Genomic DNA, 72,089 nt, shown 5'->3' with positions numbered 1-72,089 from the left:
TTCATGGTACACTGCCTATTACTTTATTTATTGAATTATTCGCAGTTATAGTAAAAACGAGAGTTGCGGAACATGGCAGTGATGCCAAAAGACGCATTTTTCATCATTGTATACCGAAAAAAACACGTTTAAACACAACAAACGATCAAGAATGCCATACTTTATAAACGACTCTCGTAGTTAACCCTTCCCTCCTCTCCTTGCATTCCGAATACTCCGCCAATTATCACCTATAAACTCTGTTGTTACAATACACAATACATCTCCCAAACCTCAATTTTTAAAAGAAAAATTAACGGTTGGGAAAGTGGGAATACACCGTATTCTACTCTTACCGAGTGTAAAAAATAAAACGGGTTATCGAGTTAACCAAACGAATAAATCCACAATATGTGCTAATGCTGACTGTCTTAAGTGCTCAGTACTGTTTAAATCTCCCTCGATTTTTTGCGTAACATATACTTGGGCTTCAACATATTTTGTTGTATAAAAATCGTTTAAAATATTGACACTTGAACATGTAAATACTTTATGACGATCTCTTTTTACCTCTCAATAATTAGGTCTACAGTATCACATTTTGCTTCTATTGGTTTGTTTTAAGGACTACTTATAACTAATGTGCATTTCATTTAAAAGCATACGAAATAAAAGAGAAAAGTTTGACGTCATCTTAAATCAAAAGAAGCTAAATATACGCGTTGAGTATATTGCATAAAAAATTTGATAAAACATTTATATCAACAGACGGAACTTATTCCATATAAGCAAAGCGGAGCAAATCACAATGACACACATACTCATAAATTAAATCGCGCATATGTACGGGGTGGGGGTGCGATTATTTCTGGCGCAAGCGGACTGGTTTCACTTTCTACACCAGCTATATTTTATGAATTCTGGAATATTTTTTATATCATTTAAAAGGCACTGCATGTCCAAAATCATTTTTTATGTCCGCGATTTCACTCATCTACAGTGGTCCATAGTAAAGGTTATTATGTTTTCTATTTAGGTGACATAGGAAAGGTCTTCACATTGTTTTTGAATACGAGTTGATCTGTTTCAAGCACGAGGTTTTGCATGTGTCATGACTGCCAATGGCCAATCAAAAGAAATTGCTTATGCATACATTGCGTCTAGTTGTTCTTGCGAAAGAACCCCCTTTCTAACCTTTGCATATCATTAATACACCAAACTATTCAACAATGACAAAATGGTTTGTATACAGTTTTCTGTGAGAGCCTCTTTCCCGTTCTTAGCCGTCTGTATCGAAGAAAGAACGTAGAGGTATTGTCGTAGCTTTAGTGTCATTTTTAGGCATCACAGTGCAAACATTTAACCTTGGTCATAAATATGAAGATATTTTTTAAATGAAGTTGACTTACCGATTCAAAACATTGGTGAACACTTTCCCGTTTTTTCTTGGCTATAGAACACTTGTTATTAAACCAAGTTTTCGTAATATGTATCTTAATGATCCGATTTCTTTTTAAATCCATCACTTTATAAAAAAAAGCAACATGTATTCCAACTTGATTTTTCACCCATAGAAATAGTATCACGAAGAATGTCTTCATACGCTCGAGCCTTTTTGTCTTTTAACAAGAAAGCGTTTTTTCGATTGTCATAATTATCTTCACGTTCGTGCTCTGGAAAACGTCATGTTCATCGATATTGCTATGTGGCAGCCCTCTTCTGATTGTAGACCCCTGAATTGCTCCACATTTGGTAATAGCTCTTTTGACAAAATATAGAAATCAACAACACTACATCCATTATTATAAACAAATGTAAAGTAAAGGCCACATATCGTCTGTTCACGATTGAAAATCCATATATTTGGCGTACTGCTGATACTCATCACCCCATTTTATAAAAAGTTTTATTGATCAATTAAACGAGACTTACCTGTAAGGTGAAGTTTGATTGAGATTCTCCGAAGCACAAAGTCATGGTGATGGGCTTAAGTGACATATGCGTCAGCAGCCCTACTTGTCAATCTTTAAACCATCCATGAGTTTACACCAGTCATACATTGTAATTAGAGCCGTAATAAAGTAACTTAGATATATGGGAGGGAACATTTTTGGTGTGGCATTTGTTTATTATAAAACTTATTACTTGAACATTCTGGAGACCAACCAGCGGCATTCATTATAGTCTGTATTGATGTGCCTGTCCCAAAAGCAGCGCTAGTTGCAGCTGACCTAACACTATGACCTTTAAATTGCCTAGTGTCAATACCGGCACTCGTAAGTACTGATATAGCCATCTTGAGATAGTTGCAGTTGAAACTGCTTTATGTGGTTTTTGGACACAAATAAACAAACCACTAACTTCCCCTCTTTTGAAGCTGCTTTATTCTAAATAAACATCTAAGGGTTTAACCAACCATCAATTAACATCATATGTATATCGTCTAAATGTAATTGGCTTAACATGAAATCCCGGCCTTGCCTGCTTAATTAGCTGATTTATCACAAATGGCACATGGGACATGTTCTTAGCATCTAACAGCTGTAATGATTGGGCTTTTTGACAAGAAAGAAGGGCCATGAGCATAACCATTTTCAGGGTAAGCAGCTTAAAAGACAGTTTATCTGTTGGAGACTCCTGTTTGAGATACCTAATTACCACAGACACATCCCACGTGTTTACATAACGAGCCAGGGCCGCATGTTAAAAAACCCTCTCATGAATCTAGAAATAACCGGGAAATCACTGTTTTGTAAACAAATAAAGGAGAAAATAGCACTCCTCGCAGTATTAAACACCTTTTTAATGAATCCCTCTGAGAAAACGTTGTCAAGGAAATTGATAACATCACATGACAACTGGACTAGAAACTTTATTTTTACTGCAATAAATATTCCACTTATTGATATGCGTTGTATATTGCTTTTTCTTTGACTTCCTCCATGAATTCATAATTACATCAATGACATTGTCTGATAGACCCTGATCTTTGTATTCTTCCCTGACACATGACTAATAACAAACTTAGTTTCAGGCGTAGTCGATGCAGTTTGTCTTTTGCATATGGTAATGTTAGAAAACCTTTCTGTGCTGGAACTCGCCGGGGTTACTAGACACACATTTACATAAGTACCGGATACCACAGCTGCGTTGTCCAATCTGGCACAACCACTTTTTTGAACTACCCTGTCTATCAGACTGAAAGGTGGAAAAGCATAAAGTCTATATTTTGACCAGTCCCAATTAAATGCATCGACACATGCAGACCCTGGATCTGCTCTCCAGGAAATGTAATTGTCTTCCTGGTGATTCAGCCTAGAAGCAAAAAGGTCTATTTCAGGGGGGAAAACTAATGTGAAGTCCTGTTAAACACAGAAATAGTGTGCTTTCATTCTCTATTGTCGTGAATACTCCACTTTCTATATCTGCAAGGTAATTATCTTTGCCTGGTACATGCTCAGCAGTTAGCCAAATATTATGCTGATAAGCATATTTCCAAACTACACGTGCATTATTATTGCATTGTTTTGAGCGGGTACCCCCCATGTGATTTATAAATGCAACTGCCGTAGATTTGTCTACTCTAACTCTGGTGTGCTTTTATCTAAGGTACGATGTATAAGCCTTCAACCCAAGTAACACAGAGTTTAGTCCTAAATAATTGATATTTTCTTTAAAGGAAGCTTCTTCTATAGCCCACTGGCCACCTGTACTGTTATTTTCCCATACTGCGCTCCCATCCATTTGAGGCATCGGTTGTTAATGAGATCACTGGTATGTCCCTGTACAGAGGCGCCCTGCTTTTCTTGACAGCTCTTAACTTCCAATCTAGATCGTTCAGTGATTCAACACTTAATTTCATATGGGAATCAATATTGCCTTTATTATATTTCAAAGCACTTGTTTTATCCTGTTCTAAAACGTTTGTATAAAGTATCCCATAAGGTATTGCTATACTACACGAAATAATTTTTCCCATTACTATTTCTCGTTGTTTATAACGAAACTTATATCTGCAAGCAACTCTTGTGTGACAGAAACTTTTTCTAGACACTCCGCGTACGTAGTGCCTTATCAATACGAGCCATCCAAATACACCACAGACGGAAAACCTTTCATACGAAGACATGGAAATACAGGCTTGAAAGTTTGGTAAATTTCCTTGGTGCGCAGGCTAAACCGTTTGCCAGACATGTATATTGATAAAGCTGACCTCTCCATATAAATCTCAAATATTTCCTAAATTCCTCAGATACGTTCACCGTATAGTATGCATCTTTTAAGTCTATCAATGCCATGAAACAACCAGGTGTAATAAGCCGTACAGCCGCATGTAAACTTTCCATTTTAAAATGTATGTACTCGACCGACTCATTAAGAGATTTTAAGTTTAATATCAGACTGTATGAACCAGTAGATTTTGGCCTTAAAACACTGTCGAGATAAATTCTCCATCACAATGCTGTGCAGTCTCAGTTACGCCTTTAAGTAAAAGGCTCTTTATTTCTCCATCCAGCACCATTTTCACTTTTGAATTTAATTTAGTTTCACGTACATGAGTCTGAATTGGCATATCAATAAATGGTAAAACCATGAACAGTCTAAAATACTCTTGTCAGTGGTCAGTTGTTCGCAACCGAAATACTTTAGTCTGCCTGCTAAATTAATGCAGTTAATGTTAGAGTAACTCACCTCGGCTACAATGCAGGTTGAGGTTAATGTTTTGCATGTTGTTTGGGAGTCGCACAGGAATGATCCCTGTGCGGTCCTCCTCGAGGATATCCCTCCCCCCTCTGTGTTTGAGGATAACGCGGTGGATACGGCCGTTGTCCTAAAAAAGAGCCTGATTTCCGGAAGATACGGTCTTTCGTGTGAGGTGTTTATCTGAAATTTCCTGCACGTACTTTGAATCCAATTTTGTTTGATTCTGTTATTGATTTCAACTGATCAGTTATGTTTTTCCCGAATAACATCTGTGGATTCGTATTGGAACATATGGCCTGATTTTCCTCGTTCAAGTCGCGCTTGATTGATTCACGCCTAAAGGCATTGGCATTTGCATTTCCCAAGGCAGTCAGTGCTACGGCATCCACTAGTTTTGTGACAAGTTCATCGGAATTCAAACTCTCATGGCAATCCCGTCCTGCAACCGAACTATCAATCAGCTGCATGATTGGCACCATAGCCCTGAGTTTGAACCGCTGAATCTGTTGAAGCCTGACGTTTTTGCTTCAATTATTCTCCATATTTCAGGATTTACTTTAGAAGGATTCAACTTCGTGACGTTTTCTGGCACGGGGTACTTATCTGCCAAATCCTTCCGTTTATTATCTTCCATTGTCTTGTCAATTATTTTGTCTATCAAACTGGCCAGAGGTCCCGAAATTGGTGAGCCTTTAGCTTAACTCAATGACAAAGCCGCGGCAATGTCCTCAAATATACCAACAGCCGTAACTGGCTGGCTGCAGCCGGCCTGGTCAGCGACATCAGGCGTTGGCATTGAGGAAGACTCGTCTTTACTCCCATGGCATAGCTTCTCCATTTGTTTGCGAAGTCGATCAACGTCTGATTTTATTTGCGCAAAATTTGCGTGTCTGATAAAAAAAGTAAAATTATTATAACTAAAACTATTTTAATTCACTTTTTTTTATAAATACAATGTATCACTTATCTTTATAACCAATATGAGCTATCACTCTACAGTAATGATGTTGATAATTTGTTATGTGTACTCAGCAAGGGCTAGGACGCAATTGACCTGTAGGGCTGCTGACGCATATCTCACTTGGGCCACCACGTGACTTTGTGCTGAAGGAGGATCGATAGAAATATTTGAATTTTTCAAATCATAGCTATTATCATATTATTATATTCTCATAGATAATTGTTTAGAAATAATTGTTTGCGTATTTGTTTGACAACTCCGTTTTCAAAAGTTTCACATATACGGTTTACAATTGTTGTGTTTATCAAGGATTGTTTAAACTGAGCTTGTTTCTGTAGCTTTTTGCATAAATATTGTTATGTAACCCTTTGAACGGTCAGTTAAACTTGTGCCTGCCACACCAAAATCGCGAGATGGGACCTTTTTATGCCCCCCTTCGAAGAAGTGGGGTATAATGCTTTGCAGATGTCGGTCGGTCGGTCGGTCGGTAGGTCGGTCGGTCGGCCGTCGGTAGACCAAAGCTTGTTCGAGTGATAACTCAACAATTCCTGGACGTATGATCATCAAACTTGACATGAAGGTTGGGCCTGACGAGTAGATGACCACTATTTATTTAAGGGCTCATCGGATCGAAGGTCAAGGTCACAATGACCTTTAATGGTAAAAAGTTGTCCGAGTGATAACTCGACAATGCCTGCACCCATGGCCCTCATACTTGACTTGGAGATTGGGCCTGACCAGTAGATGACCCCTATTGTTTTGGGCGTCATCGGGCAAAAGGTCAAGGTCACAGTGATCTTGAATGGTAAGAGGTTTACCGTGTGATAACTTGACAAGCCTGCACCTATGGCCCTCAAACTTGACGTGGAGATTGGGCCTGACCAGTAGATGACCACTTTTGTTTTGTGGGGGTCATCGGGCCAAAGATCAAGGTCACAGTGACCTTGAATGGTAAAAGGTTGTCCGAGTGATAACTCGACAATGCCTGCACCCATGGCAATCGAAATTGACTTGGAGGTTGGGCCTGACCAGTAGAAAGCCCCTATTGATTTAAGGGGTCAAAGGTCAAGGTCACGGTGATTTTGAAAGCAAACTCGACAATTCCTGAACCTATGGTCATCAAACTTGACATAAAGGTTGGGCCTGACCAGTAGATGACCCCTCTTGACTTTAGGAGTCATCTGGCCAAGGTCAAGGTCACAGTAACATTTAACGCAACAACAATGCCTAGAGTTATGATCATTAAACTTGGACATGGAAGTTGGGCCTGACCAGGAGATGACCCTTTTTGATTTAGGAGTCATTGGGTCAAAGGTCAAGTTCATAGTGACCATGAATGCGAAAATGTTTCAAGTGATAATTCGACAACGCCTGCAAACATGGCCCTCAAACTTGACTTGGAGTTGTTTCTGAACTGTGGATAACCCCTTATGATTTTAGTGGTCATCGGGTGAAAGGTCAAGGTTACAGTGACCTTGAACGAAAAAAGCTTGTCTGTGTGATAACTTGTCAATGCCTGCACCAATGGTCCTCAAACTTGACATTTAGATTTTTGGTGACCAGCTGATGGCTCCTATGGATTTTGAGGTCATAGATGCAAAGGTCATGGTCATAACACACTCTATAATCAAACGTTGAATGGTAATAATCTGAAAACTGCCTCAACGGCATCCAGTGTCAGTGACAAATCAGCTTCATTTCGCTCCATGCATATTTCATTCATTTGTCCATATAATCCTGACAATATGGCGCTGGGGGGGGGGCATAATTTGACAAACATCTCTTGTTACTCCTAGGTTATACGTCACATTTCAGCGTGAAATGCTTTAATTTAGCAGCAGAACATTGAAGCATGACGACGGTCGTCAAAACAAGTGTTTGTGCTTTCACGTTTGTTATGTGGTAGGTCTTGCTTCATACAAGTTAATTTACTAAGACAGATTCTGACTATTTCAACATAATTTTGTCAATGTATTTACAGAAAGTTGATTTAAGCGGGTTTCGGGACGACGCCCTCTCTGTTCAGTACAACTTTCTGATTGACGAAGAACAGATGACAGAGAAGGATGGAGCCGGCATACACTAGCTTGGTGCGGTGATATCGCTTGTAGATAACGCTCTTTCACCATTTGGGCACAGGGAGCGAGTCATTACTCTTCATGCGGCCACTGGTGGCTGTAATTCACTTATTCTTGTCGTTGATGCATTTAGATTTTAGTGACAGTCTACGTAAAAGATGCAAATATTTTAAGTTGTGTTCATTAGTTGTTCTACTTGAACTAATTATAGAAACCATTATTGAAATGGGTGCTCGGGTACGAAATACGTTTACTATTGTGCTTTGCCTTGATATTGTTTGCAGACAATTTGTTATAAATATTTCGTTTACAATCTTTATCTGATATCGTAAATCCTCGTTTTGTAATGGACAATCAAGGGTCTAGATTCGTGTTCAGTTTCATGGAAAGATGATAAGGACTGAAATAGATGTTTACATATATTGACATTGTTTTCGAACGAAAATTGCCGATTTAAATCATTTGAAAGTGATGTGCATGGATAACATTTGGTAACTGTTCTTTAAATAAATACAGGTTATCACACGTTTGTAAGATATTGTCGATATGTTTTATTAAATTAGATGATGTAAGTTTATGTGCTCATTGATTGACAATTTAAGCTTTCGTCGATTCTGTTTTTAAACATATTTAAAATATACACTCTCAAATGTATGCAACTTTGAAGAAAGTGTTTTGATTTAGCATACCATTAAGATTGAACTTCTAAGGCACGCTTTTTAATTAGGCACATACGGATCCGCGTTGCAATTGGCGTATGAGTTTGCGGTGCACGTTTAGCCCAAAATCTAATTCCTCCAAATTTCGCATATGAGACTTACAATTATAGCTCAATAATGCATGTAATGTTCACACCACACTTTGTAAAATGTTATCTGTATAAGGTAGGAATCAATTAATGGCACTTTAATAAAAATCAAAACCTCATGCATTGGATTGCGTATAACATTTAAGATAATGGTCCTTACGGTGTTTCCAAAGTTGTGCGCGTGCGTGCGTGCGTGCGTGCGTGTGTGTGTCTGTGTATTTTGTTACATTAAAGAAAACGTTATGAAGATTGCTGCCTCATAATGGATTCTTTTAAGTTTAAGTCAGTCCGTTTTTTACAAATAGTAAACATGTAGTAGTTTATGCCCATATAAACAAACTACTTGAACGCTGAAGGCATCCGATAAATGTCTGGGTTGTAAAGGGAACGACTGCAAAATGATTTGCTTTGTGTTTGTTATAAGAAACCCCATCAGCTATAAGCTTGTTCAGTCTGCATAATTGTGCGTTCTATTCATTCGAGTGAATTGATTATCTATAAACCTGTGCTTTTATAGAAGAACACTATTATCAACTAAGCTATATCTAGTGTCGTTTCGTTCGATGTATTTTCGATATTGATATTAATATACATTTAAATTTTATGTATTTGTTTAAGGTAAAAACTGCTCATCATGGATTTTAAAGAGAGAATAAAGATGTTCGAAATGAAGGGAAGGTAATGTTAATGTTTTTTTCATTTTGCTATAGTATTTGTGACCTAAATAAACCGTACTTTATTATTATTTCAATCAATTATATTTTTGTATTTGTAGTGGCTTATGGTCGTGCTACTTTGTTGATCAATGTTGAAGCAAGCTAGCGATACACTACTAAATTAATTGAAATTCCCCTGCGGAATATAGCTTAGTTTTTAGTGACCGTGTTAATGCAGTTACCCCAAAATTTACAAATAACGATGTATTGATTTGTTACATATTTAAGTCTCTCGTGTAGTGTTTCGTTGCTTTTATTCGTGTGCTTATAAGCAGAAAATTGGTAAAGGTATACGCTGATTGCCTTGCAGGAAGTGTCTATAGTGATATTTTCAAAATTGCTTAAGAAGTCGGAGGTGTAATGACTTCGGCTAAATCAAATTATATAATCTTCAAGTCAGATATGCTGTACTCGGTAACAATGTTTATGAGCTAATGATGTATCCGGGTGCCGTTAAAAACGTAAACCTTGGAAAAAAAATTAAAACAAATTGTGAGTCATTTTAATCATGAAACTCACAGTGCTTTTCTTACATCTCAATGACATCAATCTCGATTGCACTTAACAGCACGAAACTCATCGAGCTTTTTTATACTCTTATCTAAAGTAGTATTTGAGGTTCAATTTGCATAGAGTGGATCTCCAAATACTTTAATATATAAATGTGCATATGTTCAGACATGCTTTTGTTTAACATAGCTCTGAGATAGCATTTTCGCCAAAAGCGGGGATTTTATGCATTGTGCATTGCAAAGGGATATTTGATCAGAAGGAGCAATTTGCTTAAACAATGTTTTTTTTATATTTACTCACAGACATATCTTGCCACTATACATACATAATAAAAAACAAAAACAATGTTTTGGGAATGTTAATGTTAACTTCAATTTTGAATAACCACTGAAAAATAGGATTTCAATTTACTTCCTGGTACCGGAACTCTCATTTAATGACAATCAATTAAACCATAACCGCGGTTTTGAAAGGAGAAACCTGCGTCCTTTCATACGGTGGGTTGCATTTAACGACTGAGTCGATCGGTAGGCGGTTATCAGTTTTCCACATAGGCCATAAATATCGATGTTAGGGTTTATAAGAGATGTTTTGAAAGTAGTACAATTCGTTGCATTAGACCAAGAAAACATATTTATTGTTTCGCAGGCACGTGTTCCGAGAAATAAGTACAGGAAGCGCGAAATGTTATCTTATTTTACTTGTTGGTATCTTTCATTGTGCTTTAAATGAAATCAATTTGAGATTTATCAACACTTTCATAAGGTCAAGATACGATATTAAAGTTATGAAATATAAATGATTGCTGAAAAACAAAACACAAAAGGTTTACACGAAAGCTAGATAATTTTATATGACTGGTTTAAAATCTAAAGATACAAGAAAAAATATTGACATAAATAAGAAAATTCTCCACATTACAATGAAAGTTTTAATTCAACATTTAATGATTAACATACTTTTAAACAAAATCATCTTTTCTGATGGCAGTTTTTGCGTTATGAAAACACCTCAAACGCCATGTGCAAACATACTTTGTTTGTTTATTTGTGAATCGAAGTATCCAAGTATCTAATCGAGTATATTGTACAATATCAATTGTGGTCTGACCAGCTAGAAATGCGATTAAACATTGGATGCCAACATATCTATAATCTGAAGCAAAAAGGTCTTTATAATGTTTTTCTGATACTTTCAAATATTCCCTAGTTACAATTCAATCATGTGTTTTAGGATGGAAAATCGTGTCAAGATTATACTAAATGACATGGGTTGGGAAAAATGAATGCGGCGATGGATGAAAACCTAATCAGTATTATTTTTGCCTCGTATGAGGTTTTTCTATTTACATGTAGTTTTTTCGTAGGCTTTTAAATAATCCATTGTGCTTACCCCTAATTTCGTTTTCGAACAAAGTAATCGAATATCATGGACATGACATTCAGTTTCGAGTAAAGGAAGCTTGCATAATGATCTTCAATAAACTCCAGTCATACATGAAAAACCATACTGCACTTGATTAATGGAATTGTTATATTACTTGGCAAATTTAATATTTTATCTTACTTTTAAGCAAAGCTCCGATACCACATCAAGAGGCACGTGGTAATAAAACGGCCGGGTATGTTTGACATAATGAACTACGCATACAAACGCAATGTAAAACAATAAATTGATTAATGTTAATAAAATATCATGTCTCTGAGAATGAAATGAAGTGTAACAACAAAATATTCAAACTGTTTCAGTGACACATTCACGACTGTTCTAAATTTGGCAGATGCATGTTTGCAAATTGACCGACTAGTATATCCTGATTCAACTACAAAGTTGATTTCGTCCTTTTCTTATTTCAGTGCCAATGCTGTTAATGTAAAACTTGCAGACAAGTAGGTACTTCACCAAGAAACACAAATCGTGATTTTCAAGAAAAACTTTTGAATCAACTTTTCATTACATACTTACAAGTTCGATAATGAATATAATGAGATATATTTCAATGAAGTGATTAAGTTATCAAAATCGTCTTTGATTTAGACTCTTTTTTATTCTTTTGATTCAAAATGACTAATAGGGCAGTGTTATCCAAATGTAACAATGTATGGAGTTATGCAAGCTACTCCTTAAATGATAGAAACACGTACCTTATCAGAAAGTGCATAACTCAATGCCAACATCGAATTATGTCTTTCTAGGTACAAACTCTCATTGTTCGATAGACCATTACCACTAATCGTCAAACACGATACTGGTGAAGGAAACGCACTGTCTTACAACCATGATACCCTTGAGGAACTTAGCCAAATTGAGGAGCCATTATGTGTCATAGCTGTAGCTGGATGTCTGAGGACTGGCAAATCGTTCCTACTAAGTCGCCTGGTACAGAAGTGTGGCCGTAAGCCTAAAATATTCTTTGTTGTAGATGGTGTCTAAAACTATGGATTTATGTCCCGTATCCGTCAAGTTCGGAAACGTCGTGGTAGTTCTAATTACTGATTACTAAATTGTTGTTTTCGTTTATATTTTAAATATGGTTTAAATTGGCAAAAACAAGTATTATTGTCTGAATGTCTACATAAAGGTCGCATATTATACAACAAGGAAACCACTGAGGGTTCCGATGTCTATAAGTCTACGGAAAATTGGCTGGTTCCATTGAATATATCTAAATAAAAATTAGTTTTAGACACTGTTTGGAATGTTATAATTAGTGAAGCGACTGACATGCATTATCACAAGCAACGTTCTTATCTTTTATTCAGGAGGTATTGAACTTCATTTATGTTAATAATTAATATTGGAGAACACCAAGGTTTGTATTTATTATCGAGGGCATTGTTAACGATTATGTCTGCTGGTGGTTATCTGATAAATAAAACATTTTGAAAAGATCGATTTGATCACAGTATATTTTGTACATTAATTGGTTAAACGTACCTGAAGAAAGCCTCTTTTTTCTTTCACTACAACAAATGAATCTCGCATACGCCCAAGTCTTCAATTAAACCCGAGATGAATTGGTGAAAACGACTAAGCTAACACTGCGCTCATTGGTTATCCGGTTGTGATTATCATAAGTTACTGAACGAGAAGAAAATATGATTTTAGTATAATGTATCCCACTAGTACTATATTAAATAATAGTATTTGTTTGAATGATGTCTAAAGTAATCGGGTCATTTTTTATCTCGTTGATAATCATGGGACAGATGTAGTTATTCTAGTTTTAGGAGAGTCCTTTACTGTTGGGCACTCAATAAAGGCACAGACCAAAGGAATATGGATTATGTGCAGACCTCATCCGACTCAAGAAGGAAAGGTCATTGTTTTTCTCGATACGGAAGGAATCGATGATCCAGAAAAGGTTTGCCTGATTTTTTATGAAGCCTAAAACTTAAAAGTAAATACATATTTTTATTTATAGGTTCTCATGTGCATATACAACTACATATGGCGTTCTTTATTTGTCAGGTAATATTTGAGTGCTTAATCAGAAGGAATGGATTCAATTGAAGTTAAAAACTAACTCTTGTTTCCGGTAATTGCATATTGCCCACGTATTGTTATGATACTTTGGCTCAATTGGTTAGCAATCAAACGTTCCAATTTATTTACTACGCAGGTTGCATTCATTGCCATTCGTACAATTTGCGTAATTTGATTGCAGGTTGAAATTCAAGAAGACACTTGGATATTCCTTATTGCAACGTTGCTGTGCAATGTTCTTGTCTACAATACAAAAGGCGTCTTTGATGCATCACACATCAGCAAATTTCGGTAAGAAATTTCGAGTTCACATTGGGTTGCGTATTTTCATTAATATGTTTATTTGAAGTGGACGACCAATTTGTATGCCTGAATGGTACCATAAATTTTACTTGAAAATAGTCCAATATACAACACAATGTGTCTGATCAAGGCATAAAACTAGGACATCCGGTGTATATAAGTACGTTGGTGAGATTTAAATAAAGACTTGTTTCAGGTCAGTCTTGATGAGTAATATCATAAATAACTACATTGTTAAAATAATAGTACATTGTTGGCTGTTTATATGTGCTTTACAGGTTTCTTAAAGTGGTTCATAATAACGTGACGGTTGCAAAAGGTGCATGTGAGGACGACAGTTTTCTTGACTTCTTCTTTCCAAATTTCGTTCTCGTTTTACGAGATTTTAGACTGACTTCGGATACATCTTCTGAGGAATTCCTTGAAAACCGATTAGTGTACAAGACGGGGAAATCGGACAGTGTGCATGAGTACAACGAACCAAGGCGCCTACTTAGAAGATACTTTAAAAAAAGGACATGCTTTGAAATCCCCATCCCATGCACGAGGCCCGAACAATTGGAATCAATGCCGGATTCAAAAATTGAGTCCGATTTTCTGCAGCGGGTGAACGACTTGCACCAATACCTATGTGAATGTAGCCCAAAGAAACTCATATCAGGAAAGCCGTTAAACGGAAGAAGTATATAACAAATCAATTTCCTCTTTATACACATTATGTCCAGAATGTCTTTGAAAATATTTTTTACGAGATAAAAACAAAACATCAATGATAAAGTTCATGTCAAGGAAAGGAAAGTTAACATTTCTGCAATCTAGATGATATTCCTATTGTTTATGATTTGTTGACAAATAAGCCTCAAGGTTCTTGAACTAGTTTAAAAATATATTTTAAATCACCAAAGATGCACCAAACTATGATTTTATAAAATAATAAATACATTTTCAACCCATGTTTGTTTTATTATAGTGCTGAGAACGATGATAATAAGCTACATGAATTCCGTGCAGGAAAACACGGCACCGTGTTTGAACGATACTATTAAACTGATGGCAGAAGAAGAAAATCAGTTTGCTATAAGGAAAGCGTCAGAATGCTACCAAGAAGAAATGAAGAAGAGGATTAACAAACACATGCCAAATGAGAAAGGGCTTAAGAGATATCACAATGATTGCATGGATGTTGCTGTCAAGAAATTAAAAGAATTAGTTGTTTTAGATGACGGAGATATATTTCACAGAAGAGCGACAGTAAGTATGCATTTCTATATGGGACCTTACAAATGATAAGGCATTAGATCAAGAAGATAAAAACTGTTTGATTACATTTGGTTGGTCTATTTGGTAGAAAAGTATAGTACACCAAGATTGCTATTTTACTAGTGTCAGTTTCATCTTACAGATATGTGTACGCTGAAATATGAGAGCATGATAAACAAATGATTGAATTGTTTTATAAACATTTCATGTCCATACACCTTCTTTTGATTATTTAAGGAATGTTTCGAAAACCATTTGCAACGATTCAAATCAATCATAGATAGAGACTCCCTTGCCAAATGCAAAAGTTCTCTAGACAAGCTGGATATGAAAATTCAACGGAAAATCAGAGAGAACAAGTATGCTCATTCGCATGGTTACAGCGAATACATAGAAGACATCAATACACTTGTTGATGAGTTCACAAAGCAAGAACGCTATCTTGGATCAAAGGTAAATATATAATAAGATACAAATAACAAACAAAATCTAAAGCGGAATCCAAATATTTTATACGGCGTATGATTTCCTTTGCATTACTTGTGTTGTTCGTTTCCTCGTTTAAAATATTTGTGTTTATGCTTTTCTTATTAACTTTTATAACCATTATTAACGAAATTACAATTTAATTATACTGCAACTTATTACGTTATGGCTCTGTAATAATTACAGACAAGAGCTGCCTTGCAGGGATATATGGATGCAAAGGTCGAAGAAGATCAACTCGTATATGAAATGGTTAAGGACAAAATTGGTACGACTATAGACCTATAGCAAGGCTAATATGATTTTAAATAAAAAATGATAATATGTATAAACGTCATTAAAAGAAAAATATACAAACAATCCTTAATTGTTAGTGATTTAAACCTTATACTTAAACAGTTATAATTTCTCAGCTCTTTAATGTTAAAAACGGTTGTTTAAATACCAAAATTGTCTTTTCCAGATGCTGAAGCTGAACATCAGTTACATCGCCTTTCAAGTGGATCAGTCCCGATTCCAAAGAAATTTGCAAATGTTACAGAAGGGGAACAGCCAGCTGAACAGAAGGCACGAGAGTCTATTGAAAAGTTAGAATTTGATGGGCTTATGAGTATTGGATCAAAATGCCTTGAGAACCTGGAACTGAAATTACAAGAAATAGAGCAGGCTAAAGCCGAGTTGTCTGAAGACAACACATACTACAAGCAACTTGTAGCAGAGTACGACGTCTGGAATAATATTTACAAACAGGCGCAATTTGCGAAGTATCAAAACACACCGAAGTCGATCCAAAAGCCAAAGGATGTGGAAAAACGAACGGAAAGAAGCTCTGATGATAAGGAACTAAGACTGAAGAAGAAAACTTCAGAAAACCCCAAATGTCCAATACTTTAAAAATCAAAACTCACTCACACATATGTCATAATGATATTACTAAATTATGAAAACCTGTTACAAAAACGTTGTTTGACCCTAAATGTATACGGAATTGAAATATGTTTTATGCAACAATATAATACAACTGGATAGTAATTTCATTCAATACATTTTAGAATTTGATTGTTATTCTTTTGTAAGGGACAAAATATTCGACTACAGTTTTATGAATTAGTTTTCGGTGTGTGTTTGTTTATACAATGTGTAGTTCCTATACGCTTCTATATTATCTAAAAATAATTGTGAATATTATTTACACATTAACTTAACTATAATTAGAAGTTTTAAAAGTTACAACAAAGGTGCGCATGATTCCGCTTGTTTTTCAACTTTTTAGCTTTTTGGCAACAGTGTGTGCAATTTATTCAGAATAAAGTATGCATGGGCTTTTGAATAGAACGGTATAATGATGTTAAAATACGGTATGTGCAAAACAGTACGTTTTTTTGTAGGAAACTGTTATATTTGCTTTTTTGTGCAAAACGGTATTGTTTTTTTAGCAAAATGGTGTATGTGCAAAATGATTTGTTCTTATTAAGCATAACGGTATTTCTGCACAAAGGTATGTTATTTTTTCGCAAAATGTTATGTGCTTTTTGTAACAGATCGGTACGGCACTCTGATATTGTACACTCCGGTTTAGCTCATTTTATGGCATCTATTCTATAGTTTTATGTTGTTCTCAGATCAAATGTATTCAGAAATATAATAGTAAATATAATTATAAAATATCCTTCTTTGTGTTATTGATTGCCAAAATAATGCATGAAAGCTTGACATAATGACTGCTTTTTTTTCAATTTCATACGAACTCTTTTCGAAAATAAAAGTAAAACATTGCATAAAGGAAAGTTTATGACAAGCGTATACTATAACATATCTTTGTTTGGTTTCCATTAAATATACTTTATGATAAGATTATAAGTGTACATACCATTCATTAAAGAATTACAACGTACTTGAATTATTGGCTAAAACAATTATATATGTATACGAAGAAAAATAAGAATAGGATTGGTATTGGCAATAATTAATGTAATTGTTTTAAACATTATTGATTTTATTCAACGTTATGTATGAATGATAATAGCAACCATAACAAAAGGAGTAATGCATTTTAGATAAGAAAATTCCATTAGAAACTGTATGTCCAGTAAGCTTTAATTGTTCGAGTTAACTCCATGCTTGCAGATGCGTTAACCATCATTATAGCACATCGTCTAAATCAAGCTATTTGGTACCATATATTTCGCCCAGTATATTTCGATGTACATGACCTAATCGGTTTTTTTTTAATATTAACGCCGTGCTGTCGTATTTAATGATCTCTTTTCTGAGTTTCAACGATTATTTATAAGTCGGTTTCAGTTATAAATTAGAAATTAACAATAAAAAAAACTAATTTCTAGTCGCTGTCACTCCATAAGAATTGAAATTAACTAGTTTGATTTATACTTCAAGAATTTGAGCCAATACTTGTATCGGCGCCATTTTTGATTAGGTACGATAACTCAATGCATTCAGCCAAGCATGTTAACCAAATTGTTTTATGTTCTTCTAAGCACGCTGCCATACACCGGATGGTGGTCAATCGTCAGATGTCCTCGAAACACTATCGCGGTATGCCTCCTTTTATACCGTGGGAGATTAGGCTATGAAGTTCTCGTAATGATGCAGTTGCATTGGTTTCGCAAAGAAGCAAAGAATATGACTCTCGCATGTGCACAGACATAATGTTTGCCCGAAGAAAAAGGTTTTCTGTCAAAAGCTCTAATTGAAATCGGTCTGATTGATCACTACAAATTTAAAACAGCAACTTAGACAACTCGCCTATGGTGACAACTGACAAACAGGATTATCGAAAAGTACACAAAATTTATGGGGTTTTTTGTTATAGTTTATTATATAGTTAGTAATTTTTTTCCAATTGTACCGTGTATAGTTCATGTATTGAGGAATTCGATCTACCAATAAGAGCTTTGTTTTATCGTGGCATGGGCCATTATCTTAATATGATCCTTCGATTGAATCTTTGGCTGATCAGGAATCTAGTTACCATAATGTTCAAAATTAATATATAAATAGTAGCACAATTCCAAATAAACTGCCCCTCTCTGAAAAGAGAACTAAACCTACAGTAGCGGACAAAATTATGTCATCAAGATGGCTGCCAAGACAATCGATTTTAAAAACTAAAGATCAACTGTCCCAATAATAACTGGTTAATATTTGGTTAAATGGCCTCTACTGACTATCACTTATCGAATTATTCGTGGAACGGAGTTATACAGACTAGTGCACTGGGAGATCATACCAAATGTTCTTAATTTTCTAATGAGGTTTGTTTTAATTTGATCATATGTTTTTTTTCTTTTTTAGTTTGATTTTGATTGTACGCCAAAATTTTCTAACATACTGATGTCAGGGCTCTAAAAAGTCCAGGACATACAGGAAATGCTGTTTATTTTTGTCCACTGAGTGGTACTCCTTGATGTGTGAACAGTTGCATTACCTTCTTAAAAATATAGTCAACTTCTGGAAAGTTCTTGGCAATAAAAGGACAAAGGAAACTTTCTATGAAGACTATAGACTTCTTTTAGTCCATCAACAGCTTCCAAAGTGCCCACACCATTGTAAGTCAGACAACCCCGAAACATAGCTGACTATCAACTGCCTCTCTGTCTCTCTGGTACTCTTGGCGCCTAAATTCATTTGCTTTTCTACCAACACTGAGTCTGTTGTTTGCTATCAAGATTTACCTGTTTTTTATCACTAAATATCACCGTTTTTCACTTCAGGGCACAATGTATTTTCTGTTTATACCAAGAAACACTTCTTTTCAGGTTAATGGTTTTGATAGTAAGTGCCTTCCTTACTTTCCCTTCTTGTTTATACGTGAAACCTCAATCGACGTCTTATAGTTCTAAGTGATATTTGTTTAGGCAAAGTTCCATTCACTTGTCCCGTCAATTCCGCTCAGGGAGTTATTCTATTACTTCTGGCCAATCTCACAATCTCACGGTCAACCGTATTTCCGCTTGTCAGACGTCTTCCACTTTGTGGTGCATTTTCTACATTTTGTCTTGCACGATACCTCTTCAGAAATTTGCTCACACCAGTTTAACTTATTTGCAATATCCCAGAATTTTGTTCTTTGAGAAAGTGTTTTGCCAAAGAGATTACAATTTGCTTCTGCTCAGTTGTCATATCGTTCCTTTTGGCAGACATTTATATCGCAGACTGTATACACTGAAGAGCATTTCCTGTTTTAAAACAGGTTTAAGAAAATGATTGATGCCAAATATAATGATAAGCACAAAAGAAAATATTAAAAGGAAAGATAACTCACAAAATTGACCACCAAAGACTAGTTAGCAGTTAGGTCCCTTTGCAGACAGCCTTTTTGATATCTCATTTATGGCCAGCCGCGGTACCTTTTTTTATCAAACATATCAACCTTAAACACAGCATCGATATTGGCAACTACGGGGATATTAACGATACTAGAATATACAGATCTTATTCAATTAAAATAAGTTGACCTTATGTAAAAAGTGAACACACAGAAGGAGAATGCGTTCACATATTGTATACAAAGGAGAGAGTTTAACATCAATTAATCTTTTCACATTTTACAAATTTAAACCAGAATTAGTAACAACAACAACAACACTGCATGGTTAGGCGACATTTTGCCTCCATTCTGATGAGCACGCCTTTCAAGTACCATATCTGCATTTGCCAACGCAGGTTTCAAGGTGATCGCAATTAGAAACATAAGTGGTCTCAGTAAAATATGATGAATTTAACCCTTTATTTATGATAAAAATAAATGCATTTTCGTCTCAAAAGGGCATCACATAATTAATATGAAGTTGCCTATCAATAGAACAATGCTTCGAACAATCTCACGGCCGGTACGTGCAAGTTCGGTGAAACTTTGGTATGTTGGATATTTTCTAAAATCCGACTGACCACAAACTGCATAAGTGTGTCTTTATATCTGACACAAGCACTGTTTTCAAATCTCCAGAACTTCCTAACATTAGCAAATAACTGATATAGCAGGATGTTCCTATTGATCCAGTCTTTGTAAATACTTAGCTAATACAACTGAAAGTTAATTAACGTTTTTTTTATTAACAAATGAGAGACTCCAGTGTGTGTGTGTGTTCTATAGCTGTGTCGCATGTAAATGGAAAGGATGTTCAATAATACTCATGTGTGAATAACCGTTGTATCAATTAGGGAGTTAATCAATTGATTAAATATGTGTCAATTGCACGTCAAAACTTTATTTGCGAGTATTCAATTACTTACAGATGTCACTTTTCATGTTATTACATTACGGTGTAAAATTGGTGATCGAGAGAGTATTACCCTGACGTCACTAGTTTGAATGGAACAATGTTCTATTTGGCACATGTTTGACCAAAAACATAGATCTTCACTTTAGATACTCACAAGAGTCTTTGTTTTATTTATTTACAGCGACCGGAAATAACATATGTGTTGTCGACGGTATCAAAGTTGCCTACTTATCAACGGCGCTAAGCAAAACATTAGTAAGATAACGAGTTTCAGTTAAATATCAGGTGAGTGTCATAAATATATAAATCAATGAATGATTTTTATTATTATTCCATAGTTTACAGTTGAGTAAATAAAATCTTAGACTCTATACTGATATTTAAATGTATGGTATTTAATTTCACCATGACAGAGCGATGATTGCCCAAGATATCCATATAAGTTAAAAACTGTACAAAGATCAGTATAAGAAAAAAATATTGGAAGTAATTATAAAATTCCAGAATAAAAGATTCACTCACAATTCTGACAAGCATGCCGGCCGACAATTTCTCTAGGCAAAGAAGTTCACAAAGTGATTATTATTCTGTAATGATAGAGATTCAAAATAATGCACAGACTTTTTGCTGTTTTTCTTTTTATTGAATTTTTATTTAATTCAATCTTTCGAATTCTACCAATGTTCGCCATTTTACATGAATGTTACAGCTTTTTGGCATTTCAGACAGAAGCATCGGTAGTTATTGTCGAACAGACAGCAGGTAACTTTCCGTGAATCCTGATATAGTTCGGTCGGATTTTTGCTACTTTTGTAAAATGTTTGACATTTTCTCACATTAAAAAGGTCCTTGTGAATGTGCTTTACTGTCTGTTAACACGATTACACCAACAAATTGCCTACTATATAGTCTTCATTTAATAAACACAGCCCAATGGGTAATGAAGTAGATTACAACGCCTAGGTGATGTGCAATAAACCATTTATCCTTGAATTTCCAATTCATTCCAACCCGATATTTATATGAAATACTACCTAACAATTCCTATATCTGAAATTCCAAGCAATTTGATTTGTATGCGGCGATGCATTTTCAGGAAATTACTGTCTACATCATTTGTTATTACAATGACAATATTTCACTTTGTGATTTACCGTTAAGTACTCTTCATAAGACTCGTTGCAACTTACGTCCAAATTTAGATGCACACATTCAATATTATACGAAAAACCACAGAAATAAGCTCAGTAGCCAAATGTTTAAACATAAACCCGGTTTAATGGCACTGGGTAAACGCCAAAGACATAGAACATTAAAACAAAATATCACAAACAAAAAATATTGAAGAACAGCACAAAACTCCACAAACAGCACATTGCATGCATATTATATATAAAAATTAGGTAATATTCATCAAGGATTGTTAGGTACCGCCTTCGAACGGACAGTAAAATGTAAATTCACTGGGGGTTTAAACCAGTTTAAGTGCACAAACCTCACTTTTATGCCAACAAACCTAGATAAAGAAAACAACTTATCAAAGTATGCATTAACTTAAGTAAACTTAAGTAAACAATAAAACAAATAATAATAAACTTATAGGTAAAACCCAAGTACTTATATGATTAGAGATCCCAACTCTATCTGCAGACGGAGGAATACAATTCAGAGCACCTAATGCAAACACTTTTCAAAGACAGGATGCAGTCATTGTTTGAAACTATGAGCATCACACACAGTCTGCCTTATAAGTTAAAAGGTTTAAAACTGTGTGATCATGGAGTTTCATAATAACAAGCATCATTGTACTAAAACTGGAAAGAAATAAAGAAAACATTATTAAAAATGAATTTTCTTCCAAATGATTACCAATGTAAAATATTTGAAGAAAATGACGTCACATGCCAAAACAATACGAGTCAGCCAAAAAAGGTTTTAAAGATAACCTGAATTGGCAAAATCTTCATAAAATCAAAGGACTGAAAGCTTAGTTATGTAAGGATGCTATATTCAAAAAATTAGGTATATTCATTAAGGATTGTTAGGTACCGCCTTCGAACGGACAGTTGAATGTAAATTCACTGGGGGTTTAAACCAGTTTAAGTGCACAACCTCACTTTTATGCCAACAAACCTAGATAAAGAAAACAACTTATCAAAGTATGCATTAACTTAAGTAAACTTAAGTAAACCATAAAACAAATAATAATAAACTTATAGGTAAACCCCAATAACTTATATGATTAGAGATCCCAACTCTATCTGCAGACGGAGGAATACAATTCAGAGCACCTAATGCAAACACTTCACATGCCAAAACAATACGAGTCAGCCAAAAAAGGTTTTAAAGATAACCTGAATTGGCAAAATCTTCATAAAATCAAAGGACTGAAAGCTTAGTTATGTAAGGATGCTATATTCATATTTTGTTTCAGGAATTCATCTAAAAAAACACATTTACCATTCGATCTACAATTTAAATATATTCAGTATTTCAGTATACAATTTATTTAATTATACGGCGTGCAGTTTTGTTCTTCTAACAACATGAATATCCTACTGAAAAAAATGGAATCATTTCCAAGTTCATTTGGCAAGGACAGCTCAACAGAATATTCGACAGAATATATATATATCTGTTTGACATTTTTCAGGCGTCAAGACATGAATGTAACGTTAGAATAAAAAACAATGACAGAATATGCACCTGTCACTCAATGATGGAGACAGACGATATAGGCCAACCCGTTTGTTTAAAGCATTGACAGTTTCCAAGAGATACCTGCACCATAAAGGCAAATATGAAATATGGAATATCTGTTTTACCTTTTGCGTTTTATCTTTATTTAGGACTGTTGGGATAAGAGTGAGGTTTGTGCACTAAATCTGGTTTAAGCCCCCAGTAATTTTACATTTTACTGACCGTTCCAAGGCGGTACCTAACAATCCTTTATAAACATACCTAGTTTATTTATTTATAGTATGTATGCACTGTGCTGTTTGTGGAGTTTTGTGCTGTTCTTCCATGTTTCTTCTTTGTGATTTTATGTTATATGTCTTTGGCGTTTACCCACTACCATTAAACCGGGTTTATGTTTACACTTTTTGCTCTTGGGCTTGTTTTGTAGCTTTTCGCATAAATATTAATCTAAGCTCAAGTACTATGAACCGTGTTCAAGAATAAATCATTGCAGCTTATGAATCCTACTTTTCCATTCATAGATATGTGAGACATGTTGATAAACGAATGTAAGTGTAAATAAACGAAAGGAGACACAGGCTCAAGATAAAGCCCATTTTATGTTCATGCATGTATTTGAGAGAAGCTTAAAAGGTATTATAAATTGCAAACATGCTATGTCTGAATTCAAGTGTTTTATGCAATAATTTGCAGTCACTTGGCTATTGCAACAGAAGCAATAGACAAAAGGTGGAGGATTCTGCGAAAGTCAAGTAAACTAATTATTTTAGAGCTGTTAATGAAGAAAATACTGTTCATAACCACATTTACCACCTGTTAATCCCTGATTTTGACGATGTTTTAGAGAAAATGCAGTACACAAACAATCAAGTATATATGATGCACTTAATTTTCAATACATGTCTGCATTTAATATTTGTTATGTGAATTATATATTAAATTTATAGCATGTTATATATGATAGAATAAAGGTATTAAGATCAAAGCTTGAATATTGCATGAACCAGTATTTTCACAGTACTAAAACATATCATAGCATTATTTAACATACCTTTCAGTCTTTATACGTAATAGTTTGATCCAGTATCTCATAAATCTCAGGAAACCTAATATGCATCGGATATCTCCCTCAGCTTGCACTGTATCATATCAAGCACTCGGATGAAGCTTCAGATTTCACTTAAAAGCATGAACGTGAATAGCTTTTTTTGCATATAGGTCAGTCCCAATAACTCTACCCAATACGAATATGACTATATTTATTAACAACTTTAAAATGCCTATAATGAGGTAAAAACACAAACGTTGAAACGATACTTGAACTTTAAGCATTTAAAACTTCTAAGCATTTTTTACCATAGAACCATATTTCCCTTGCTGCAATCCTACCGCCTTTTTAAAGACGACCTTTTTGTTATATCTATATATACAGTGAGCTTCATATTGGAACTAAATTACCACATTTTAGCCTAAAATATTATAACTATGGGAACTACTTTTATGCGCAGTCACCCATAGTCCCTTATGCGTTAATCCGATCCGGTCATTTTCAGTTTAATTTCGTCCCGTCCAGATGTCCGGTTTTTGAATTAAAAAAGTAATATAATTTGTTTTTTGTAATCCAATCACTGTATCAGACATTTAAGCTTTATCGCCTGACATCATCAAACAGATGACCCCTTTAATTATTTGTATTGTATTTATCTTCCTTTTTATACACAGGAATGAATATAGATTTTAATCATGCAGTTTCGAATACACAAGAAGGATACATTATATTAAACAATGTTCTTAAAAAGGCATTATTCGTTAAATACCATTCTAAAAATGTTTAGGCTCCATAGGTCCAGCCACGGCTTTATCTGCTTTGAGCTTTTAAATCGTACAATAATTTCAATGTCTCTTATTAAGGAAGTAAATATATAGTCCGTTATAGCATCCAGATTCGTATAAGATCTGCCATTGTTGTGTTGCTGGATTTCAGCGTGGAACAGCTTGAGAACAAACGTTTGAAATGGTCATACCACATCTCTTATGCAACAGCGAAATTTCTACAGTACAAATCGTCCGGTAGTTATCATATTTCTGCCCTAGACACTCGCGATTTATTTATCTTTAGCTGGTGTATACGTGTTCGTGTTGGCATCGTTTTCGCCTGCCTAAAAGTTAATATTAATTTTAATTTAGTTGACCTTCGTCGTATTCTTGGCTATTGAACACTCGTTATAACACCAAGTTTTCGTTCGTTTTTAAATCCATCGCAAAATTTTAAAATCATAAATTGAACTTCCTGTAAAATAGTATCAAAATCTGAATTATCATCTGGCAACAAGTTTTCCAACTCGTTATACCACACTAACTAATATTAGCATAAAGAATGTCTCCATACGTTTGCTCGTTGTTGTCATTTAAACAATAAATATATTTTGGATATGCATTGACTTTGAATTATCTTTACGTTCATACATTATATCTCTTGAATATATCATATTTATCAATATTAGCATGTGGCAGCTCTCTTCTAATTGAAGAACCCTGAATTGCTCTGCAGTTGACAAATTTAGTAATCAACAACACTACATCGATTCCTATTAACACACGTAAAGTCAGGGCATACTTATTGTCCGATCACCATTGATAAACGTGTTGAACATAACGATAATAATTCTTCCCCCCCCCCTCCCCATTTAATGAACATTTTAAACATTCTTGATATTCCTAGCTCTTCAGCATATCATTGAGCTGTGATACATTATCTATGAACAAGACATTTTCACCCTCAGTACTAGCGTTACGGTCACCAGTTATTATTAAATTATAACTCAGTTTTACAATAAGCTGTTCAAGTTTTTGTAAATACGATCAACTTTTTGTGATAAAAGTTTTCACACAAAAAGACTCACGCCACCAAAATTCCTTCCACCGAAATTGGACAACTTTGCATTGCTACATACTAAGTCATGATTTTACCTGTGTTGCGTGCTTGAACTGCTGTTAACATCCCAAGTTTCTACAAAACCATTTAAATCATTCTTGAAATAGGTAATTTTTCATGTTTATGATTTTTTGGTTTTGTGTTCTATGTCTTTGGCGTTTACCCAATGCAATTAAACCGGGTTTATGTTTAAACGTTTTGCTACTGAGCTTATTTTTGTAGTTTTTCACGTAAGTATTGATATAAAATCAATATAATCTGGAACAGGGACTTTTGATCTTAGACCTCCGATATTCCAAGTAAAAAAAGTTAGTATGTTTTTGTGTCACTTTCATGTCTAGGGTTTTGGCCACAATCTTTAATGTCATCGTTTGCAGCACTAGCAGTTGCGAAGCCGAGCGTCACAACATCCACCTCTCTCTCTTTGTTCAGCTCTTTTGTTTATCTCCGATCATTGTCGATATCCTCTTTGGAACATACGACCATTCACATTGCTTTGGTTTTCGTTTTTCTTCTACCCGACCAGCCCTACTTCTTTGAAAAAAAACAACTAGGCATAGCTTGATAATTTATTTTTATCGATGCCTTTGTGAAAAAGAGAGATTATCAAAATTGCGTATACCTTTAGCTCTCAGACTTAAAGGGTATAAAAATAGTTTAAATTTATTGGTGGCATTCTTGAATTCTAATGATCTTTCTAGACTTTTAATTATGTGTTTCACCGATGCTTTTCGCTGATTTTATATAAGCTTCAGAGAGGGTATCATCTTTGTTGTATGCTTTGAGTAGTTTAGTAATAATAAAGTTCGGCGTATGGCAGTTTTTAGTCATTTTCAGGACCCCCGAATACCCGCATAGAACATTTTAATCGGTCCACATTAATCCTATTCAAATGTTTCTCTAATTTATCAAGCCTCTCTCGATTTTTCTCATCGTCCATAGACAATAATCCCACATCATTCTGGAGAACAAATGTATGATATCTCATAGCCGAGATGATATTTTCATCAACAAAGTTTAACTTTTCGTTAACGTCTGCCTGTAAAAGCTCAACTTTCACAACTTTTGTTTTGACGTCATTACATTTAGTTATACATGTATTTAATAAAAGATATGGATCTCCTATACATGATTTCGTTTTTTTAGGAATGTTTAAACATTTTATTCCATATTGAATCCTTTATTTAATTTGCTTTTCTAAAAAGGCTCAGAGAGTTGTTAAAGTAAACTAGGAGCTAAAGAGTATATACTCTTACATAATTACATGTCTGTGTATTCAAATCAGGTGAACAAAGTCTGCGTAATTGCTGCTATGGACGAGTTGACGGACACGGGCCGTCCTTCGGGGCAATCTTCCCACGCTCAACTGACTTCCAGCACGCATATTAAACATTCGACTTTGTCAATATCATTTGCTTTCTACATTGCACCAGATGGGACCTATGTTCTTTGTTTACACCTACGTAATACGTCACACTTCAATGCGCAATGCTTTCATTGAGCAGCAGTTCTGTGAAGTATGACGATCGATGCGTCCAAAACGTTTCTGTGTTTGTATGTATTTCCAAATGATTTTTTTTAACCTTTTTTACATTTTCAATCCCCTAAAAATGCATTCATCGCAATACCAAAGGGCAGCAAATACGAAAGTTAATTCTAGTTGATTTTCATTTTTTACCAAGACGTTTTGGGTTTAAGTAGTTTTCCCGGTTATGCATCTCAAAACACCTTTTAATATTATTTTCATCTTTGATATAGAAATTGCTGAAAAAAGCGGTCATATAATAAAAAGTATGTTCGTGTTAGGTGGGTACAAACCAACGCCGGGAAAGTCAAGATAAATAACTAGACGTTATCAACACCTGGACTTTAAATGAATATTAGAGAAAATATCAACATTTGCTGAAGGGCTCCAGCTCTTAGTATTTTAGATTTAACACTCCTAACGATTTTCAACAATTTGTTTCGTTACACCAAAGAAGTGCAGTTCACATAAACATGAGCAAGTATCTATCAGCGATTATTCCCTAAAAAGCAATGATAATTTTTACTTCGAAAATAATTGGATCACATTTATTTTAAAACGGAAACTTTAATTCTTTATTGTGAAATTTCATTTGAAAATGTTCAACAGTTCTCTATTTTTCTCTCCAGTCTATGCTGAAAAGTGTTCGGTTACTGTTTGCAAAGCGCTATGCTCCGCACACATATCTACCTCATAAGCATATAGTGAGTCAGTCATCCAGTTTGAAATTTCTTTGGTATATTTTAACTTAAGCATCGTGTTGACCTCCGGAATTTATCAGACATTATGTAAGACTCTACCATAGTCATGTACTCACTTTTATTTTCATCTCTAATTATTTAATCTGAAATATCATACGGAGCTTTAAACATATGTTTAAGTATGAACAGAAAAGTTCGGGTATTCGGGCTTTGGAACCACACCTTTCCCATTCAGCGCACCTTCCTTATTGACGATGCCCAGATCGTTGTAATCTAGCTTGTGGATAACGCTCTTACAGAGTTTGGGCACGCGGAGCGAGCCACAACTCTTCATGTGGACAACTGAGGAAGTAATTCACTTATTCTGAGCAAAAATGCAATTATGTAGCGTAATGTTATTTACAGTCAACGGAAAAGATGCAAACGCATCAAGTCACGGCTATTAGTTGAACTTATTGGAACCATTAAAGAAAGCATTATTGAAACCATTCACGAAATCATACAACAAGGGGTTGTGTACGAATGACATTTCTTATAGTTCTTTGCCTTCATATTTTTTGCAGACAATTTGTGATAAATATTTCATTCATAATCATTATCTTACTTGGTAAATACTCGTTTTGCTATGGACTCTAAAGGATTTGGACTTGTTATCAGTTGCATTGAAAAATGATAATGTATTAAATACCATAAATTATAATGACACTGTAATCTGACGGTAATCGCGAGTTGAAATAGATTAAAGAGATGTGCATGCAGCATGGATACCATTTCAAAACTGTCCTTTAAATAATTACTGGTAAGTACACTTTTTTCAATATTGTACTGATTTAATAAATGAGATGATGTTACTTTACAGTTTAATTAACTGACAAAGTTTTTGCCGGTGTTGTTATAATGAATGCTCCTTTGCAGAAATTGTTTTGAGTGAACAAACTATTAAGCTTGAATTTGTAAAGCAAGCTTTTTTACTATGACATATATGTATCCGCGTTGCAATTAGCAGATGAGGAGGCAGTGCACGTTTAGCTCAGAATATTATTCCTCCAAATAACGCATATGTGGCGTGTTATGATAGCTCAATAATGCATGTAGCTTCACACGACACTTTTTACAATGTTATATGTATAAGGTACTCATCTAGTAATGCCACTTTAATCGAATCACAACTAATACGTATGTATGCGTATAACCTTTAAAAGAATGGTCTTTACGATGTGTCCAAAGAAATGTGTGTATTTAGTGTATTTAGCACACGTTATGAAGATGAATGCCTCATAATTGGTTCTTGCAACATTTAGTTTAAATTACGTTCGTCAAAAATAGTAAACATGTAGTTTTTTATCATATAAACAGACTACGTGAAAACTGAGCTATATCTAGAGTCCTTTCATACCATGTATTGTATTTATTGATATTAATATATAACTAAATTTCAAACATTTGTTTAAGGTAAAAACTGCTCATCATGGATTTTAAACAGAAGCGAGAGATGTTCGAGAAGATAAGAGGGTAATGTTAACGTTTTTTATTTTGATATAATATTTAACTACTGATTTGATGGTATTTTATTGCATTTGTATTTCATTGTTCTAGTGGGGTTTTTGTGTTGTGAGATTTTATGGTCGTATTGCTGTGTCGATTAATGTTGTACAAGGGTGGGGTATGCAACTAAATTAGCTTCAATTCCCAGTAAATTATTGTGCAGTTTTCAGAGATCGTGATAATGCGGTTACCCCAATGAATTACCAATACCGATATCTTGGTATATGTGTGAATTCAAGTTAGATGTGGAGTTAACGATTACAATGAATACACACTTATTTTTTTCTGAGTGACTTTAAAAATGTTAACCATGGATTTGATTTGAAAATAGATGAGACTTATTTTGGATGTCAAAACTCGACTGACGTTACGTAAATATCATAATCGTTGAGCTTTTAGCTACTCGTATCAGTAGAATCTAAACTTCAATTGGCATAGAGTGGATCTCCAAACATTTGAATAAACGTTAATACATGCTTTTGTTTCATCATATCTCTAAGATACCATTTCAGTCAAGGACTGGGTCTTGTTTGCATGAGGCACTGCAAAAGCATATTTGATTAGAGAGAGGATTTTTTTTATTCAAGCGCAGGCATATTTTACCACTTAACATACGAATATACTTTTTACATATCTAATTTAATGTACGAATAAAAACCAACAACTATGTTTTGGACACGCTAATTCATTTTCAATTTTATTCACACTGAGTAATACGATATTAATTTACTTTCTGGATACCGCACTCACATTAAATGACAATTAACCAAACCTTTGCAGTGGTTTTGGGAGGAGAAAAATGTGTCCAATCATACGGTGGGTTGCATTTAACGAAATATTACTTTTGTGCTCGGTGTATCCCTTTTACTTTCCATATGTGTCATAAATATAGAAATAAAGGCTGAATGCAAGGAAGTCAGAGTTTACACGAGATATTCAAAAGAAGAAAAATATGTGTGGGTTCCAATAGTTTGCATAAGACCAAAAAATTGCCTCAATGTTTTTTAGGGTTATATTTTTTTAAAATATGTAGGTCGCGATCTTATTTCCCTTTTTTATATATTTCATTGTACTTAGAAACTCATTTCAAGATGAATGAACACATTCATAGGGTCGAACTGCGTTAGTTAAGTGTTACTTTTACTTTTGAAGCATTTGGAATTTAAATAAAATTTAACAAAATTTAGCTTTAATTAACATGTCCAAGAAATATATGCTATATTAAGATCTAGAAATGTCAATTAATGATGTTTTGGCCGTAGGGTTTGTAAATTGACAGTGTGATTGAATAGAGTTAGTTCACACTGTGGTCAATGCAGTAGGAATAGCAGCATCATGTGCCACTTTTGGCCGCAGAAGTTTCAAAAGTTGACAGCATGACGAGATGGTCACACACCATCGTCAAACGCTTTGGGCACTATATTAAATAAACTGTGCCGATTTAAGTATGGCAATTGGACTAAACTTTTAAATACCTACTAAAGGTAATTTTGACTTACGGAACACTGCCGTATAACATTGATTTGTACTTGTATCAGACTGTGTTATTACTTCCTTTACAAAATGATGTAAACTGTATGTGATAAAGGAATAAGAGACTTTAACCCGAAATATAATTAAAACAAACTCTGTAATGACATCTTAAGTTATAAATATTAACAACAAGTTATAAACAGACAAAAATAAAACTGTAAATTCCTATTGAATGTTGTTGTCAAAAGAGAAAACGGTTAAACCTTCAAGAACTTGGGTTTTAATAGAAACGTTATAACTGAGGTTAAAAGCCATCGGGCATCAGCAGAAATGAAGAATAAATTATAATTTAAATAAAAACAGCTTCACAAAGTAAACTCGAAAGTTAGAAATGTGATCCAAGATAAAAAATAAAACAAATACCTGAAAATAAATGTATATCGTTTTATTTGCGGAACTATTGGATTGCTAGACGAGTTGAACCACTGAAATATCGACCTACATCATTTTAGAAATATTTCAACAGTGCAGCAAAAGTTGTCAAGATTTAAATGAAAATGTGCTACAATCTTCAACACAAGTATCTGACTGCAGATAACGCTATTGTAGTAAAATGTCTACTGCAACCAACTATGTTTCTTTATTTGTTAACGAAACAAGTATACTGTACTAAACCGGTTGTGTTGTTTGACCAGCTAGGAATGATAGTAAACATTATATGCAAACAGATTGATCATCGGAAGCAAAAAGGTCTAAATAATGTTTTGATGATACTTTCAAATATTTCCCTAGTTACCATTTGTGTTTAAATATAGAAATTCTTGTTAAGATAATACAAGATGAAGTGGGTTGTTACAAATTAATACGGTGGTGAATGAAAACCTATTCATTATTATTTTGGCCTAATATGTTTTTTGTTAATTTGCACGTCATTTTGCAAGTACCGATGCTTATGGATACATGTACTCGTACACTGCTTTAGTTTATAGCTACTCCAACATATCCATGTATTAATTTTAATCATCGATGATAGTGTTAATCTTTATTTTCGGTTTCGAACAAAGCAATCTATTACTGACATTCAGTGTTGAGTACTGGAAGATTGCGATTTCCTAAGTGTAAAGCTCTGCAAAAACGAACTTTTGTCATAAAAAGCATAACAATTTATGTTCGATTCAATAATTGTGATGTTTTTATAACAGTGCAAATCCTATATTTCATCTTACATTTTAGCCAAGCGTCGGTACCCCAGCAAGAGGCACTTGGTAATATAAAAGTATGTTGCTTGGAAAAAATGAGCATTGAACTATGCATACAACCGTAATGTTACAACAATACTTGTGTTATTCACTTGTCATTGCTCTGTGAATGAAACGAATTGCAACAACAATTACAACTGTATCAAACTGTTTTTGATGATAAATATGCCAGTTCTACTTTTGGCCGAAATATGTTTTAAAAGTGACCGACATGTGTATTTCAATTCTTTTACGAAGTCGCTTTCAATCTTTTCTTATTTCAGTGCCAACGTTGTTAATGAAAATCTTGCAGACAAGTAAGTTGTTGACAAAGAAACATAACTCGGTGATTTTCGAGAAAATACTTTTGTTTCCACTTTACCGAACTTACCTGAAGGTTCGATAAGTAATATTTTAAGCTATATTGCAATGAAGTGATAAGTGACTAGGCTTTCTAGTTAAAATGACTTGTACGGTAATGCTTTCCTAATGTAACACATATTGATTTGATGCAAGCTTCTCATTTAACGATAGAAACACGTACCTTATCCAAATATGCATTACAATATGCCAACATCGAAAAGTTATTCTAGGTACAAACTCTCATTGTTCGAGAGACCATTACCACTTATCGTCAAAACCGATGCTGGTGAAGGACACACACTGTCTTACAACCATGATACCCTTGAGGAACTTAGCCAAATTGAGGAGCCATTATGTGTCATAGCTGTAGCTGGATGTCTGAGGACTGGCAAATCGTACCTTCTTAGTCGCCTTGTACAGAAGTGTGGCCGTAAGCTCAAATTACTAAGTGATAGAAACTAACATATTATTAGTAATGCAGGCGTCTTAAAGTGTCGTGGTATGTTCCGTACCTGTCTAGTTCGACAATGTGGTGATAGTTTATTTTCCTTTTACTCTAGGTCATACTTAATAGTGTCTAAAATGCCAAAATATTGTTTCTATTGTTGTCTTAAAGCGGTGCGGTGAATCCTTATAACCAAGCTATCTAATTCGGATGTTAACTCAGTCTATTTAAATAAAACAATCGGATTGCAATTAACTTACAGACGTCAAACAGTGGCATAATTCATATGTTACTGGTGCATAAAAAAGAGAACTCGTACGTTTATTATTTTATTTAACATAACTGTACGGAATTTTGCCTGTGCCATTGAACATAGCTTCGATATTTATGGGAAAAGCTACAGAATCAAGCTCAGTAGCAAAACGTTTAAACATAAACCCGGTATAATGGCACTGGGTAAACGCCAAAGACATAGAACATAAAATCACAAACAGGAAACATGGAAGAACAGCACTAAACTCCAAACCAAAATTTTAGTTTAGATAATATTTTGAATGTTATAATTTTTTAAGCGAGTGACATGCATTATCACATCAAACGCTGTAAAATTTTATTATCTTTTCTTCTGGAGATATTGAACTTCAGGTATGCTAGATATTGAATAATGGAGGATACCAGTTTGTATTTACTATCTCGGCATTGTGAAAAATAAACGATCGCGTCTGCGGGCGGTTAATTTGGAAATAACAAATTTTGAAAAGATCGAATTTTTTTTGTATATAAGTTGGTTAAACGTACCAGATGAAAACCCTATGATTCCTTAAGACTAACCAAAACCGAAAACGCACAACTATGCGATTACATCCGAGAAGATTTGGAAATAGCGACAAGGCTTACCCTGTGCCCACCGGATGTAAAGTTGCGACGGGCATCAGTTAATAAATGAGAGGGAAAAACTGTATAATTTATTATAAGAGTATATTCAATAATTGTTTTGTTTAAATGATGTTTAATGTAATCGGGTATTTTTTATATTGTTGATCTTATGGTTTAGATGAAAAATTGTTATAGTTTCAGGAAAGAGTTTCACTGTCGGGCACTCGTTAAACGCACATACGCAAGGAATATGGATCATGTGCAGACCTCATCCGACTCAAGAAGGGAAGGTCATTGTTTTTCTCGATACGGAAGGAATCGATGATCCGGAGAAGGTTTGCCTGAAAAATCAAAAAGCATAAATGTGTTATAAAACATTAAGCCTAAAACTTAAAAGTCAATAATATAATTGTTGTTAAGTTCTGTGCATTTTTAACTACATGTGACATTCTTTGATTGTCAGAGGATATTTAAATGCATCATAAGAAGCAATGATTTTGACTGAGGTTAAAAACAGGCTCTTGTTTTCCGGCAACTGCCTTTTGTCCACATACAGTAAAACTGCGGTCGTTCGAACAAGCGGTCGTTCGAGAACCGGCTTTTTCTCGAGGTCGGAGCTTGGTCTCGAACATTTTGCCTTCTGTTTTCATATAAAATATACCAACGCTGCATCGAAACCTAATTATGTCGAGGAGTCGAGCAATATCCTCGGTCCCAAGTACACAAATCATGCACAAAACCTTATGGCTCCCTCGAGGTCATAATTTCACACTTTTTCCCGAAAGCGTGTTCTAAAATAAACAAACAATTGCTAGGTATCAACATTTTCGCAAGTTGTAGAAATTGTCTGCTGAAATGCAATTAATAAGGTGTGAAAAACAGTTTAACACTGTTAACGCATGACCGATATTAGTTGAAGATAATTATGAGAAGTAAATGACGAGAAGTTTGTGAGAAATGTAAATGAATAATTAAAATATGAATAAACCCTACCATATCGATCCAACATCGGAATCTCTGAAAATAATTCCTTTTTGTCACTTTGCTTTGCAATACGGCCAGTTTGTAAAAACATTCCATTTATTGATATTTTTTTACATTTCATATTTAGTATATATATAGTAAAAGACAGCCTTTGAACATATGAGCGATTTCCACAACGTAACGTATAATTGGTGTATTGGTAAACAGACTACTTCATACTTAAAATACACTGAAATATATTTCATAACAGACTGGCGAATTGAAAATCGGGTCGTTCGAAACATCGGTTCCCTCGAGGTTTAGGCTCGATCCCCTGCGACCTCGAGCGATCGCAGTTTTTCTGTATGTTACTTTGACGCAATTATTTGCAATCAAAAGCTCCTATATGCCTACTTCGCGATTGCATCCATTGTTTTTCATACAATTTGCGCAATGTGATTACAGGTTAAAATTCAAGAAGACACTTGGATATTCCTTATTGCAACGTTGATTTGCAATGTCCTTGTCTACAATACAAAAGGCGTCTTTGATGCATCACACATCAGCAAATTTCAGTAAGAAATTTCGATTTCACATTCCGTTACGTTTGTTCTCAAGTTAAGTTGTATTTTATGTTGGTCAGATGCAAATAAGGACTTAGTTAATGACGCCTTATAATTAAATATAATAAACAACTAGATTGTAAAAAGTACAATATTGGCTGTGTCTTTTTCAGATTTCTTAAAGTGGTTCAATCTAACGTGACGGTTGCAAGTGGAGCAGATGAGGACGACAGTTTTCTTGACTTCTTTTTTCCACATTTCGTTCTCGTTTTACGAGATTTAGGAGTCACGGATACATCTTCGGACGATTTACTTGAAAAACGCTTAGCGTACAAGCCTGGGAAATCGGATAGCGTGAAGGAGTACAACGAACCCAGGCGACTTATCCGAAGGTATTTCAAGAAACGAACGTACTTTCAAATCCCCATCCCATGCGTGAGGCCAGAACAATTGGGTTCAATGCCGGATTCTAAGATTGAGCCAGACTTTTTGCAACGGGTAAACGACTTGCACCAATACCTTTGTGAATGTAGCCCGAAGAAACTCAAATCAGGAACGCCGGTAAACGGAAGAAGTATGTAACAAATCAATTACAAATGAAATATACATTACTGTCTTTAAAGGGACCAAGATATTGTTTCATTGAATATCTTATGCTAGTCGTCAGTTGGAAAAGACTTATTTTATATACTAGAGTGGATTAAAGGCGTCATAATTTCTTCATAAAGATAAATTCTTTTTACATAAATTACTGAAAGTCTTAAAAACATCCGTTTTCCGAAAAAATGACGAAGTATAATTTATAAATTTTAGGAAATGGAATGCAGAGTTACCATTCTTGTAATCTAGAATATATTTATATTGTTGATGATTATACGAATAAGCCCTCTGGGCGAACTAGTTTAACACTTATATAACATAACCAAATACTAAGATGCAATAAACCATTAATATTTTAAAATAATCAATACAATTGTATTGAAATGTTGGATTATTCTAGTGCTGAGAACGATGATAATAAGCTACATGAATTCCGTGAAGGAAAATATGCCACCGTGTTTAACCGATGCTACGACACTGATGGCTGCAGAAGAAAATCGGTTTGCAGTAAGGAAAGCGTCAGAATGCTACCAAGAAGAAATGAAGAAGAGGATTAACAAACACATGCCAAATGATAAAGGGCTTGAAATGTATCATAATGATTGTATGGACGTCGCTGTCAACAAATTAAGAGAATTAGTTGTATTAGATGATGGAGATATATTTCACAGAAAAGCTGCAGTAAGTCAAAATTTGTTTGAGTACCTAATAAATAAATATACGGCATCAGATCTAGAAGTTACATTCTAACAATGCAGTGAGAGTAAATTTGTTTGGTTAAATTTGGCAGACATTTATGGTAGAACAATATGTCTTTTGGCTAATGCTGTATGTTAAATCTAACGAATTCATATTCTTTCAGCAATGTTTCGAAAATCATTTAAAACGATTCAAGTCAATCGTAGAGAGAGACTCCCTTGACAGATGCAGAAAATCACTAGACCAGCTCGACAAAAAGATTCAACGGAAAATTAGAGAGAACAAGTATGCACATTCGCATGGTTACAGCGAATATATAGCAGACATCAACACGCTTACTGATGAATTCAAGAAGCAAGAACGTTACCTTGGATCGATAGTAAATGGATAACATGATCCTAATTGAAAACATCTCAAGCGGAATCGAACTATTTCATATGGAGTATGACCTGTTTTGTAATATATGTGGTGTTCGTCTCCTCTTTTAAGATATGTTCAAAATGTGCAAATCTATCTTATAGCTTTTTTATTATCTTTACGAAATTTAATTGAATTATACGATGGCTTTTTACGTTATGACACCGTTCAAATTACAGACCAGAGCTGCCTTGCAGGAATATATGGATGCAAAGGTCGAAGAAGAGCAACTTGTTTACGAAATGGTTAAGGACAAAATTGGTACTATATTATAATCTAAAATACTAGAGCAAAAGCTATAAAAATATTTTATTCAGAATAAGTACCAATGTCATTTAAAGGAACAAACAGAAACACTCCTTAATTATTAGTGATTCGTGCCATTTGTTATTAACTCGAAGCTAGGGAGTATGCGACAATTGATACTGCATTTGATGAACGATATCTTAGTTATAATACCTCAGCGCTTTGGTATTTGAAACGGCGGTCGTTTAAATACAAAACTGTATTTTCTCCAGATAATGCTGAAGATGAACGTCAGTTACATCGCCTTTCAAGTGGATCAATCCCGATTCCAAAGACATTTGCAGATATTACAGAAGGGGAACAGCCAGCTGAACAGAAGGCTCGAGAATCTATTAAAAGGTTAGAAATTGATGGGCTTATGAGTATTGGATCACAATACTTTCAGAACCTGCATCTAAAATTACAAGAAATAGAGCAGGCTAAAGCCGAGTTGTCTGAAGACAACACATACTACAAGCAACTTGTAGCAGAGTACGACATTTGGAAGAGTATTTATAAACAGGCGAAAATCCCGAACGATCGGAACATATCGAAGCCGATCCCAAAGCCAAAGCCGGTCTTTCAAAACAACACTGATGGGAAAAAACGATTGGGAAGCAACTCTGATGTTAAGGAAGCAAGTCAGAAGAATCTTTTTTTCGAAAACTCCAAATGTCTTATACTTTAAGAATAAAACACACTCAGATAAATGTCATAATGAAAGGCCCAAACAATCTAAATCTGTTTCAAAAACATTGTTTGATCCGGATTTCTACGGAACTGAAAAATGTATTTATACAAAAAGAGAATACATGAGTACTAATATGCATATTAGAATGTTGAGTTTTATTCTTTAAGTAAGAGACAAAGAATGCAACTACGGTTAGATGTTTAACTTTTCGGTGTGTGTTAATTCATATGGTGTTTTTCTTATCCGTTCATAAGTATTATCAGCTAATGTTAACCCAATAATTGAATTGAAGTTGTGCGTGATTCCGGTTGTTGTTCAACTTCAGTGCTTTTTGGCAACAGTGTGTGCAATTTATTCAGAAAATCTGTATGTGCTTTTGTAGAAAAACAGTAAAATGATGCGAAAAAAAACGTAGGTGCATAACAGTATGTACGTGTTGTAGTATATTGTTATTTGCTTTATTGTGCTAAATGGTAGGTAAAAACATGTAAAAGCATGTTCTTTAGCTAAAGGTTATATATGCTAAATAGTTTGTTCTTGCGTAACAAAGCATTTTATGAGCAAAATCGTATGTTTTTGTCTTCAAATGACATGTGCTTTTCGTAACAAAACGGTACGGCATATTGATATTGTACAGGCCTGTCGAATGGCTCATTCTTTTGACATTTATTAATTTTTTTATATTGTGTTCAGAATAATTGTATTCAGTTATATAACAGTAAACAGGATTATAAAATATCATTCTTTGTGTTGTTGATAGCCAAGAAAATGGCATGAAAGCTTATGTAATTTTTGAACATGACATAAATAAAAAAAATCTACATTCCTCCAAACGGTACTTTCGAAAACAAATGTGAAACATAGGATAAAGGAAATTTGATTCCATACGTATATTAAAACATGTCTGTGTTTGGTTTCCTATTATTGTTCTTTTTATAAATGTACATACGGCTCACCAAATTGGTAACATGCATAAATCATTAATTGGATATTTTTGAATGAAACAATTACTACAAAAAACAACATATTTGATATATTAACAGCAACACAACACAGAAGTTAAATTACACACCTAAAGTTCTTACCTGGTGAGGTGTGGTAGGTATAGATGACCGATTGGAAAATATCTTTCCACTGTAACGGTCATACGAATTATCGTAAGACATGTCCGAATCAAATTCAAAATTTGGTTAATCACTGTCATTCACGATGAAATTCTGCACTTCTTGCCCAGTGTATATACATTTATTTTATCTGGGCCTAATTAAAACCAACGCATTTGTCCAAAATTTAATCTTTAATGGTGGTAGAATTGTCATTTGTTCACGTATTTTTCAAGGACCAGGAAGTGAAATAATTGTTTTAGCCGGTGTTTAGTCTCGATCATCTAGACGCTTGCAACCGCGTCTATATCGTTCATTGCGATATGTGTTGACGTCATTAACTCTAATCAGAGCAGCTGAATAATTGAGACTAGTATTTTTACAATTGTTACGATCGAAAAACGCGGTTATGTACGAGGGAAAAGGCTACATTCCACTAAACATATAGCGCTCGTAAAAGAATAACTTATTTTCTTAGATATTGCAGCGCAAGTGAATATACATAAATATTGTTTTTGTTTTTCTGAAGAAATAGGTGCGGGAAATCCGATGTACAAGTTATTAATTTGGTGAGGCCTATCATACATGAAAGGAATACAGCATTTTTGCAAACTGGGCTTTAATATTTTATATTATCGTTCGATAATAGATTAAGAATATGACTTGTGTAAGTAAAAATTAATGTAATAGTAACACTACTGATCTTTTTCATCGATATGTATATTTTGGTTAAGAAAATATGAAAACATTGAAAAAGTAGTCTATATGCTACAAGTCATATACTTAAACAAAAACTGCCAATGATTTGTATTGATTTTTTTCAAACGTTTAATTGCAAGGTGTCCAAGAATCTCCTTTAAGCTTAACATTTCTGAAAAATATTTCTAACATTGTGCCTCTTAAGAGAGTTGACATTAGTTTCTTTAGCTACTGGTCCGTTCCTGGAAGGGGGTACGTAGCTTTAAGGACAGGACAAAGTTTGCGAACCTGTGGTTGTCGTGACAGTAAGATTCTGGCTGCGTGAACTTGTGAGTGTTGGTAACTTAGCATCGTTACGATGATACCCTGAATAAAGCCATCTTTTGTTGGAGTGAAATTGATATGCTGTCGTTGAATCATATTAGCAGGCGCATTATTTGACAGGGCCAGCTCGCCTAGTCTAAACAGACCAAAAGAAACGTAATAATTAACCTTTAAAGTCATATGCAATATGCTGCACAAAATATAAAACATATCGTTTGATTTGATAGTCACACTCATTTTTACTAGCATTTTATTTAAAGTTAATGTATTGACCAGCTAGCTTTTCGAGAAATGTTTATTTCAGAAAGCGTTCTACTCAATAAAACAGAACATCAAGCCCCATTTGAACATAAATACATATTTTGCCAAGGGATATGTTTCAAGTATTCACATGTGAGTTTACAAGTATGCATTGATGATGTAATGCACCTTTTAAAATAACAAAGTATCAAATCATTGAACAAATGATAACATGAGTATGTTAATGATGGCATCCAACATTTAAAGCAAACATTCAGAACGTACTTTATGCGTCATTATATCGTAATATTACTGCTAGCGATGCGATCATGATCAAAAACAAAGGAACTCTTCCATTGCATATGTAAATTTAGTTTGTATCGCCTGCCAAAGATCTTTAGGTATGATTAACTGTCATGAATGTTGACTGATATGGCCCATCTGAAATTTGAATATCCTTCCATTACATCTTTCCGGAAGTCTGTCAACTACTTTTAAATTGCTATCCTTTATCAAAACATGATTCCAACCATTGCAGGTGTTCATCACATCGCACAACGGAAGCTCAATGTGGTATCTAAGGGATTTCTTCCAAAGGAAATTGGAAATTAAAAGTGTAAAATTGTGAACATTGTGTGTACTCTTTTAATATTTGGATTACCATGAAAAATAACTTGGACAGATCAAATTCACATTCTACTTACATAACTGTCATTACAACTTCACAACCAGTATCATCATCCTTTATTCTTGTTAAAACCATGGATTTAGGATGGCGTTCAAAATAAAGCTTTATGCTTTATGTTAAATTACAAATATAGTCATTAAAGTAAATACTGATATGAAACGAGGGGGAATACTGTTGACGGGGAAAAGCCTGACAGGTATTTTCATTAATGAGATATATGATATGTGGTATATAGCACCCTGTTTTATGTCATTAATAGGGGGCTTGGACTTACTTTTGAATATAGTCTTATTATATTACATTTGACAGGCTGTTCAGCGGGATTTTTATCATTGCGCTGATGTCTTACGAGTTTTTAATAAACATTGGTAAGAGAAGTACAAGGCATTGGGTATTAGCAACATGGGTTAGGGAATGCATTATTTCTTGATTTAGGACAAAAATTAATTGATAAACTATTATGAGCATTTAACTTGAATACGCCGTTGACATTCTGTTAGAAGAATCACAAAACCATGCAAAACACTGACCGTCGTCTTTGATGCACACATAGAAACCTTATTTCTGCCTTAGCAACCGCACACGATGTTAAAATAATACTTGAATCGGCTTTTATAGTTTAGGCATGGCTATTAACCCGCAGTTCAGTAACGCCTAAGGATGAATTGTATCAATAAAGGGCATAATTACTCAACTCAAAACGTTCGATTAAACGTTGGGAACGTGCGTTGACAGTGCTGCACCTAACTTCGGAATTTACCGAGTAGTCACCATCAAATCAAGACTGCTGCCCCAAGCGTATATGAACTGCAAAACTTGTAGAAAAGGGTATAATATTAAACATAAGGACATTTTTGCCACTGGAGATACTGATATTGGCATTTGTATAGAATAACAGAATAAAACATAGGATTGATTTGTTAACAGACATTCCATATAAGCAGAGTCACTGCCGCATTCCACCATCTATGATTGAAGAGGTTCGAAACCATATTGACCAGCTATTAGCAACCGTTGTCATACGACCATCGAAATCTGCATACACATCGATTGTGGTTCTTGTCCGTAAGAGGAACGGAAATTTACGTCTCTGTGTTGATTACAGGCAGTTTAACAGTATTACAATCAAAAACATGAATTGCCCAGCTACCTACCAGAGAATAATGCAGTAAATATTAGGAGATCTGAACATTCGCATTTGTCTAATGTACTTGGACGATGGAGCAAGAATGAAATTAGCCCCTGAGAAATGTCATTTTTTAACAAGGTGTCAATTTTCTAGGCCATAGTGTTAGTGGTAATGGAGTAGAAACAGATCCTGCAACGATAGAAAAAAGTTAAAGGTTGGCCAAACCCATCTAATTCTAATGAATTTCGCTCATTTATAGCTTTCGCTGGATACTACTGTCGTTTTATAAATCATTTCAGCGACATAGTTCGGCCATTAAATGAGCTTCTTCCTCCAACTACAACTAAGAAGGGGTCAAAGACAACAAAACCAGAGTGGAAGTGGACAGACAATGAACAGGATGTGTTCGAACATTTGAAGGAATTGATATCTTCTCCACCAATACTGGCATACCCGAATTTTCACCAGCCGTTCGAACTTCAAACATATGCGTCTGAAGGAGCATTAGGTGTAGTGCTGTACCAAGTGCAAGACTGCCAAAACGGGTAATTTCCTATGCCAATTGGGTCATAAACATATCCGAGCGGAACAATAGCGCCTTCAAATTGGATATCTTGGCTCTTAACTGGGCGGTGACTGAGAAGTTTAGTGACTACCTCGCCACGTCCAACTTCACTGTCTTGACAGATAATAACCCTCTTACTTAAGTGTTAACTACTGCCAAGCTTTACATAAAGTATAGAGCTGGTTTGAGGAACCAAGATGCAGATGGAATGAGCCGATATCCTTATGAGAACATCACAGATACAGACAACACAGAAACGGTAAAGATCAGTGATCCAACTGTTAAGTCTATATGTAATATGATTTCAGTACCTTTTTGTTGACACTCTTTTAATGAGAATGAACATTCTAGAGGCAACTGAAGACCTGCAAACCACTTGCACAGAACGATATGTATGAAAACAGGAGAGCCCAACGCAGTGATTCTCTCATTGAAAAATGGAGAATAGCCGTTATTAACAAGAGGTTGCCAAGAAATCTTTTGCATGGAAATGATCTGAATATGAAGAAACAATTAAGGAACTTAAGTATCAAAAGAGGTATTCTGTTCAGGAATGTTCATGACAATGATGACAATGACACCGAACAACTTGTGATTCCTGAGTCATTCAGACATTAGATGCTGACGGGCATTCATGATCTATCTGGTCGTCCAGGGAAAGAGAGAACAATGCGCCTGCTGAGGGAAAGTTCTACTGGCCTGGAATGACATCAGATGTGAAAGACTTGATAGGTAAGTGCAATAGATGCATTGGAAGGCAGGGGAAGATTGACCGTGCACCGCTCGTGAATGTAAATACATCATATCTACTTGAACTTCTTTATATTGATTGCCTGTCTCTAGAGCCATGCAAGAGTAACATCAGCAGCATTTTGATAGTCACTGATCAGTATACAAAGTTTGACAAAGCTATCCCCACCAGGAACCAAACCGCAAAAACTACAGCGGAAGCACTCTATAATGAGTTCTTGGTCAATTTCGGGATTCCTACGAGGCTACATTCGGACCAGGGGGCCAACTTTGAAAGCCAGATTATTTCGGAACTGTGCCGCATTACAGGTATGAAGAAAAGCCATACCACACTTTACCACCAACAAGGAAATACAGGGCCAGAACGCTTTAATCGAACACGTCTGGGAATGCATAGAACCCTTGGAGAAGATCAAAAGGCTGATTGGAAACGACATATCAGAAGTCTAGTGTATGCTTATAATTGTACACCGCATGAAGCAACCCGGGTGTCCCATATGAGTTGCTCTCCGTAAGAAGGCCTATGTTAACAATCGAAGTAGTGTTTGAGCAGGCAAAAGAAGAGCCAGTCAGTAAAACTACAGATAAATACATGGAAGATCTCCAAGAAAGGAACGTGAACATAAACGAGATTGTGAACCATCAGAAAAGTCGAAAATGAAACAAAAAAAATCCTACGACCGCAAGACAAAACCTGTAAGGATTGATGTTGGGGACAGAATATTTGTAAAGTAGATGGCTTTTGATGGTAAACATAAGATCGCCGACCGTTTCGAAAAAGAACTTTATACAGTACTTGACCAACCAAGAAGGGACATTCCAGTTGTAAAGGTAAGAGCTGAGGGCTCTGAGCGTGAGAGGACACTTCATCGGAACCATTTACTCTTGATTGAGAATCATGAGAATGACAGTGTGTTGAATGAAGTTTTTACAGAGCAGGAAGTTGAAGTAAGGGATTCATCAGGAAGGAAAGAACTAGTGAGTGAATTGACTGAAGGTGATAGTGAGACTGACGAAGAAGGTGGCGGATATACAGGACCTGTATGCCACCATGGGGACGCCCATAAACCGGACAGTAACGTCAGCCATAAGAATGACAGCTTAACTACGGGAAGTGATGAAGTTTTAGATCATGTAAGTATCATTAGTAAAGTTGAGGATGTTAATGTAAACCCTCTAATGACTCCCATTTTCAGATGATACACATACAAGCGGAATAGAAGTCCCTGAAATTCCAGTTATTCAAGGGGAAAATCCAGAATGTGATCCAAACATATGATCCTGCAGAGGTCCTACCGACAGTAGACGAACATGAAGATCAGTTAGCTGCCGAAGCTATTGGAGGAAGAGATGCTGTAGGTTGACCCTTTGCAGACAGACTAAGACCAATACCTCAACCACGACGTTCAGAACGCGTTCGCAAGCTGCCAACAAGATTTGACGAGTTCCACATGTATAGCAACCAACCAGTCGACCACAGATTGCAGATTGGACACACTTATGCAGTCTGGCATTCTAAACGATGTGGATAGTGAACTAGCGTATCAACTAATTGGTTCAATTATGAATAAATAATGCTGCACTTTTTATTGTTTTAGTTTGATCTGTGTAATCATTGTTTTTTATGCATTTGAATAGTGTTTTGTTAAAACTATGTTGGCATAGTTTTGTCACAGGGCGGGGGGACTAAGGACTGTTTTAAATTGTTGATTTTGTTGTTGAAAAACATTTTATTTCACAAATCGCTAATGAATTGCTTGTGTATATAGTTAAAGAACTTTTGAAGTCACTTGATAGAGCTGTCACAACTAGATAGCTATATACTGTTAAAAGTTTATCATATGTCGGTAAAATAGTGCTCGTATTATGTAGAATTACATGTTTACTATGCATATTAGTATACGTCAGTATAAGCAGATTGTCAGACCAGATACTGGACTACTCTTTGTTTTGTTTTTAAGTGACGTAATGACAGACGTCATTTCTCATAGCGGGGGAGTATGTGACCGGACCGATATTTGTATATCGCCGTTTTGTCTTCATTATATACGGAACATCTTGTTTTTTTTCATTATCGGTTTGGCATGTTTTCGAAAAGACAATTTCATAGGTCAGCATATATGTTTCAGCGATTTTGATTGGTTCAGGCATGGTTTGATTCAGTCAGTCACGAAGTATAGAAAATACTGCTTTGATAGAAACTGTTTTTACAGAGTTGTTCGCTTTTGCACAATGTTTTGCAGGTATGCATTCTTGGTTTAATCATGGAATTGATTGTTTTCTCGTAGTGATCTCACTTGAGTCGTTTGTATAACGCCATTTAATTATTCTTTTTTAATTATGTTTGTCCGGGATAAAGAGTTGTCCGTAAAGCAGTATACAAACCTCTTATATTAACCTATTTTTCAGAAGGTTCACTACTTTTATATGTGTACACAAATCATTCTGTTCACTTACCTTTTAGAACGTAGCTTAACAAGCACCGGGAGCGTGAGATGTCAAGGGTTGTTTTCAGTACCACATATTGGTAAGTTTCATGTGTCATTGTCATGTTTCTGTATATGGCCAAATGTTGTATTTGACATAATCGTGAATGTCATTGTATGTGATACAATCTCGTTTGTTTATCTGTTCAAGCTTAGCTTGTGCATTCAATTATATGTATATATGTCCTGAAATATTGTTTATGGACAATATTAAGCTGCTAGCCTATGATAGTTATAATAGCGATTATTGATATATTGAACATGCTTTTTAACAGTGTTTTATATCTTCATATTTTGTAACTTACGTGTATATTATGAATTATATATTTCCAGATTACATCTCTACATTGTTTGAGTCTTGTTCCTCGTGTTCCAGTACACTACCGTACCACTATATTTCCATATCAGTATCCAAACTGCAAAATGTTATCGTTCGCGTTGGAATCGAGGAAAATGGGTACACCGATGACATCCCGGGAGAATACTTCTTCCCCCGAGGAATCGTGTACCGGCAATGGAGGCCAGCCATCCGGAACCAGAAGAAGATCGAAGACCGCTACTCCGGAGTCACTCGAACAGCTGGAAAGTTGCGACATAATATGTAGACACGTGTGGAATAAGTAAGCATTGGCTTTATAGACAAACTTTCCATTATCTGAACATGATAAATAGCCATTATACTAACATTGCCATAAGTGAATCTAAGTAGATATTCCGAGTAAGATTAAAGTTGGTAAAGGTGGCTTATGCATAGTTTGGCATTAAATAGACGATTATGTATGAGTACGTTACAGGGAAATATTGTATTATTGGGAGACCTAAATACTCAACTACCAAGAAGGAACTTTGACCTAAAATTTATGCTTGACGTACGAAACGATATTTTCTGAATAATTAGTTAACTATGACTTAATACCTATTAACTCATTGCCATTATGTCTAGGTGCAGAATATTCAAATATAACGTATACATCAAAACGTGAAACATTGTTAGAATACAAATTTATTGCACAAGACTAAATCCCCAATGTATTTGCATGTACAGTTGTTGATGACAATGCTTTAAACGTCTCGTTTAATAGACCTATAATTTGCACTAAACGATATTGTACCCAAGTGAATGTTAACGATACAAGTAATAATGGATGCAGGTTCATAAACTGGGAGGAAATTAAAAACGTCATGTTGATCGGTTCACTCGATTTTTGGAAAATAATATATCTTTAAAAAGGTTATTAAATTAAAATGTTTCAAATACACGTGACGTAGGTGTTTTGAACGATAGTATTGTTGATGTTATTCAGACTGCCAATTCCACTATTACACCAACGCCAACATTTATAAACATATAAAGCCTTATTGGAATAAAAGATTGAGAGATATGCACAAGGTGAATAAAATACTTAGAAATGAATGGATAGGAAAGGGACAGGAATGAGGTCATAACTGCGAAAGTTACTGCAAATACAACACTGCAAAGTGTAAATTTCGAGCAGAACACCGTTAATATGTGTAAGATTATAACAAAACTTGAAATTGAGCTAAATGAAATTGATAATGATGCATTTTGGAAATTAATTAACAGACAAAAGAAAAAATGACGGAAAAAAACATTTGAAATGCTTTTTGGTGGAATAGAATGCAAAAGCCCTGAATATATTAACAATTGTTAAACTTCATATTAATCGATATTGTCATGTGGCAGCTCTCCTCTAATTGAAGAACCCTGAATTGCTCCACATTTGACAAGACAGAGTAATTAACAACAAATGTCAAGTCAGGGTTCACGTATTGACCATTCACAATTGACAATCAATATGTTTGACATTACGATACTAGCTATCGACCAATGTTATGAACAGTCTTAATGTCAAACATTATGTTCCGCACACATATCTACCTCATTAGCATATAGTGAGTCAGTTTGGAATTTCATTGGGTTTTTCAAAACATTTATGTTTTACTTAAACATCGTTTGCACCTCAGGATTTTTTCAAACATTTTATCAGACTCTATCATAGTTATATACTCACTTTTATTTTTGTCTTTAATTATTTAATCCTAAGTGTCACTAGGGCTTGAAACATATGTAAATGTATTTACAGAAAAGTTCATTTGATTCGGTATCGGGGCGACAACCTTGCCTTTCAGTACACCTTCAAGATTGTCGAAGCCGACATCATATTAAAGGATGAAGCTGGCATACACGGGCTAGTTGCAGTATCCAGGAACTGAATTTCATCTATTATTTTCCAATTCTGGTTCTGAATAACTTTCTTATTTAGAGCGCAGACGCATTTAGATTTCGTTATGTATATTTTATTGACAGTTTACGGAAAAGATGCAAACACGTCAAGTATTGCTCATTAGTTGTATTAATTAAAACCATTGAAGAAATCAATATTGAGACTTTTAACGCAATCAAGGGTTCGTTTATCAATAAAGTTTATTATGTTACTTTGCCTTCATAGTTTTGGCAGACAATTTGTGGCAAATATTTCATTCATAATCATTATTTTATATCGTTAAAATTCGCTTTGTAATGGAAAGTAAAGGGTCTCGACTTGTTATCAGTTGTATTGAAAAATGATAAGGAATGGAATAAATGACAGCATAATTTATAATAACATTGTTTTCTGACGGAAATCAGACTCGCCAATTTAAATAGATTGAAAGAGATCTGCATGCAGCGTGGATATTATATAAAAACTGTTCTTTAAATAAATTCAGGTAAGCTTATGTTCAATAAGTATTGTCTTACTGTTTGAATAAATGACATGGTGTAAGTTTGCAGTTTCAATGACTGACAATTAAATATTTTTGCCAGTGATAATTTATGCAACTTCGCAGTGTTTTGAGCAAACAAATTTTAAAGCTTGAATCTAAAGCAAGCGTTCTTGTTTGTTGTTTTTTTACTTTGGCACATACGTATCTGCGTTTAAATTAGCATATGATTAGGAGGTGCACTTTTAGCCAAATAATTATCTTATTTCTCCAAATTACGCATACAGGGCATACAAGGAAAGCTCAATAATGCACGCTATGGTTACACGACACTTTATACAATGTATTATGTATCAAATTCGCATTAGTAAATGCCACTTTAATCAAATGAAAACAAATGTTTATGTTCGCGTATAACCCTTAAAAGAATGGTCTTTACGATGTGCCCAAAGACAAATGTGTGTGGGGGGACGTGTGCGTGCGAGCGTGCGTACGTGCTGTGCGTGCGTGCGTGCGTGTGTTTGCTTTGTTTAAGTAAGGAAGCGTTATGAAAATTGCTGCCTCATGATATTTATATGAAAAGCTACAGAAAAAAGCTCAGTAGCCATCAGTTTAAACATAAAGCCCGTTTAATGGCACAGGGTAAACGCCAAAGACATATTACTCAAAAACAAAAATAATCACAAACAAGGAACAGGGAACAACATCACAAAACCCCACAAACAACACAGTACATATATACTATAAGGGCTTCTTACAGCATTCAGTTTAAATCGGACCGTTTTTCACAAATAGTAATCATGTAGTTTTCGACCAAATGAAAAAACTACGTGAACACTGAAGGCATTTGATAAATATTTTGGGCTGTAAAAGGAACGACTGCAAAATGAGCTATTTGATTAAAGGTTGTAATAAGAAACTCTAACAGCTATCAGCTTGTTTAGAGTGCATAATTATGCGTTCTGTTCATTCTAGTGGATTGATTATCTAAAAACCTGTGCTTTTAAGTAGACCTAAAATTAACGCAGCTGTGCGGCACCTATTTCATGTATTGTCTATATTGATAGTATTGTATATTTAAATTATATTCATTTGTTTAAGACAGAAAACTGCTCATCATGGATTTTAAAGAGACACGAAAAATGTTCGAGAAGAAAGAGGGTAATGTTTTTAATGTAACTTTTTCATTTTGATATAGTATTCGAGTGTTGAATAGACAGTATGTTTTTTGCATTTGTATTTTATTGTTCTGTTTTTGTTTGTGTTTGTAGTGTTATTGGTCGTTATGCTTTGACGCTAAATGTTGTAACAAGCGTGAGGTATGCACCTCAATCAGCTTCAATTCCCAGTTAAGGGTCGGCTTCAATGCAAACGTCGTTTTAAACACCGACATTTAAAATGTATGATTCATGTATCCGTTGCAACATAAGAAGCTATAATAAGGAGTTGAGCAATTAGTAACGAAAGAAGGTTTTATCATGTTTCAAACCAAACTACGTTTAAGTTTTCTCGGAAATGTCTTAATTCAAAATGAATATGTTAATGCGTCCAATTTACAGAAATACCTATTCAATAATGTCCTGAGGTTTTATGGTGATTGCAGCTTTTTAAAAAAAAATGCTTTTTTGTAACCAGGCAATAAATTTCATCCACTATTTCCCATTTTATTTTGAATTACATTCTTCTTTGAACGATATCATCAAGAATCCTTAAGACATTGTAGATAAGGTAGTCTGGGGCATTTGACACATAAAAAAGTGATAATGTCGACAGACTTTTCCAAACGAATGTGAAGTTTTTTTTATCAAAACAGTGATTAAATCTTCTTTTATAAAATTTAAAAAAAAACTCCCGATAAACATGTCACCAAGAATGTATGTTTTATTCCCAAATAAGATCGTTCCTCAAAACTAATAAAACATGAACATTTGAAACGTTTAAATGTTCGACCTTCCCAACCCACTTTTGCACTATGGAGGGCCTTTAATTATTTTGTAGTTTTCAGTGACCGTTTTAATGCGGTTACACCAGTATTTTCCAAAAACGATATGTTTGCATATGTCTGACGTGTTTCTGACTCGCGATAAGTGTGTTAAATGCCTTTATCCTTGTGCTCTTTAACAGCCATTCGGTAAAGATTGAGGCTGATGGGCTCACAATATGTGTCTTTAGTTTAATTTCAATCTGTTATTTTTAAAGATGTCTATAAATGTCTTTGGCGTTTACCGAGTGCCATTAAACTCGGATTATGTTTAAAACTGATGGCTACTGAGCTTGTTTCTGTAGTTTTAGTTTTTCGCATAAATAATGCTCGAAATAAGGCGAATATTTAATGCCTTTAAGTCAGATGTGCTGTTTACATTTACAATAAAAACTCACACTGCTCTTCTTACATTTCATTGACATTAATCTCGATTGACGTTACGCAAACCACTTAATCGTGGAGCTTTAAAATAATCTAATCAGAAGTATATAAAATTCAATTGGCATAGAGTGGATCTCTAAACATTTGAATAAATAAATGCGCATATGTTTAAGCACATTTTTTGTGTTATCATATCTCTAGGATATTATTTTCGTCAATGGCAGGGACTTTGCAGGGGGCACTGCAAAGGCGTAATTAATCAGAGGGAGCATTTCCTATTCAAACGCAGATATTTATTCTACCACTTAGCATACGAATATATTATTTACACATCCATAAAAACGTACAAATAACAAACAACAACAATGTTCTAGAAATGTTAGATCAATTTCTATTTTATAATTTACACTAAATGATATGATTTCAATATACTTCCTAGCCTCGGTACTCTTATTAAATGACAATTAAACCTTTACAGTAATTTTGAAAGGTAAAAACCTGCGTCCTATTATACAGTGGGTTGCATTTAACGACATATTATTTTTGTGCTCAATGTATCGTTACCAGTTTCCACACATGTCATAAATAAAGAAATAATTTAGGCTGAATGCAATGATAATAAAGTATGAACGAAATGTTTTAAAAGAAGCAAAATATGAATGGGTTTAAATGGTTTGCATCAACCCAAGAAAACGTTATTATTGTTTTAGGCAGATGTTTGAAAACAATAATTTGAAAGCACAATTTATCTTATTTCCCTATTTTGTATTTTTTATTGTACTTAAAACATCTTTTAGAGATAAATCAAGATACGCATAAGGTCCAGCTGTAATAGTGAAGTGTTACGGTTTGACTTTTTAAGTATTTTGAATTCAAACCCGAAAAATATATATGTCCACGAGATATACGCTTCAACTAAATCTTTTCTAATCCATGTATGCTGTTTTAGGCCGTAGGGTTTGTAAATTGACAGTATGATTGAATCGAGTTAGTTCACACAGTGGTCAGTGCAGTTGGAACTCAGCGAGATGTGCCATTTTAGGCCGCAGAGGTTTCAAACATTGATAGCATTATGAGACGAGATGGTCACACGCTATGGTCACACGCTGTGGTCAGTATATTGTATAAACTGTGCCTTTTTAAGAACGTGGGTTTTAATGAAAACGTTATAGCTGAATAGGTTGTAAAGTTAAAAGGGCAACAGAAATAATAAAATATAATTTGTTATTGAAAAATATCAACCATCTTTTCAAAAGAAACACGAAAGAAAAAAATATGATCCAAGTTCAAAATAAAAAATTAAAAAAAACATAAGAACATGAAGAAACAAAATATATCAAAAAACGATTTGCGGGACTTCTGGATTGCTAGACAAGGTGGACCACCGAACCATCGATCTAGTACATCATTTTAGATTGTTTTCAACACTACATTACAAGTTTACAACATTCAAATGAAAATAAGCTGAATATTTTCAACAAAATGATCTGACCGTAGTTTTCGCAAATGGGCATAAGTGTAGAAAGAAGCCATGAAGAGGCCTTTTGCAACAAACTATGTTTCTTTATTTGTAAATGAAACAAGCATATTGTACAAAGCCGATTGTGTGGTTTTACCAGCTAGGAATCAGATTTAACATTATATGCCAACAGATTATAATCGGAAGCGAAAAGAACTACATACTGTCATGCTGATATGTTCAAGCATTCAGTGTTGAGTATAAGAAACGTGCGACACTATGAGTGTTATTCTCTGCAAATTACGAACTCTTGTCATAAAAGTACGTAATGCCTGTGAATATGTTAATTTAAACGCGATACTGGACAGTACGATGATGAAAACGCAACAGTATGATGAGGAAACGCGCTAATACGATACAACGATAATAAAAACGCGAAATAACGATATGACGTCGATGAACACGCAACAATACGATTGTGAAAACACGAAATAAGATCTCATTATCATCATCGTACTGTATTATCGAATTTTCGATATCGTAATAACGCGATTTCATCACCGCACTGTCGCGTTTTAGTTATCGAGTTTCGTGAATTCGCGTTTTTCCTCGTCGTATCTGTCTTTCGAGTATCGCGTTTCAGATTAACACAATCGCAGGCGATGGCCCTTACGGCATTCCGTATAAAATGTATAACATTTAATGTTCGATAAATGTGATGTTTTCACAACTGTGCAAATCTAATATTTCATCTTACATTTTAGCAAAGCTCCTGTACCACTACAAAGGGCACGTAGTATTAAAAAGGCCGGGTATGTCGCTTAAAAAAATGACACAATGATCTATGCATACAAAAGAAATGTTAAAACAATACTTTTGTTAATAAATTAGTATTGCTTTGTGAATGAAAAGAAGAGTAACAACAATTACATTTGTATCAAACTGTATTTGTTAACACATTCAAGCTTGTTGTTATTTTGGCAAAAACAAATTTACAAACCTACTGGTAGTATTTAATAATAGTCCGAAGTCGATATGCTCCTTTTCTTATTTCAGTGTCAATGCTGTTAATAAAAAACTTGCAGACAAGTAAGTAGTTAACCAAGAAACACAAATCAGTGACTTTTGACAAAATACTTTTGATTCAACTTTACCGAACTTACCTCAAGGTTCGATAATTAATCATTAAAGCTATATTGCAATGTCTTTGATTCAGACGCTTTTTATTTAAAATTACTTATACAGTAATGCTATTATAATGTAACATAGTTGGGGTTTATGCAAGCTTCTCATTTAATGATATATAAACGTTTATTATCAGCATATAAATAAAAATATGCCAACATCGGAACATGTCGTTCTAGGTACAAACTCTCATTGTTTGAGAGACCATTACCACTTATCGTCAAAAACGATGCTGGTGAAGGACACGCACTCTCTTACAACCATGATACCCTTGAGGAACTTAGCCAAATTGAGGAACCATTATGTGTCATAGCTGTAGCTGGATGCCTTAGGACCGGAAAATCGTACCTACTTAGTCGCCTTGTACAGAAGTGTGGCCGTAAGCTCAAATTATTTATTGATAGAAACTAAAATATTCTTAGTAGTGCATGCGTCTTAAAGTGAAGTGGTATGTCCCGTTTGCGTTCGGAAATGTGGTGGTTGTTCCAATTACCCATTGCTTTCTTTCATACACAATATTGTTTAAAAATGCCAAAGTCATGTTACTATAATAAGTAATTAGTAATATTTACCTTGTTGATATATATGTACTAGATGACAATTTATTCTAGTTTCAGGAGAGTGTTTCACTGTTGGCCACTCGGTCAAGGCACAGACGCAAGGAATATGGATTATGTGCAAACCACATCCGACTCAAGAAGGGAAGGTGATTGCTTTTCTCGATACGGAAGGAATCGATGATCCAGAGAAGGTTTGCTTTATAAATTTAAAAGCGCCAATGAGTTATAAAACTTTAAGCCTAAAAGCCAACACACAAAATTTGTATATGTTCCAATGCGCATGTACAACTACGAGTGGCGTTCATTGTTTGGCAGCGGATCTTTAAAAGCTTCATCAGAAGCAGTGGTTTCGACTGAGGTAAAAAACAGGCTCTTGATTTCCAGCAACAGCCTATTGTCTATTGACGCAATTTATTAGAAATCAACCGTTCGAATTTCTCTACTACGCAAATTGCATTCATCGCTATTCATCTAATTTGCTTAATGTGATTGCAGGCTGATATTCAAGAAGACACTTGGATATTCCTTATTGCAACGTTGCTTTGCAATGTACTTGTCTACAACACAAAAGGCGTCTTTGATGCATCACACATCAGTAAATTTCAGTAAGAATTTATTTCAAATTCACATTGGGTTACGTTTGTTTCAAAGTAAAGTTTTATTTTATGTTGAGCGGGATCTAGTGAATTTTATTGATATTTATTGTCATTTTAAGGGGGTTTAAACGTTTTAAATACCGGGTTTAACACAGCAACTATTTTTGAATATCATTAAATATCAATATATCAATTTTAATCTGACTACCAAATGCTTCTGTCATTTCACATTTTGCTAGTGTTGTATAAATTATAAAAAACATTGTTACAAGGGTTGCACATCTTTTAATTTCGCCCTCTTTAATATGCTTATATAAAGAGGCCGACCAAATCGTGTGCATGAATGATAGCATTAAGTTTACAAGAAAATAGCATTACGATTTATTTGTGTTTGATCAAGGCATACAACTAGGACACGGCAGTGTTCGTAAGTATATTGGAAAGATGCAAACAAAGACTTGGTTAAAGACGGCCTTATCATAAACAACTAGATTCTTAACAAAACAGTACATTGTTAGCCGTTATTGCATTTTCAGATTTCTTAAAGTGGTTCAATCTAACGTGACGGTTGCAAGAGGAGAAAATGAGGACGACAGTTTTCTTGACTTCTTCTTTCCGAATTTCGTTCTCGTTTTACGAGATTTTACACTGAGATCGGATACATCTTCTGAGGAATTCCTTGAAAATCGATTAGTGTACAAGACGGGGGAGTCGGACAGAGTGCATGAGTACAATGAACCAAGGCGACTTATTCGAAGATATTTCAAGAAAAGGACATGCTTTGAAATCCCAATCCCATGCACGAGGCCCGAAAAATTGGAATCAATGTCGGATTCTAAGATTGAGCCAAAATTTCTGCAACGGGTGAACGACTTGCACCAATACCTATGTGAAAGTTGCCCGAAGAAATTCAAATCAGGAAAGCCAATAAACGGAAGAAGTATGTAACAAATCAATTAAACATCAAACATATATTACTTTCTTTGAGGGGATCAAGGTCCTTTTTCTTTAAATATCTTATTATTGTCGTTAGGTGAAATTGACTTATCATATCATATACTAGATCAAATTGAAGGCATATTAGTTGGTTCATGACGACATTTTCTGTTTATAAAAATACATTTTTAGGTTATGGAACTGAGAGATACTTTTGTGCAATATAGATCATATTTCTATTGTTAGTGATTATTTAACGAATAAGGCCCCCAGGTTCTTAAACAAGTAAACACTTTTTAAATTACCAAATACTTAGATGCACCAAACTAATAATATTTAACAATTATTGATATATATTTTCATGAAGTGTTTGTCTTATTCTAGTGCTGAGAACGATGATAATCAGCTACATGAATTCCGTGCATGAAAACACGGCACCGTGTTTAACCGATGCTATGAAACTGATGGCTGAAGAAGAAAACCAGTTTGCAGTACAGAAAACGACTGAATGCTATCTAGATGAAATGAAGAAGAGGATTAACAAACACATACCAAACGAGGAAGGGCTTGAAATGTATCACAATGATTGTATGGACGTCGCTGTCAAGACATTAAGAGAATTAGTTGTATTTGATGACGGAGATATATTTCAGAAAAAAGCGGCCGTAAGTCTGCAATTTTTGTTTGAGTACCTTATGTACCTTATGTTACTTTCTAACTTTGCAGAGTAAAGTCGTTTCCCTTTAATTGGCAGGAAACTTTCGTAGAACAAGATTGTGCTTTGGTTAATGTGTATGTTTCATTTAACGCAGAATACTTATTCTTTCAGGAATGTTTCGAAAATCATTTGAAACGATTCAAGTCAATCGTAGAGAGAGACTCCCTTGACAGATGCAGAAGGTCTCTAGGCCAGCTCGACCTGAAAATCCAACGGAAAATAAGAGAGAACAAGTATGCACATTCGCTTGGTTACAGCGAATACATAGCAGACATCAACACTCTTGCTGATGAATTCATAAAACAAGAACGTTACCTTGGATCAAAGGTAAATAGATAATCGAAATATTTTATATGGAGTATGACCAGTTTGTAATACATGTGTTTGTTTCCTCGTTTAAGATATGTATAAAAATATTGATCTAAAAACTTTTCTTATTATCTTTACGAAATATTATTGAATTATAATTACAGACAAGAGCTGCCTTGCAAGAATATATCGATGCAAAGATCAAGGAAGAGCAACTGGTTTACGAAATGGTTAAGGACCATATTGGTACGATATATGGATCTCAATCAAAGGCTATAAACATATTTAAATAAGAATACGATTATGAGTACCAGTATCATTTAAAGGAACACACAGAAAAAAAACTTAATTATTAGTGATTTGTGTCATTTGTTATAACCTCGAAGCTGGGGAGCATTCTTCAATTGATACTACATTTGATGAACTTAAGTTCAGCTTTAAACAGTTGTAATGTTTCAGAACTTTAGTATTTAAATAGAAAACTGTCTCCTTTCCAGATGCTGAAGCTGAACCTCAGTTACGTCGCCTTTCAGTTCAATCAAGCCCGATTCCAGCGCAGTTTGCAGATTTTATAGAAGGGGAACAGCCAGCTGAACAGAAGGCACGAGAGTCTATTGAAAAGTATGAAATTGATGGGCTAATGAGAATTGGATCACAATATCTTGAGATCCTGGAACTGAAGTTCCTAGAAATAGAGCAGGCTAAGGCCGAGTTGTCAGAAGACAACTCATACTATAAGCAACTTGTAACCGAGTACAATGTCTGGTATGATTTGTACGAAAAGGCGAACTTCGAGAAGGATCCGAACATATCAAAGCCAATCCCAAAGCCAAGGCGGGTCTTTCTGAACAACACTGTGGAAAAACGACCGGAAAGCAGATACGCTGATAAGGAAGCAAAACAGAAGAATCGTTTGTCCAAAAATCCAAAATGTCTAATACTTTAAAACAAAACACACTCAGACATATGTCATAATGATATTTCCGAGACTATGTGAACCTGTTATAAAATATTGTTTGACCCTAAATTTCTACGGAATTGATACATGTATTTTCACAACAATAGAATACAGTACTGATATTCATTTTAAAATGCTATTTTTCAAGTAAGGGACGATGAAGTCGACTTCGGTTTTATGTATTACTCAGTGTGTGTTTATTTATATAGTTGTGTTTCTTATCCGCTACTATATATAATTAGCAATTGTAACCATTATTTTTCCACTCATTAAATTGTAGTTGTGAGTGATTCTGGCATTTTCAGCTTTAATCCTTTTGGCAACAGTGTGTGCAATTTATGTAGAAAACTAGTATGTGATTTTTGTAGAGTAACGGTGTAATGATGGGACAAAACGTAGGTGCAAAACAGTATGTTCTTCTTGTAGCATATTATTATTTGCTTTTTTGAGCAAAACAGTTTGTAAAAAGGTATGTATTTTAGCATAATGGTATTTGTGTAAACTATTGTATTCCTTTGAAGCAAAGCTTTGTATGTGCAAAATAGTATGCTCTTTTGTTGCCAAATGACTTGTGCTTTTTGTAACAAAAAGGTACGGTACATTGGTATTGTATTGTTTGGTTTGGTTAATTCTTTGGACATTCGTTCTGTTGTGTTTTCTTTGTTTTTAGAATAATTGTATTCAGAGATGTAACAGTAAACAGAATTATATATGTGTTTTATATATAGCAAAGAAAAAACATGAAAGGGTATCTAATTGCTTACATTACCTAAATAAAAGCTTTTTGAATTCAGACGTGCGGTTCTTTTGTAAACAATTTAAAACATGGGATTAAGGAAATTTGATTCAATGCTTATATTAAACATGTTTGTGTATGGTTTCAATTTAATAGTCTTTTGCATATGTGTACATTGAATAATATACTTAAATGTAATATTCACTTAAGGATAGGGTTTTTTATTGCCAATAAAGCTTTTCAAAGTTTTAAACATAACTTATTGTTTTCAGCGATATGTAGAAATAATACAAGACAGTATTTCAATAAAGGAATCCATTTTTGTTAACATCAAAGCATAGACGAACGGAAGCCTATATGTCAAGTAAGCTTTAACTGTTCGAGTTGAACACCATGCATGCAGATGCGTTAACAATCATTACAGTTCATTGCCTTAACCAAGCCAACAGATGTACGTTTTTCGCGCATGTATGTCGATACCATTATGACCGAGCCCTTGTTTACATGTTGCCTAGACGTCGTACTTAATGATCTACTGAGTCAGCTTAAACGATAAATTATACGTTGTAAATAGTTCATATATTACAAATTAAACTATCGTATTCCTACGGCTACTGTCGCTTAGTTGGAATTTATTTGGTTTAAACTATATTGATTTCCATGAAATATTTACAATTAGTTTAGTTTAACAAATTTTAGCATAATCAACGTTAGCAAAAGACAAAATATGTAATGCATATAAAAAAGAACATGTTAATTATGCACAAAACAATAGTGTAAACAGAATTGAGAAGAAAGCCTTAAGGCTTATACTATGTCACGCTTCTGTAGGTCATTCACGCTGCTTAGGCTAGTGCGCTAGTTGCGGTGACTCGAATAAATATAATCTTATAGTCGTATTGTGTAAACTATGGTATGTAAAACAATTTGTTTTAGTCTGAAATCATTTAGTTAGAAGGAAGAAAAGATAACGATAGAATAAAAGGAAGCTGAAATGAGAGGGGTGGTACAGGCACTGGTCAGATCGGGATCGGGATAAGGTTTGTTAGAATTTGTACTTAAAAACGTTTAGATTGACGTATATAGTTCTGGACGCTATCAAAGATAAGTTTGTACGTTTGATATGAGGCTTCCTTCGATCCAAAGAGTAACAGTTGAAAAGACAATTGCCCAACGGTGGATTACTGAACAATCTGATGATTTCTTTGGACGCTACATAATGGACAGGTGAAGAAAATGTGAAAGGTGTCCTCAATTTCACCGCATTGACAATTAGGACTGTTGACAATATATTTTGGTAATAGATGTTCATTAAGATTGCTACTGTGCATACGTAACCTCGCGTGATTGACACAGGATTTGCGGTCACCTTCGTACTAGAAGTCAGAAACTTGCTTTATGTTCTTATTAAGTTTGTATTTGAAAGAAGGCACGGATGGCGATAACGAATTTCTTCCGGGAGTGCGTTCCATGCGGATATATTTGATGGTAGAATGAACTCGTCAACAACTGTGATTTGCATGAAATGTTCCGAAGGTTATCTGCATTTCAAAGGTTATACGAAGTAGTATCGCCAACTCCTGTTGGAATCAGTGATGTAAGATATGCTGGTGCAAGGGAGTGAAACATCTTGTAGAATAGGATAAGTTTATGTTTACGTCGCCTTTCTTTGAGTGGTTCGATTCCAGTTCCAACATAAAGATTGGTTAGAGATACTAGTCTCTCTGGAATTTTTTCGTTTAATTTATCCACCGTTTCACGGGGATCGTAATGTGCAGTACAAGGTCTCAGTGTATTAAACGTATTAAAATTAAACCCTTATTTAGTTTTGTCTCTGTAGTATTGTATTAACATACTATAATACTTTGGAATTATTAACGAAAAAAATGTGAGCCGAAAGTTCAAATTGAAACACAAGACGTTAATGATAATGGACCCAGATTTGACGCTTTGTGCTGTCTGGGTTGTTCTTTATCTTTGTTATACTTTCATAGGAAAATGTCTTTATACTCTCATATCAGAACTTTCAATCATTTTGATAGAAATGATATAGAAGAATGTTCCTATTGATCGAATCCATACAGATATGTAAATGTTTATTATTGAATTTCACCATGACAGAACGATGATTGACCGAGATAATTATTTAAGTTATAAACCGTCCAAACAGTCAGTATTAGAAAAAAAAAAATATAACAAGACAATTTTTAAATTTAAGAATAAAACATTGACACACAATTCTGACAAACATCCTTTTAGTTGAAGAAGTTCACAGTTTATATAATATTTTACAATGAGAGACATAAAAAAAAGCAAAAATCTGTCTTTTTTTATTTTGATAGACATTCAAATCTTTCGCATGTTATCAGTTTTCGTCATTTAACATCAAAACTATAACTGTTATGCTTTTAAGAGCATCGGTGTTTATCGTTTAACCGACAGATGGTAATTGTCCGTGAATCTTGATGAATTTCGGTCGGATCTTTATTACTTTTATAAAAGGTTTCACATTTACATGTGCTTTACCGTCTCTATACACAAGAACACCTACGGATTGCCTAATATAATGTTACTCATTCATTTACCACAGGATGTAAGTAGATTGCATCGCCAGAGTGATGTACAATATACCATTTATCCTTAAAAGTCCAGTCCAACCAAATATTTTGATGAAAAATTACAGAAACAAGTCCTTTATCTGAAATAACAAGCAATTGGATTTGTATGCGGCAATGCATGTTCTGGAAATTACTGTCTACATCATTTGTAATTTTAATGACAATGTTTCACTCCGTGTTTTACTGTTAAATACACTTCATAAGACTGGTTGCAACTGGCTTCCAAACTTAAATGGACAAAAAATATCGATTTAAAATAATTTAAAAAAAAATATCCAAATTGACCATTCCATCTGCATTTAAAATATACGTGTATTATGTATGCAAATTATTTAATAAAAAAGCGTATAGTATTTTTTTTTACAACAACATGAATATCTTAGTGACAAAACCGGAACCATTTCGTTCTTACATTTGGCAACAACAGCTCAACAGTATGCTAGACAGTGTATCCATTGACCTGTGTCTGTATGTTTTAACCTCCTAGTAAATACAATGATACACTTGTAAAGAGACGGTAATACTCATAGTTTTACCTTTGTCAGCTCTGTCTGTGTATGACTAAAACATATTTTTTATGATTCTCAGTCCAAGAGATCACCCTGGGGACCAAATTGCTCTATTCAGGTTGCTCGACTGGCCAAAAATAAAACCCTAATACCAAGTAACTGTGCCCATGTTTACTAAGCATTCAACAAAATAAGTTCAAACTTAGACCTGGTCGATTGTAAACACCTTATATCAATTAAAGTGACCAAATACGGTGTAGGAGTTCAAACAATGAGTTTGAAATGTATAGAAAAACATAGATCAAGTATATACAGCATTCTCAGCAAGTTTTTAAATTGCAAACCATTTTGCTTTAAAACCTATAAAGATGAAGGTAGCCAATTGTCCTAGATGGCATAACCATGCTTTGATTCACTGTTATGTCATTTTTCCTAAATATTATGGCAGAATAAAACTCCCGGATATTATACTAGACAGATAAGTTGTTTACCCAATGGAATCCAACTTCTATCAACGGCCTTACAGTTTCCGGATTTACAGAAGACACTTTTTCAAGAAGAAAACAAAGATATAGGTTAATGTGAAGTCTTAATTCTCAACTGTCAAAGACACACTTGTTTAGTTGTATTTATATTCGGAATGCAAACATGCTCTTAATTTGACCGTACTTCACCAGTGAAATATTTATGCAAGTGGTCCCATACGGATATGACAAGAAAAGACTAATCTGGCTTGAAATCCGGTTATATCTGGCGGTCTTGAAAGGAAATTAACAACATAATAGAAAGGTTGTACTTCATTTTGAGTGTAAACAGGTTTTTTACTCGGCTGCTCGTACCAAAGGCTGAATGATAAACAACTGCATACCAAGCAACACTTCGTGGCCAATGTTGTCATCAGAGGAATCGTTCTACCAATACATATAAATGAAATACATTGTTTCAGAGCGGAATTTTATCACATGCTTACCCTTGTTTTCCGTGTAATATACCCATTACGAATATTTTTATCTTACACATGTGTAAGATAACCTATCAGACATTTCTATTGACTAGACTAATCACACGCAACCTAGATATCCCTCCGCATTGTTTGTAAACAAAATGGTTTAAATGCCAACAAATACTTACATCAATAATGAAGCTGTAAGACTTCCGGGAGACAAATGGCTAATGAATCATAGTGCCAGAAAGCATCTTGTACAAAAACTTTCTGATAACAATGTTCCGCCAACCAGATAATGAAGATCATTAGTCACAGAAATATCCAGTCAGTCAACAAATACAGCCACATTAGTGACAAACACCACAAGAACATTTCAAACATTTCCATCTTGACCAACACAAGCAATATGCAATCAATGCCATTTGCTTGCCAGTTTAATCAGCTGTTGGTTACCGAAAACACAAATACGATTTCCGCAGCACAGACATCTCCTTACACATCCCATGGCGGCTAACATCATGTTCTCTGGAAACATTCTTGGAACTTTTTCAACATCAACATCCATGCAGTACAAAGAAAGGCTTCGCCGTAATCATCTGCATGTTGTGAAACTCCATGTACACGATGAAAACGCTGCAAAATCATCGTAGAAAGCGACAGCGAATAACCTTTAAATCCGTGCACACAGTAAAACTTGACAGACCTATGTAGGTCACATAAACCACGTAAATGCATGTACTCTGAGTGTGACGTCATCAAATTGTGTATTTATTGGGGGGTTTTGGTTAAAATCGTTCGTTAAACATGCTGTTGGATATTTTACTACACATTTTTATAGTTGTGACTTGTTAAGCGCTTTATCAGAATTAAAACTTGATAACTGCTAGTTACTTTTGTCATTTTAATTGGGAAATATTTATATGGCGCATCGTTGACATTCTACTCTGAGTACTTTGGCTGTCAAACAATCGGTTCAGAATGTGGAACTAAATTAGTAATAAAAACACCGTTATAAGCATGTGATAAAAAAGATCTGACACTCGTTGTCATTTAATACAAGAATTTCATTAAACTCGTCCATGAAAGTTGTTAGTAAGCTCGCCAGAGGCTCACTAACTAACAAATTTCATAAACTCGTTTAATAAAATATTGTATTAAATGACAACTCGTGTCAGATCCTATATGTTAGTTTAATAGGTATAATAATCGATGTGGTAAAGTTCTTGTTGATCAAAATTCGCGTAAGTAACCACAACGGCTTCAAATTTCCTTTTTAAAACATAATGACACAATAGACACGGATATATATATATATATATATATATATATATATATCAAACCCTCTATTGTTTTATAACTTTTTAATTTACAGAGTGAAAACTACGTGAAAAGAACGTAATAATAAACTTTTAAAGTCATATGCAATATGCTGCACACAATATAAAACATATCGTGTGATTAAATAGGCACATACATTATTACTAGCATTTTAATGTATTGACCATCTATCTATTCGAGAATTTTTTTTATTTCAGAAAGTTTTCTACTCAATGAAACATAACATCAAGCCCCATGTGTTTCAAGTATTAACGTATGAGTCGACAAGTAAGCACTGTTGACATAATGCACGTTTTTTTATTAACAAAGTATCTAATCAATGAATAAATGGTAACATGATTATGCTAATGATTATGTTCAACACTGCACTTTCCAAATATCAGTGGTGGTGTTAGTAGTTTATACTCCGGGTCCGGCGTTAGCACATTGAAGGGTCCCAGAGGGACAGTTGGGACAGTGCGCAACCACCTCGCATCTATCCTGGGCGGTTAACCAGTACTAGGTGCTTTCACTTCTGCAAGGAACTGACAATTTCTGTACATGCCAGTGCAGTGGTACAGTGTGTTTCATATAATTTGGCATCCAACATTTAAAGCAAACATTCAGAACGTATTTTATGCGTTATTATATCGTAATATTACTGCTAGCGATATGATCATGAGTGCCAGAAACAAAGAAACTCTTCCAATGCATATGTAAATTCAGTTTGTATCGCCTGCCAAAGATCTTAAGGCATGATTAACTGTCATAATTGTTGATTGATATGGCCCATCTGAAATTTGAATGTCCCTCGATTGCATCTTCCGTATGTCTGTCAACTATTTTAAAAAGTACTGCTCTCCTTTATCAAAACATGATTCCAACTATTGTAGATGTGCATCCCATCGTCGCACAACGGAAAAAATCATGTATGCTCTAAGCTTATTGCGATATCTTAGGGATTTCTTCCAAAGGAAATTGGAAATTAAAGTGTAAAATTGTGAACATTGTGTGTACTCTTTTACTTTTTGGACTACCATGAAAAATATCTTGGACAGTTCAAATTCACATTCTACTTACATTACTTTCATTACCTTTTCACAACCAGTATCATCATCCTTTATTCTTGTACAAACCATGGATTTAGGATGGCGTTCAAAATAACGCTTTATGCTTTTATATTAAATTATAAATATAGTTATTAAAGTATATACGGATATTAAACGAGGGTGAATACTGTTGACGGGAAAACACCTGACAGGATTTTATTGATGAGATATGTGATATGCACCCTTTTTTATATCATAAATAGGGGGCTTGGACATACTTTTGAATGGAGTCTTATTATATAACATTTGACAGGCTGTTTACAGGTTGTTTTTATCATTGCGCCGATGTCTTACGAGTTTTTAATAAACGTTGGTAAGAGAAGTACAAGGCAAGGGGCATTACTAACATTGGCTAGGGAAGAAATAAGTTCTTGTTTTAGGACAAAAATTAAATGATAAACTATTATGAGTACTTAACTTGAATACGCCGTAGACATTATGTTAGAAGAATCACAAAACCATACATATTACTGACCGACGTCTATGACGCACACTTAAAAACCATATTTCTGCCTTAGCAACCGCACAAGATGTTTTAATAATAATTTAATCGGCCTTAATTGATTAGGCATTGCTATAAACCCGCAGTTCGGTAACGCTTAATGTGAATTGTATCATTTAAGGGCATAATTATTCAATTTAAAACGTGAGATTAAATGTTGATAGCGTGCGTTGACAGTGCTGCACCTAACTTCGGAATTTGCCGAGTGGTCATAATCAAATCAAGACTGCTGCTCCAAGCGTATATGAACTGCGAAACCTGTAGAAAAGGGGATGATGTTTGTTCAAATGAACCGAACTACCTTGAAATTTCTTGCAACAGATCAGTTCAGTTATTTTGTCTTTGAAAATTCATGTTGCAATCAATAAAATGGTGACAAGTCATGAGAAATTCATGATGACAGTTTGATCAACGTATCTGGGTATAAATAATGTCAAATGTATCAGTAAATACAAAGCATTTTACTTTACCACGTTTCCTGGTGACTGTAATGTTTAATTTTCATACATAAGTCTGAATTACTACGTGTTCGTTATGTGTAAATTTTCAGACCCTCTAGCTGTTGCAAATGTAGTGCTGATATTAATTCGTCTACACATGATGTTAACGTCGTCAGGAGATTGGTGGAAAACATAAAACACTTTTAATCAGAAGACTTATTTACCTTTCAGAACTTATACTTTGTGATCGTGTTACAAGTATTGCCGAGACATAACGACAAAACCAAACTGTCTCTGTATCGGATTTTCTTGTTTGACGTTTTTCTTGTATAACGTTTAACTCAGTGTTTTACATAACTCCTTGAACTGAGCCAAAACAACGATGGGTATAAAAGTCTCTTGTTGTTAAATAAGGACTGTATTGCCCATAGTGTGATGTGTTAGTAAGGCAATAAGTACTTTCTGAATGTCAATTTAATGAAAACCATGACTTCTGGCATCCATAAAAAGGTTATACCAACGACCAACACTGCCTAGAAAAACCGATTAACCTGCTTATATACTTGCCGATGGTTTGCCCATTGGTTGTAAAACCGTTTTGCGAGTGTTAAAAAAATGTTATACAATCATATCTGCATGCGGACTGACTCTTCAAATATTAGAATCTGGTTTGCATCGTACTTGCAAATACTCCTCGATAATTTAGCATTTTGTTGTATACCAGCGTTGTATATTCGCACGAGTTTCGGTGACGTAAAAAAATGATTACAGACTTGTGTCCAATATACGTTTATATGTTTATATATATTGGGCTATGTAAAAATAATGAAATATCACTGCATTGGTGTTTTCTGCAGTACTTACAATCGAAGATCTGCTCTTCAAGGTCTGTGAGTCAGTTTGCCATCAAAGCAGCTTTTTTGTACCATTTTAAACTTCGTTGTACTGCCCCGTGATGTGGCCTGCGATAATGGCTGACCGCTCTTAAAACAATTCGTTCAGATAACGTTCAAAGATTACCCCAGTCATACCAAAGTTCCGACTGCAAAGCGATCACTTCTCGAATTATTTGCGGCAGACTTGCGACCACTTAGTCCGATGCAAGAACTGTTGCTTATGTTGGAATAAGGTTATGATTGGCAAATATTTCTAATTGGAACCCCTTTGACATCTGTGCAGACTCTGAGAAAACAATTAGGTCGCTTGAATGTTGTACATGCACAACAAATGGCTGTGTCTGCTTGCTTTTAGCGAACGCTCTGAAACCTTCAAGTGAAAACTTACTCCTGAAGCCTCTTCGATTGTCAATTGTTTTCTTCACAGCGGTCAAATCGTAGTCGTAATATTAGTGAGACCGGGCCTTTTTTCCTTGTTTTGCGACCGATCCTGTATTCATTTAATTGGCTTAATAATCATTTACTGATGTTGAGTCAATATTGATTTATGCATTGAATCTGAGATTAAGACTGGAGGCTCAAGACCGAAAATCGCATTTCATTGTAAATGCGCTGATTCACGGTAAAAAAACAGTAAAAGTGTTAATCAAAACAAGTCTTCCAAATTGTTTTTGAAACGACAATACTATTCATATAATAACAACCTCCAATGTATTTATATATAAAGACACATATACATTTACATAAGCATACGTATCAGTTGTAGATTTAAATCGCAAATTTGATTTTGTCCTGCAGTGTTTTCAAGCCACGGCATTGTGATTGTAAAACGTCATTAGAAATACAAAATCCTTCTGTGTTTCATGGGAACCCCTTGTCAAATGAATGGAGAAATGGAGAAATATAGAAGATCTTTATTACAGGCCGAACACTGTTGCCAACGTGAACCTTTTTAACCATATTTGAGTTTAACAGTTAAGAACGTTATAAATGTTATTCCTTTTAATTTGAAATTTGTAAAGCAACAAACTTTGCACATATAACCCTTATATCACATATAATTACGTGGGTATTTAATTAAAATCTCAATTCAGAATATGAGAGCATATTTTATATGGGTAAACCACACTTAGTGCTCAAAGAAGTAATCGTTTCAAGGGCACAGATTTAACTTTAAACGAGTATATTTAAAAAGCTGTCTAGGTTGGGAGAAAGATTAGGTATTCAAATATTAACTGTTCTTGTTCCTTGTACTTTTGGACTTTTGGTCACTTGGTTTAATTTTGCATTGAGGCTCATGCTGATAAGCTAACAAGGGAACGTTTTATTTCTGTTTTGCACATAGCAAGCAATAATACACACAACAGAGACTGTAATACCCACAGTACAGTAAACTTAAATGCGTAAAACAAAATACCAGGAGTGCTAATATGAATGACGATTTAGGCAACATCAATGTTTTATTGATGATTCGATGACTTTTTTTATGTTGTCACACCGGACCTAAGCGTATACCTTTTATAACCTGCAAATAGAATGAATTCCGTTGATCATGAGCACGATCGGCGAAGCAAACCATATTGCATATTTCATGTTTTTTTTGTTCTTACCTACTCATATTCAAAATCTATAAATGACGTATATTCTGTATTCCTAAGAGTTCATTATGAAACAAGATATAGGAATAGCCTGTCATTTAGGTTGACAATGAAGCTATAGCATATCATCTCGAATTCACAATTAGAAAACAAAAACAAACTTATGTCACGGAACTTACGTAAAGGTTAAAGAAAATTTCTTTCAGTGAATATCAAATGATATTAAATGGTTTCTAAGTAAATTGGTGCGTGAATTGTGGTATACCTATTAGTTTATTATTAATTGTTTCATTATTAAATTTCCTAACATTAATACATACTTTGATAAGATTAACCTTTTACGTTTTTCTTCATTCATGAGTGTTAGGATAAGCTTGAGGTTTGTGCATTTAACTAGTTTAAACCCCCAGGCAATTTACATTTTACTGACCGTTTCAAGGCGGGCGATACCTAACAATTCTTTAATAAACATACCTCGTTTTTATATAGTATATATGCACTGTGTTGTTTGTGGAGTTTTGTGCTGTTGTTCCTTGTTTGTGATTGTTTTGTTTTTTGCGTTCTATGTCGTTTACCCTGTGCCATTAAACGGGGTTAATGTTTAAACTCTTGGCTATTGAGCTAGTTTCCTTAGGTTTCCACAAAAAGTATTGCATTGAAACAAATTTAACGAACGTTAACATGATTTGTATACTCATCTGCAAACCCATTTTGAACAATGTATCTTCCATTTTTCTACTGTGGTTGGCCCTTAGTTTACTTGTGTTCACACGTCAACACAATAAGACTTGCTGGTTTATCCCTGAAACGAGATTGATTAACGCCTTAACGATATGAAAGTCATATCCCTCAGATAATTAGGGGAAACTTGCCCAGGAGTTGAAAAACATTGTTGCTGTTCCTTTCAAAACATAAGTATTTTTTTTTCTAATTGAATAACTGTGATTTACAAGCGAACATTCTTTGCAAATATAATTGTTCATGCACTCATGACAATTACACTTGACAATTCACTGCAAATGACAAATGCAATTTCACGTTTTCAAATGAAATGACATTTGATGGGATTGAACAAGATAATAAAGTGTTTAGGAATATTAACAATGATGATTTATATGCCAGATTTAGCTAAAGTTTTCTGATTTATTTTTGATTTTTTATGCCTTGTGACATCATACGTCATATATCACATTATTCTTATTAGTGTTGTATAATCATTGCAGACAATGAACAGTTACAACTAGACCGACATTGCTTTACTATTTAAAGTCGACATGTTCTTCTGTAAAATGTAATTAAGTATACATACAAAACAGAAGTAGACACACCACTTCAAACCTATTGGATATGTGAGCATTGTATTACAGGTCTAACCTATGCCCAGACTATGCCCAAAATTAGTAGAAAATTGGTACTATTTTGTGCATAGTCTAGGCATAGGTTAGACCTGTAATACAATGCTAGCGCATTATTTGAAAACCCTTCGTATGCCAATTATGTCAGTTTTCGGCAGCGGAAGTGTTAAACCTTGCATCGCGGTGAATAAAAGAGGTATTTGCACACATAATTTGCGATGGCACCCAAGAAGGCCACAAGTAAGTCAAATGTACAGTATTCTTACAAATATGGACATGGACATTGATATTTGGTTGAAAATCATTTCATGTTGTGTTTTTTTAATGTAAAACACAGATCATTAAAATTCAACATGGCGTCCAAGTTGCCTGCCGAATGTACACAATTGTTGTTTTTAACCGTTATCCGACAAGAATGGCCCTAATTAAAGAAAAGAACAATATTTTTCACTGCCTGGTTATTTACGATTGCCCTACGTCCACATCTGTGACAAAGAGAAAACAAAACTCGGTTTTATTGTACACAAAACTTATAAATACCAAACCTGACATTTGCACATCGCAGCAATACCCGTCCGATATAATGATGTTAAGCTAATTTAGAATATGTCTTTAATGTAAGCAGACTTCCAGTAGTAGTTGATAGTTATCAGTTTAACAATTATTTACATTTCTTTCCTCCAAACATAATGCCTACGTTAAAATGTGAATGCTGGTAAACAATTGACATGATAGCTTGCCGTTTCTACAAACGAAATGATCAAACACTGTTTATTTTTCTAACACATTTGACAATCCGTGTTTCAATTTCATTCAGAGTTTTTTTTCTGTTCAATGTATTCTTCAACTGTTAAACAATACTTAGCTAAATGGAATTTATCATAACTTATAAAAACACTTTACTGGGCTGACACTTATTAACAACACCACAATCTTGATATCGTTCCACAAACCGTTTAATTGAAGCAGCACAATATCTCAATTATGTTATAAACCAAGCTTAGAACAATATCTAGTGAATGTTGAAACCTCTCCAAGAGATATTTAGATTATTTGTAAGGATTGAATTAAAACACTCCTAAAGATTCGCCTCTTCATTAAACTGTCCCTTCAATCCTTCAGCTTTATGATTTAAGTAATACGTTATGTTATTATTCGGCTATAAATCTAGTAAAATGTTCAAGGACTACTATATGCAAGACATTTATGTGCATTATTGCGCGTCTTCCAAATGTCTGGCTTTCCTTGATCTTTTGATATCTTATTGAGCTAACGGGATTGAGGTTACTTCCCACAACTTGCTTGTCTTATGAAATATCTTAGTCGAACGTTTAAATTGTAAATTACGGCCACATTTCTGTACAAGGCGACTAAAAAGGTACGATTTTCCAGTTCAACAATGACACATAATGGCTCCTCAATTTGGCTAAGTTCCTCAAGGGTATCATGGTTGTAAGAGAGTGCATTTGTTCCACCGCCATCGTGTTTGACGATAAGTGGTAATGGTCTCTCGAACAGTGAGAGTTTATACCTAAAATGACTTTTCGATATTGGCATATTGTAATCCATATTTGGATAAGGCACGTGTTTCTATCATTAAATGAGATGCCTGCATCAAAACCATATGTGTTACATTGGGATAGCATAACCGTACAAGTCATTTTAACTAGAAAGCCTCTTAATAAATTGCAATATAGCTTAAAATATTAC

At 34.6% G+C, this 72,089-nt stretch overlaps 5 protein-coding genes across 6 annotated transcripts; all 5 read left to right on the top strand.

Moving 5' to 3' along the window:
• Window positions 1–8,921: 8,921 nt before the first annotated feature.
• On the top strand, window positions 8,922–16,963 carry LOC128214647 (guanylate-binding protein 1-like). Of its 2 annotated transcripts, XM_052921336.1 has the most exons (12): window positions 8,922–8,993; window positions 9,149–9,208; window positions 11,333–11,380; window positions 11,616–11,648; window positions 11,955–12,154; window positions 12,984–13,123; window positions 13,427–13,536; window positions 13,827–14,230; window positions 14,519–14,799; window positions 15,046–15,261; window positions 15,481–15,562; window positions 15,758–16,963. In XM_052921336.1, the coding sequence occupies exons 2-12, from the start codon at window positions 9,165–9,167 to the stop codon at window positions 16,186–16,188; spliced, it is 1,989 nt and encodes a 662-aa protein (XP_052777296.1). In that variant the 5' UTR covers window positions 8,922–8,993; window positions 9,149–9,164; the 3' UTR covers window positions 16,189–16,963. The 2 variants fall into 2 exon arrangements, with proteins under 2 accessions (XP_052777296.1, XP_052777215.1); XM_052921255.1 differs by lacking the exon at window positions 8,922–8,993 and having other exon boundaries at window positions 9,081–9,208.
• A 17,635-nt stretch (window positions 16,964–34,598) lies between these two features.
• On the top strand, window positions 34,599–37,557 carry LOC128228143 (guanylate-binding protein 1-like). Its single transcript, XM_052939289.1, has 5 exons — window positions 34,599–34,676; window positions 35,770–35,879; window positions 36,041–36,441; window positions 36,868–37,148; window positions 37,330–37,557. The coding sequence occupies exons 1-5, from the start codon at window positions 34,599–34,601 to the stop codon at window positions 37,555–37,557; spliced, it is 1,098 nt and encodes a 365-aa protein (XP_052795249.1).
• Window positions 37,558–37,766: 209 nt separating this feature from the next.
• Window positions 37,767–39,038, top strand: LOC128214563 (uncharacterized). Its single transcript, XM_052921137.1, has 2 exons — window positions 37,767–37,844; window positions 38,102–39,038. The coding sequence occupies exons 1-2, from the start codon at window positions 37,787–37,789 to the stop codon at window positions 38,554–38,556; spliced, it is 513 nt and encodes a 170-aa protein (XP_052777097.1). The 5' UTR covers window positions 37,767–37,786; the 3' UTR covers window positions 38,557–39,038.
• A 15,855-nt stretch (window positions 39,039–54,893) lies between these two features.
• On the top strand, window positions 54,894–56,217 carry LOC128228138 (guanylate-binding protein 1-like). Its single transcript, XM_052939275.1, has 4 exons — window positions 54,894–55,027; window positions 55,332–55,441; window positions 55,969–56,152; window positions 56,191–56,217. The coding sequence occupies exons 1-4, from the start codon at window positions 54,950–54,952 to the stop codon at window positions 56,215–56,217; spliced, it is 399 nt and encodes a 132-aa protein (XP_052795235.1). The 5' UTR covers window positions 54,894–54,949.
• LOC128240334 (guanylate-binding protein 1-like) lies at window positions 56,159–58,899 on the top strand. Its single transcript, XM_052956945.1, has 5 exons — window positions 56,159–56,372; window positions 56,753–57,033; window positions 57,198–57,413; window positions 57,560–57,641; window positions 57,893–58,899. The coding sequence occupies exons 1-5, from the start codon at window positions 56,258–56,260 to the stop codon at window positions 58,339–58,341; spliced, it is 1,143 nt and encodes a 380-aa protein (XP_052812905.1). The 5' UTR covers window positions 56,159–56,257; the 3' UTR covers window positions 58,342–58,899.
• Window positions 58,900–72,089: the final 13,190 nt, after the last annotated feature.

The sequence above is a fragment of the Mya arenaria genome, chromosome 1 (assembly GCF_026914265.1).
Source record: "Mya arenaria isolate MELC-2E11 chromosome 1, ASM2691426v1".
Taxonomy (NCBI): Eukaryota; Metazoa; Mollusca; class Bivalvia; order Myida; family Myidae; genus Mya; species Mya arenaria.
This window is presented reverse-complemented; position numbering and strand designations above follow the sequence as displayed.

What these genes read in the sequence shown, in the direction of transcription:
- LOC128214647 (XM_052921336.1), top strand. Translation starts at nt 9,165, where the DNA reads ATGGATTTTAAAGAGAGAATAAAGATGTTCGAAATGAAGGGAAG. An exon ending in AATGTAAAACTTGCAGACAA is followed by an intron (nt 11,649 to 11,954) that starts GTAGGTACTTCA and finishes ATGTCTTTCTAG; the next exon opens with GTACAAACTCTCATTGTTCG. An exon ending in AACGCTATCTTGGATCAAAG is followed by an intron (nt 15,262 to 15,480) that starts GTAAATATATAA and finishes TAATAATTACAG; the next exon opens with ACAAGAGCTGCCTTGCAGGG.
- LOC128240334 (XM_052956945.1), top strand. Translation starts at nt 56,258, where the DNA reads ATGTCGGATTCTAAGATTGAGCCAAAATTTCTGCAACGGGTGAACGAC. An exon ending in AACGTTACCTTGGATCAAAG is followed by an intron (nt 57,414 to 57,559) that starts GTAAATAGATAA and finishes TTATAATTACAG; the next exon opens with ACAAGAGCTGCCTTGCAAGA. An exon ending in AATGGTTAAGGACCATATTG is followed by an intron (nt 57,642 to 57,892) that starts GTACGATATATG and finishes TCTCCTTTCCAG; the next exon opens with ATGCTGAAGCTGAACCTCAG.
- LOC128228138 (XM_052939275.1), top strand. Translation starts at nt 54,950, where the DNA reads ATGTGCAAACCACATCCGACTCAAGAAGGGAAGGTGATTGCTTTTCTC. An exon ending in GAATCGATGATCCAGAGAAG is followed by an intron (nt 55,028 to 55,331) that starts GTTTGCTTTATA and finishes ATGTGATTGCAG; the next exon opens with GCTGATATTCAAGAAGACAC. An exon ending in TCACACATCAGTAAATTTCA is followed by an intron (nt 55,442 to 55,968) that starts GTAAGAATTTAT and finishes TTGCATTTTCAG; the next exon opens with ATTTCTTAAAGTGGTTCAAT.
- LOC128214563 (XM_052921137.1), top strand. Translation starts at nt 37,787, where the DNA reads ATGGATGCAAAGGTCGAAGAAGAGCAACTTGTTTACGAAATGGTTAAG. An exon ending in AATGGTTAAGGACAAAATTG is followed by an intron (nt 37,845 to 38,101) that starts GTACTATATTAT and finishes TATTTTCTCCAG; the next exon opens with ATAATGCTGAAGATGAACGT.
- LOC128228143 (XM_052939289.1), top strand. Translation starts at nt 34,599, where the DNA reads ATGTGCAGACCTCATCCGACTCAAGAAGGGAAGGTCATTGTTTTTCTC. An exon ending in GAATCGATGATCCGGAGAAG is followed by an intron (nt 34,677 to 35,769) that starts GTTTGCCTGAAA and finishes ATGTGATTACAG; the next exon opens with GTTAAAATTCAAGAAGACAC. An exon ending in TATTTCACAGAAAAGCTGCA is followed by an intron (nt 37,149 to 37,329) that starts GTAAGTCAAAAT and finishes ATATTCTTTCAG; the next exon opens with CAATGTTTCGAAAATCATTT.